This window comes from Phaethon aethereus, assembly GCF_964289735.1.
Source record: "Phaethon aethereus genome assembly, chromosome: 1".
NCBI lineage: Eukaryota > Metazoa > Chordata > Aves > Phaethontiformes > Phaethontidae > Phaethon > Phaethon aethereus.
In genome coordinates, this window is record NC_138575.1 from 52,378,251 (window position 1) to 52,447,183 (window position 68,933).

A 68,933-nucleotide genomic window follows, 5' to 3' on the forward strand; every position below is an offset into this window, starting at 1 on the left:
CCATGTGAGCAATGACATGGTTAATTGTACAGAAGGAATGGCTCTTCTTTGAGAAGCAGGCTAATAATTTCATTTATTTCTCTGCAATTAGTCCTGATAGTGATAGGTATAGGCTACCACTGAACCCTGCCATCAGAAGCACAGAAGGTGACCATCTATGAAAGTTAGAGAGCCCAGCCGGATACACACGATGTTTTGCATGGGTGGGAGGCCACACCATTCTGAAATGAACCATAAGGTGGCACTCCTTTAAAGCATTACCTCCGAAATTTCCCCTGAAACTCTACAAGCACGCAAAGAGTTCCCACTGAAACGGTGTGAATAAAGTCATCCTACAGAAATCTCAGTGATTTAGTGAGGGTTAACATCATTGGCATATACACTTTCACATATATTATTTACTTTTAAATTGTTCAGTTTTGTTCCGAAAAACAAAATGCCTCAGATACTTTTGTTCAAGCACTGTACCTCCTATTTCAAAATGTATGCTTGTGTGTGTAACACACTCCCACTTTGTACAACTGACTGTCCTCTGGCATGTAATACCATAAAGATTCTGCTCTTTTCCTGTGCCACATTAACAGCCAACAAAGACACTTCTAAGAAGTAATTTTCTGTTCACATCTAATGTGCAGGACAAGTGTCAGAGTTTGGGAAAGAAGGCTTTGCAAGCTCTCACGGGGAATGAATGGTGGTTATGGTAAAATGAGCTACAGAGATTCCCTGTGACTATTGATTTGCTGTTGCAAAACAACACAGTTAGAGCAGGCACCATTTTAAACGAATGGCAAAAGGGACTGAAAGCTAGAAATAAGAAGGAAGAAGATGATGACAATCTGGGAGAGAATAGTGCAAGGCTGGTTCTTAACAAATCTCAAACGCAAAGGCGAGGACCCTACTGAACAGCTCACATCTGCCAAATATCCTGTGCACAGACAGAGAACGAGATGCTGGTTGTGTGTCGGTGTACAGTGCCACTTATTCATAGCACAAGAAAAAGAAACGGGTCAGCGGATAAATGCTCACCAACTGAAGAACCTCCTGCAGGGTTGTCATGTAGGAGCCCAACTGCTGTGAAAACAGCAAGGCCGTGAGTTGAGGTTCCCCTTCATCTTCTGTATCCAGCTGGTCTCCTGCAAAGAACTCCACAGCTTTCAGACAGCCCTGTACTATGAACATGCAAGGTCCTGAACCACTGTTATTTTTACAGCCTCTACCACAAAGTATGGCTTTCCCACCTCCAGCTACGGCATGCTATGCAGAAGAACACATTACAGCAGAACTACCTGAGCCTAGCTTTAAACATTTTCTTTCTTACAGGTACTTCTGATCTAGCATTACATCCCAGTAGAGACCTTGCTTTGGCATCCTTTTAGCCAACAGCTTAAAGAGTTCAAAAAGCCAGTGAGATGATAGATGGGCCACAAACCCCTTTCCAAGCACACTGCACGGTGGAATAACAGAGCAGAGTCAGCTACAGGCTGACTTCAGGACATGCAATTGCCAGTGACTTGACCCAGGCTGCATCTCCACAGACAAACAACATCCATTCATTCAAGCATCTATCTGTTTGGATTCATCTACTCAGTCTGCCAGTGGAGCAGAAGACACACGTACACACAGTCTGGCAGAATGCAAAGCAGTCAAGTAAAACAGCTGGAGAGACACCAAAACGGTCCACCCATAAAAACATGAGGAGTCCTCATTTACTAAAAACTTGCTGGTATTTCAAACAGGAGAATATGCTAATTCATACCAAGAATGTAAACATAGATCTCTGCAGCGTGTAGCGACTCAGAGGATTTTGAGTTGATCCCTACCACTCTGGTAAGGTAATGTGAAGCTTACTTCTACTGGAGTTGTCTGAAAAACCCTCCATGCATTTAAAAAACAAAAGGCAGCGATAGTGGGAGGCAGGAGGATGGAGGAACTTGTGAACATCAGCATGCAGAGTTAATAAGATTCTATCAGTAAGACTCATATGATGAATTTTAGTCTTCTTTTTCCATCTTTTGAGGATCCAAAATTGTCTTTATTTAAAATATCACCATAGAAGCAGTAATTAATTCAAATGAAGTGGGATTTACTCTAAATGAGCAGGCAAAATATTCCAAAACATTCTGAGCTCCACACCTTAACAAAAAGGAAAGAATTTCTCTTTAAAATACAACTTTCAGAGATAATTAAGCCCATTAATTTTTTTTTTTGAGTCAGCAAATACACTAACTGTGTAAAAATGACACACTGGCTTTCTTTGAGAAGCAGGCTATCAAATTCTCCTTTTCTGCTCCCAATAATAGCTAACTGAAGACTACTGTAGCAGTGCGAAGCACTTAGACCTGCTTGGCTCTTAAGGATCTTTCTGAGTTGGATACTAATAACAGTTACTGAACTGGAGCCCAAACATTAAATACTATTACACTCTTCAAATCCAATGCAGAAGCACTTCAACTATCCAAGCCTTGTGTTATCCCAGATGAGGTCATGATTCTTAATGCTTATCAGATAGAATATTCCTGCCATTTTCTGAAAGCCTGATTATCAAAATTATCCTTTGTCCCTTGTGGCGTGTGGATAACTGAGGTCTACACATTTCGTACAAAACGGGTTTTGTACCTCGTTAAACAGACCCATCTGTATTTCCACAATGCAATTCCCAAACATAATCTGTGCAGTTTATATGCTCATGACTGGACAGCGTGGTTATGCTAACTATAATGTAAACTGAGCTTCAGGTCTGAAACTGCTAGAAATCCACAAATCAAGTGGCAGGGCTCCAGCTTTAGAAGCAGATTGATTTTCTGCGCTCTGAATAGGCGTGCAAAATGGCACCATTTTTTACGTTATTCAAGCTGTGTAGCTGAACAGCATTTTACTCATGTCTAACTTACACTGGCACTCATCATCAGTTGTTTTTAAGTAGGAGTGAGTCCAGAAGGCAAATCATACACAGCTCAGTTAGTTTAAACTAGTACTACAAAACTGTGACATGCAGGTGCTAATTCTTAGCCTGTTGTAGCAATGCAGGATACTTAAACAGAGCGAGCTCAGCATACAGCTTACATACCTCTTCTTCATATACTGACGTTGGACTACGCAGAACTCCTCAGAATGAATTAATTCCCATGTGTTTATCTCAAACGCAGAAGTACGCAACAGTACCGAGGCATCAGACTCAGTAATTGCCATTACTAGTATCTGCCTGGCATTCTTAAAAGGGGAAACAAAACCCACAAGACACACAATCACAGTCTAGGGAGAAGCTGAACACTTGACTAATCCATCAGCCCGTCTTCTTGGGAAGAGCCCATGGAAAGCCTAGGGAGGTTCACAGCTGCCAAAGCATCACAGGAGCCTAGTTCCCAGGTAGCAGCATGTCCCACCGGCTAACAGAAAAATTCTCAAAATATATCATTAGCGAAAATTGGGACATCAGCTTCTGCTCTGTTTTCAGGAAGACAAGTTTACAGGTGATACATGAAGCTAATCCAGCTCTTTGAGTAAACAGTTTCACTCTTTCCTACCTCATTACCTGAAAAGCATCCTAATAGTGTAAGATAGCTGAGAGAGACCCACACACAAAGTCCTAGTCTCAGGGCAACGCCGTGCAAAGGCACTGGCTCTGAGGGGGCTTTCGGGAAAGAATTGGCATTTAGAGAAAGTGGGGGGGAACATCTGGTACCCACCTCAGCCCAGTGACTGCAGAAAAGACAGAGCAGCGCCGAGAGCTGGAGAAGGGGACAACAGAGTAGCCTTGAGGGAACAGGGAATAGCTACGGAAAGGTCACACAGCAGGAGACAGGGACCAGGGCTAAGGCAAGCCAGAGCTGCAGAACCTGCAGGACAAGGCAGTCTGAAAGGAGGTGGCAGTGGTGGATGGACCCCGAGAGGACAGCACTGCGATCGAAGGTGGGAGGCAGCGTTCATGGGAGCACCTCCTTCGAAACAGGACAGAAAATAAAGATGTTATCACGGAACAACCCAAAGTACAGAAGAAAGATGGACTTTACAGCTTCTGAAACGACATTATTGCAAGCAAATGAACCCGGTCAGCCATTCTGTGAACAAGTCACGGTGTTGCAATGGGCGTTGGAATCAGCAGGAATACAGCTGGTGAGCTTTACGCCATGTAAGATACCTCAGAAGGGTTGTTTCATGGATATTTCAGTATGAAGAAACTTAATTTGAACAGAAACATAATTATCTGTGTCCTAGTTCGCCTCTATACTTAAGTATGTGTCTTACAAGATATTACTCCCAATGCATCTCTATATTTATGCTATATATATAAAAAAAAATCTTGAATGATGTTCAGTGACAACTGATCAGAAAACGTTAGTGCTACCTGTAAAAGAAATATATCACAGTGTTTTAAAATCGATAATACTGAAATAGGATTTCACTTTTACCTTAGCTTTTTATTTGTGAAAGAAGATCCTCCCCCCAAAAAAGTGATTTTATACAGCTAGAATTAGTTTACATCTTCACTTGAAAAATTTAATTCATCCTACTGATTTCTACCCTGTAGTGGTTAACATACACCCACCATAAATCCACGGTGGGAAGGCAGTCTCAGCTAAGGGTCCCTAGTTTAAGTTGAGTTTAGCTCTTTGCAGGATTAAGCCCTGTGAAGCAGAAGTAGTCTGCAATACAGAGGAGGTCAGAGCAGAGTAATTCCCTAAGTGAGGCTGCAGATTATATCTCGTGCGGCAGGTTGCCAAGGAGCTGCTAGGAGCAGAGAACAAATACAGATGGGAGGAGGTGGATGCAGCAAGGGTGGAACTACACCGAGAAGGCTTTGGCTACAAAATGATGACAACAACAGGCAGTAGGAGCAGACAAAGCTCAGGACCTACAGAGCCCAGCCAAGGATGCTCCAGCAGAACTAGCAGAAGAGCCCCTGGAGGTCCCAGCAGTGCCTCCTCCCTTAGCTGGGGTTTCACGACCACAGCCCTGTCAGGCGTCCTCAGCCCCCAGCCACCTCCTTCAGCTGCCCTCTCTCCTCCCTCCCGCTGCCCGGCGACCCAAGCACCACTCCTCACCTGTTCCGGAGGTGCTGTCCCTTTCCCTCTCCTCCCTCCTCCTTTTCAAATGGAGGGGAAGGAGAAATCGCATGAGAAAAGTCTGAAATTGCTAAAGAAGCTCTAATCCTAAAACCTATTAGGATGAAAAACCTTAGTAAGCTCAGTAACAGATATAAAAACCTGACAGCTCTTCCCTGCAGAATCATTCAGCTATTGCGAAGCTGCACTGGTTTCCCAAGCGCTAGTTTAGGAACATTTCTTTATTCAGGAGAGCACTGATGCATGTGCTTTTACAACACAGTATCTTAGAAAGACAAATTCTAGTTCTCTTGGAAAAGACAGTCATTTAAAACAGCTGGTTTTCCCCTTGGCTTCTTTGGTGAGCCTTACACAAGAAAATTTTCCCTCTTGCCCTCTTATCTAATACGGTGATAATACATATCTATATCACTTCATCGTGGTCTCAAGAGGATTTGTTAATGCTTATAAGCACTGTGAAGATGAGAAGTCCTAAACTACACAAGCATTGAGGTACATCAAAGCAATAGGTTTTTAATGCACGTTTAGCCCGATGGTAAGTATCTCTCCCCTTCCACCAACCCACATTAGCACCTCTAAAGCTGTTTGCCAAAATCTGCCCTGTGGGACAACCAAAGCTGATCACTGTAGAGGCCCAGGGGACTGAACCGAACACGCCGACAAGTTAACAAAGCCGATCTCAGGCACAGCAAAAATTTGAGAACGCACGTGTACTTTCAAAATCCCTACAGCGAAAGTGCCGAGGAAGGAAACGTGCTTATGAAATCAAAATGGGCTCCAGAAGCAAGGAACAAATGAACTGATTGTTATTTAGCTTGGGAAAAGTATTACTTTTTCCTCATTTGATTCTATGCCATGCTTCCCTCTGATTTAGTGATTTGTGTCTTTCATTTCTAAATTATATATTCTAAATTTAGTTACCACAGAGAACAGTAAACGCAGACTGAACACCTGGGCACTTGCTACAGGCAGGCTATTCTGGAGGTGGCGGTTCAGCACACCAGAACCAGCAATTGGAAGCTGCCTCCAGCACGCTTGGCTTTGCTAAGACTCGTGACAACAAGCACTTGGTTTATCAGGCAGCTCCTCTTCCTCCCCCTTTCCTGCTCTATACGTGGAGACCTGTCCACACACAGTCCCTGCCCCTGAAGCTGGAAATGGTAGCTAACTGGCTGACTGTCCGCCCTGCTCAGGTACAGACGGTGCCGTTCTCCTCTGTCCCCGCAGTGCCGCAGTCCGACAGCGACCCATGTTCTCATTCAAATTCTCCGGGGAACCACAGCTGGGAAACCAGAGCAGGCAGCGCAGGCTCCAACAGCCTCCAGCAACCAGCTCTCGAGGACATCTGAGGTGAGGCACAGCTACCCTACCCGGACGGCTGAGATTCAAACTTCACGCCTTTGTTCCCTGAGCATGGGGATCTACCCTGGCTCCACCAGCTGCTTGCAAAGGAGGCACAAAGCGCCCTTTGCAAGTGGTAATAACACGTGTTGCTCTTACAGCGACGCTGTTACGGGAGTGCTTCCTATGCCCACCTTGTCAGAGCATCAGCTTACCCTCCCTGGACAGTAGTGTTAAAACTGTACCCTTAGCCTCAGAGGCTCTAGCAAAAGAACTCCATAGGTGATCTGTAACTCAACGTCAAGCAGTGCTAAAGTACGTCGGGATGCACGCCGGTACTGCCCCGAGCCCAGCTGCAGGCCAGCGCAACCGCCGTGAGGGCTGCATCGGGAAAAGACGCAACCCCGCTGCGGCCGACCAGGCCTCCCGCAGACAGCCCTCCTCGCTCTGGGCAGGGGCAGGCAGCAAGCGGTACCTGTGCTCTTGTCCGTGAACTGCTGGATAACGGGGCCCAGAAAAAAAGGGATATTAGGCAGCAGTAAGGAATTTCAGAGCTTTAGAGAACTGGTGAAGAGAATCCGGCCACTTGTAAGTCTGAATACCAATTTGCCACGGGAGACTTTATATGATTTCTGTGATTCTAGGAACGTATCCACCTTCCTTTAATGAAAATATTCTGTCACCACCTGTCAGGAATAAATTCAGGCAAAGAAAACAAGACAATATTGAACTGGAAGGCAGGATCTTGCAACACATCAGAGGTAATTCATCTCTTCCGAGCCCTTTCTCCCCATCCCACTCCGGGCACCACGCCACAAATACATTAACTTAACCTGCCTGGGGATTTACATTAGATCACTACCCACTACCAGTGATTCGAAATTCCTTTATTCTCCACCATCGACGTATTTCTGTAAGAGACTTACTGAACAAAAGTAACTTCATCTTTTTCCTGAATTATTCCAATTTTTGTAGAGTCTGGCAGCAGAGGTGCCAAGTACAAAAGTCTCGACTACTCACTCCCACCTCTAGAACTGGTACACAAGGCTATTGGGATATAAATCTGTTATTTTTCTCTCAATGTATGTGAACTACCAGTGTATTAGGTATGTAGATACACATTCTTCCTTGCTAAAGCTGCACTCCTACTTTTTAGGATCTGAAAATAGTAGTTAAAAGAAGTCACCTATTGTAGGGGTAAGTTAGAAAACTCTCTTGGATAAAAAAACCCTGGATCACAGAAAGGAGGAACAATAAATAACTGTCAGGAAGCTGTGGCTTCTGTTATCACCCAAAGCAAGGGACATTTTGCTCGGCATACCTCGACTCATGCCACAGAGTTTCTGCAATGACGGCACTCAGGGTTACAGCCTAGAAAGCTCTCTGGTTACACTTCTCCCCAATAATAATAATAGGTCAATAATAATAAAAGGTCAAACTTTATTAATGTCATATAACACTTACCACTCTGAAGAAGGACCTTTTTCCTGCTCTCTTCCCTCATCAAGGAAGTGTCTGTGCTCAGCCTTCCCGTGCAGGTGCTCTGCAAGCCACAAAAACCCAGTTTGCCTGGACCAGTAGCCGACCTGGCAGCAGCGAGAGGTGGTGAAAGCAGCCCTCTCTGAAAAGATTTCTTTGTGTTGCAGAGCCGTTCAGGAAAAGAATTCGGTCTACGTGCGTTTTCCCACGGCCCGAACAAGCATCCTCAGCGACCGGCTGCTCTGGTGGGAAGGGAGCGGCAGGGGATGGGCACGGGTCAGTCTAGGCAGCAGAAGGAAAAAAGCCTCCGAGGCCGGACACGGCTTCTCGGCTGCAAGGCTGGGCACGGTTGTACCTTTGCTGAGAGGGGATGCAAAGAGCAAAAAGCTTAGAAATGTTGCCCTAATTCCTTCTTACTAAGGGTCAGAGTTTGCTGAGAAGGCACCTCAAGTCTGTACAACCAGCCCTGCTTTCAATAAAATAAAATAAACAGCCCTCAAATCTATCTCTCAGGAAGACCTGAACAGACTGAAACTAAATGGTAAAAAGCAGATGAAATAAAATCTCTTCAGGCTTCCTTTATACATCAAAGAGCACGAAAAAGGACAAAAATCCCCTTTTGCTTCTGAGCAAGTCAATATGTATCATACATCCATTTGCACTCATTAACTCAAGTAGGCCAGTACCAAAAGCTTGCCACTAGGGGATATGTCCTTTTTAAACAGTTAATGGAGTTTTAATTAATTGTGTTACCTGAAAGTATATCTTCACCAAAGGCAAGATAATTGAAATGAATTTAAAAGTGTGTTTATTTATCTGCCCAGAAATAAGTTGAAGACGACAAAAAGACAAAGAGAACATCTAATAGAACGGTTTTTAAAGCATCTGAAAAGGATGGAGAACTACGGGGGGATTTGCAAATTCACTTACTGGTATGAGTAATTATATGCTAGCAAATGTCCAAGATGAACAATAATTTTAAAAAAGAAAAAACAGATTAAAATACTAAGTTTTTTATAAAAAAAGTAGAATATCTGAATCAAAGTAGAAAGCATTAATACTATATTGCTGTTGGGAAAAAAACATGTATTTTCCCCTTCTGGAAAAGATTTTGACTTCCCATTGAGAATAAAGAGCTTTAAGCCATTCCTTTCAACTAGAGGTTAGTTTTTCAGGGCAAAATCAATATTTTCAGAAGAAATATATTTTTTGTGGTGGGTTTTTTTTTTTTCAAATCAAAACCTTATTTTCTATTAAAAACAGTTGTGACAAAAGAAAATATGTGCCAGTGAAGCATTTCCTTTTATAATCGTTTCTGGCATTCAAGGTCAGGCTCCACTACATAAAATACAATAGCTTAAGATCAATTTTTCAGAAGCAGAAAATCAGTGACCGAAGAGCCAGTGTCCTCATTTTATAGGTCCTGAAGCCACGTGAGATGTGTCAGGGCAAGTACAGATGTAGTAGGGCAGAAAAGGTGAGCCCTAGCCATTTTTCACCTTACAACTGGGGACTATCAAAGATTTTTGGCAGTCTTATTTACTCTTCAACAAGAGAAAAGGTTTCTTCCCCAAGAACATGCCCAAGAGAGACCGTAGCAGAAAAAGATCAAACAAATTTGCCTAAAAAATCCCATATCAGGTCCCAGTGAAAACAGCGTGCCTGTTTAACCAAGCCCAAAGCCCAAACACTGAGCCACAAGCCCTGTTTCAGGGGAGGCATCATTGTACCAAGGACTTAGACGTTGGTGCCACTTATCCTCTGAAGATGTAAATTACTCCTCAGGGAGCAAGGAGGAGGTACATCAAATGCTTGGTGCTTTTTGCAAACCATCGCTGAGGCTACAGAAGATGGTGCACAGACCAGAACAGTTGCACAGAAATGGTGCACAGTGGAACAGTTTCCAACTGAAAAACTATTAATATAGTTTCACAGGGGTTAACAGTTTACAATAATCTGCTGGACTGAAACATTTGGGATATTTGGCCTAGAAGTCCAACCGCAAAGCAGTCAAGATGCTACATCAGTTAGTTGGATATTACAACTCAGTCGTCACCAAACTCCACAGAATCTAATATCAAATGATCTGGTCAGTCCAGGAAATACCCAGATTTGCTCAGTCTCAACTGACTTATCTGGAAAAGCGGCGTTACTGTTCGGTGGGCTGGGCGGATGCACCGGCCACATCCTCACCCGAGCAGGACTCGTCGCTTCTCTCAGAGGAAACAGGCAGCTGTGGAGACCAAAACACAAGCCATGGCTGCCAATTTCTAAATGTACCTCTGCTACGTGGTAAAGCAGCAGACTGAAGAAATCCATTTTTGCACTAATTGCTAACTATTGCAGGAAGGGCTGACAGGAAAAAATAGTAACACATGGCTTGCTTACCAGGATTTTATACCAAGGTGAACCTATTAACTCCATCTATTTGGCCGCTCAATCCAGCACAGCCATACCCCAAACAACGGAAATGAAAACTCCTTTTGAAATCGCAGTTTTATCACTGGGAAGACTTGGAAAACATCTTCGTTAAAAGAGGCAAAATTTCCCCCCTCTCCTCACAACCAAAAATCTCAATCAAAACATCTGTCCCTTTTTTTCCCATGTCTGTTTGCAGATTTTTTTCATATATATTTTTGAAAGTTGAGATTTTATTGTCTTCTCACCAGGACAACATTCCAGCAGTGGGGAATATATAAAGGAAAAGATATTAACCGCCCTTTTTTGTGTCTTTTGTGCTAAAATCTGCTTTATCCCCAGCTCAGAACATGAGGACAGACAGGGGAATGCTGGTCCTGGCACAGGCAGTCTGTTGAGAAATGTACAACCACCCCTCTCTGACCTACCATTGCCTTGAACAGGAGTCATGAACACCAGAAATGACTTTTTAAAAAATCCTTCTGTTTTTAGTTCAATGAAGCCAACATGCTTAAGAGATCTTAATCTTCCTCCATTTGTTTTCCCACTGCTTCAGCCTTAAGCTATGCATGCATTCTCTGGGATGATGTAGACTCATTTCTCAGACGACCTGCTTAATCAACAGTATGACTCTAATAGGCTCAATATCTCACAAGCAACCTCAGGAGGAAACAAAACTGGGTTCTGTGATGCTGGACTGTAAGGAGCATACTAGCTTACAGTAAATCCATGTCTGTGTCTTGGCAGAAACAGTGGCCAACAGCAGATGCCTCAGGAAGACTCTCACAACCAGAATAATCATGTAATGCTGCTCCCCAGAACACTTTCCAGCTGGTGGGGATCTGCAGGTCATGGACTTTCTGAGCCAGCAGTGTTAATTTTGTACTCAGGGGTTTTGATGTATTCTTCCTGAACTTGCCTGCTTCTTTTTTGAACCCATGGAAACTTGTGCCCCCCACAACGCCCAATGGCACAGAGTTGCACAGCTCAACAAGGAGCACATCTTTCTGCTCTGAACCTGGGGCCTGATGGTTTCCTTTGAGGCCCCCAATTCTTCTCCTGACAGAGAGAGTGAACAACTGGTCACTCCTTAATTCTTCCCATGCCATTTATGCCTTGCTCTCCTCTCTGCTTACCAACAGAGGTGGCAGATAAAAATATGACCAGTAAGAAAGACGATTGAAAGTACGTCAGCTGTTTCAAACCCGTTTTCAAAAGTGATCCCAGGGACTCCAACACATAAACCTCACTAACTTTCCATTAGGTTTTGTCTCCTTATTCACCAGCTTCAGAGAATTTTACTCTAGAAACCTAAGAAAATAATTTTTAGAACAGAGATTTTGAAGAGATGTAGGTATATTTGAGACAGCCCATCAGCGTTTATTGGTACCACATTGACAGTTCCAACTTAAGACGTCCAAAACTGCAGAAATACCAGGTGACCTTTTAAGAATCCTAGTTTGCATTGTGTTGCAGAATGAATTGCCCTTCCAACACCTGCTGCCTGCCACAGCACACATCACCACCAAGCCTGAAGCCTCAGCTTAAAATCATAGAATAGTTTGGGTTGGAGGGACCTTTACAGTCCATCTAGTCCAAACTCCCTTCCAAGGAGCAGGGACGTCTTCAACTAGATCAGGTTGCTCAGAGCCATGTCCAACCTGACCTTTAAACATTTCCAGGAATGGAGCATCTACCACCTCTCTGGGAAACCTGGGCCAGTGTTTCACCACCCTCATTGTGAAGTTTCTTCCCTATATCTAGCCTAAATCCTCCCTCTTTTAGTTTAAAACCATTACCCCTTGTCCTATCGCTACAGGCCCTGCTAAAAAGTCTGTCTCCATCTTTCTTACAAGCCCCCTTTAAGTACTGGGAGGCTGCAATAAGGTCTCCCCAGAACCTTCTCTTCTCCAGGCTGAACAACCCCAACTATCTCAGCCTGTCCTCATAGGAGAGGTGTTCCATCCCGCTGATCATTTTTGTGGCCCTCCTCTGGACCTTCTCCAACAGGTCCATGTCTTTCCTGTGCCGAGTGCTCCAGAGCTGGATGGAGGACTCCAGGTGGTGTCTCACCAGAGCGGAGGAGAGGGGCAGAATCGCCTCCCTTGACCTGTTGGTCACCCTTCTTTTGATGCAGCCCAAGATACAGTTGGCCTTCTGGCTTCATTGCCTTGGTCCCCTTTATTCTCTTGCTACTGTTTCAAGCCTTTTCAAGCATTGGGAAATTTCGGCCCAATTTTGGTCCATATTTGCGTTGTAGACACTGTTGGCAGAGATGGATCCTACTGCTAATAGGTTGAGTCACTGAAAAAACCCAGCAGAAGCAGTGATGGGAAAGATGAACTCTTTAGCAAATAGTAGTGCTTGAGGTAAAGGCAAGAAATCCTCTTTAGTCCTTCAAAACCAATGCCGAAATCCTGACTTGCACATTATGTAATCTTCTCGCTTAAAAGCCTCCAGGCACCTAAGTTCATTAAAAATCCACTAAAACCCACTTAAACCAGCCCCAGTCACACCCTGCCCAAGCTCTAGCAGACATCTCTGGCTGCCTGTCTGTCCTGTTTCTCTGGAAGGCAAGAGACCCATATTCAAACGCCAACTCTGCTGTGTTTGGAGCAAGGATTCATTCAGTGCTCCCTCGTGCCAGAGTGGCTTGTGTCTTACCCAGTTAAATAGCCTGCACATTAGCTCAGCTAAATCTAATGCTTAAGTTATCTGTTGTCATGGATTTAACTGGTAACACATTTTATATTCCCTGAGGGCAGCCAAAATAGTAGAGCCTCTAAAATAGCTGAATAAGGAAAGTCTCATCATTACCTCAACCCTGAAATGTAGTCTCTAACTGACAGTGCTATGTACTATTTGAAGACAATCTCTGAGCAACTAAAAATACCAAAAGGGCACTTTTTTCCCCCCCACAGAGCTATGGTCGCACCCACTCCCATTAGCCCAAATTGTCCCAGTATGTGCAGTTTTGCCCAACAGGCTGTAAAGACCAGACAATGGCAACTTGGTTAAAAATAAATGTTTCATTCTGCTCAGACATCTGGTGAATAAAATTTATAGCAAGATGTAGCACTGATCTGTATCTGTGAAGGTATATATGTCCCTGCTAACTACCATGTGAATTAAACAGAGCATTACCAAGCAAGGCTCTTCCCTTTCCCTCCTACAAGAGTAGCTACTGGTTACTGAGTGTCAGAGCCAAAACCACCTAGGAACATTAAACAATACAATAAAAACAGAAGGAGCACACAATTTCATCTTCATTACACACTTTATTTAGCCCAGTCTGGATTTGCAGTATATTCTGCCTATACTAATTTCTTCTTTTTGTTGTCCCTAAATACTAATTTCTTGTTGATGTGTTTGATTTCCATTAATTTCCAAGTGTGAGTATATCTTTCCTGAAGAAATAACTCCAGCAGAATTTGACATGGAATTTGTTTTCCCTAGTGAAAATGAACAAGATACACAGAGCTGATATTCAAAAAGATAATAAAAGCAGATACAAATGAGAATTTATATCTAAGATGTACTTCAGTGATCTGGTGAAAGACTGTCAGGGCTGAATAAATTAGCTCCTAATATGGTCAATTAAGACAGGCTGGTCATCTGGCAAGAGAAGCTGAAAGAGAAACAATTCCAAAGAGACAAGAATGCTGAGGTTTGGAGAATTGGATTTCCATCCATTGCCTGGAAATGTAGTCTCTCCTCTCTTAACTCTGTTACCACCTTCCTGCAGTGTGTAATAGACAGCTTGTCTCTATTAACTAGAATGCCAATCTCTTCTATTTGAACGACCAGGAAGGAGGAGGGATGCAAAAACGGGAAAAAAACCTCAGGGATTTTCTTCCTGCTTATATATGAATTAGTATTTTCTTACTAATAAGAAACTGTGTGAAAAGTAGGGCCATACGGAAGAAAAAGAATCTGATCTTTCACCTGGAATGAAATCAAGTAGACCAACCTCAGCTGACGTTAGCTATGCACCCAGCTACACCACTAGGTACTACACAATGGTATTCTTAAAAATGTGTATTCATTCAAGCAAGAAAGTACTTGGGATTGCCATCTTTGATTGTTTTGAACAGCTTGAAGAGGGAGGAAAAGCAGTGGTGGCCAGGAAACTCTGTATATACAGCCGTCATGTTTCTCAAGTCTGAAAAGAGTGTAGACACAAGAGAGGGGGGCACGCTCTCTGGAAGGATGAAACTGGTCTAAAGCATCTCAAACAAGGCGGTAGGATAATCAGGAAACCTCGACCTCACTAGTACTCAGAAGATTTTAGGAAGCACTCCCTTCGTGAAGAACGTGTTGGACATATGTAGCTGGAGAGGGCAGAAGGAGGGCAGGGGCTGGCAGGCGGGAAGGTCTAAACTGCTCCCAAGCAGGAGCACTCGGTAAGAGCTGCTGAGCTAGGCTCCGGGTTCAGCAGAGAGCCCTGAAAGCAGCAGGCTAGCAGTGTCTTGCTACTCCTTCCCCGTGGTGGTCTCTCTTCCTTACGGCACAGCTCGGACCTCACTTAGCCCAAACTGCTCCGCTTTCCTCCACAGACTACAGCAGGGGCCTGAGGAACACATGGAGGGTCACCTGCCTGAGATGTACCTTTGCATTGGTGAGCAAAAGTGCAGAGGAGGTTGTGCAGGGCATCACTGTCACTCTTGAAGCCACAGGACTGCCAGCACCTGCGTACTACTGGTGGCTTCAGGTCCCCACTGCCTGAAGGACTTGACCCTGTTTCAGTGGCTGACGCGCAGGGAGCAGGCAGAGATCAGAGAGATCAGCTCACCTGAGGAGCCAAGGGCGCAGCTTAGGGAAAGCCCACCCCTCACACAACTCAATAGCAGCTCCACCAAGACACTAACATTTCACTGATGCCACCCATCCTCACAGGTCCATTTTCTCCACGTTAGAGTTGAAATTCAGTACACCCCCATAAGAAAGGGCAAGGGCATTATTTCATTTGTCTCTGGCAACAAAACCCCAGTTTTTATGATGTTCCTACTTATTGCTCCTTTATAAGCACAGATGGCACTGGGAAAATGGAAAGTGTGGATTTAATGTTGAGCTGTTGACCCATGCTAAACCCTGTGCAGGACTGACCCAGTCCTGTCCAGCTTAATCTATTTTTGAAGCAATCAATGAAACATCAACTGCATTTCGGGACAGCAAAGTCAAAGAGGTCCTGAATGTTAGGCTTCCTCTTGTTGGCCATAAAATCACATGACAGGTGGAACAATAGAAAACCTGGGGTTTCTCCCTATTTTATCTTCCCTTCCTGACAGATATAAAAGCAAGAAGGGGATGCTAAGTCACAAATGGTAGAAAATCCTCTGGAACAGCAGAGAATAAAGAGGAGAAAAAGCAATCGACACTGAGGTTTCATACTCCAGCCTAGAGAGCCATGACATGAAATTAGTTTTAACTGTTGGTTGCCCACATGACTGCTGTCTTTCCAAGACATACTAAGGACCTGATCCAAGAACTCAGTGAGGAAGGTTCTCCAATGGGATGCCTGAAGTAGGATCTGGGCACTCACGATCTGAAGTGAGGGCTGCAATTGTGATTCTTTTTATTTCTACCTCCTCTTGCCTAAAAGGAGATTCCCGTTCTCAGATGGTTCTTCATGCAGCATTCATTAGCCCTGAAGTGTTGCCTAAGAATTAGGCATTACAAATTTTATCACTTTTAAGCTAAAGTTAGCTTATTTTAACTTCTCCTGGTACCCCTCCAGTTCTCATGTAGGAGAGGAATTTAGCACAGGTGGCCCATAATTCACACAGAGTCCAGTCTACAATTTACAATCGTAAACGTGCAGCACAGAACAGGCTGCCAGCGTAGACCAACCCTCAAGCCCCGATTCGGCCCTTGAGCAGCTGTAGAATTAGGTATGAAAAAGAAACGAGGCTCGAGTAGCTTGAATCCAGAATCACCAAGGTCATTTTGACCTTTAAGAAGCCCTTAATTTCAAATCTTGACCATCTCTGCACTCCCCCTCCTTGTACGGAAAGGAGTATCACGGGTAGTGGAAGAAGGTAAAATTCAAATGAAGCATTTCTTCCGCATTATTCACAATTCAAGGATAGAATTAATCAGCTTTCTCTTACCCAGCCTGTCCAGACTGTATCATAACTACATAATAATTAACACTAACAGTATAAAACACTGCTTTGGGACTATTTGTAAAAAGAGATTAGCAATCTTGGGCTTTAGGAGTCTGGCTTAAGTGGAGGGTTCCTCTCCAGAACAAAGGGAAATCCTAAATCATCCTGTTTGCTGTGCATCGCTTGGGCTCTGCCAAACCAAGCGCAGCCACCGGAGCCCAGGTCAGTGGCTCAGAAGTGCTGGAGAGGACTCCAGGTCCCAACCACCTCACTCACCCTGCAGTGAGGCTGGAGATTTCCCACACCTTTTATCACAAATTTTGAGGGATGTCTTGCTACTCCAGTTGTCTGAGCTACTGCGCACTTAACCTAGCAGGCCTAAAGCTGTAACAATAAAATTTGGGAAGATAACACAAAATGAGAGCAATGCAGGCACAACAGCAGGACAAGAAGCCTGAGCAGTTACGCGATTCATTCTTTTGATAATGCTCCTTCTATGCTGGCACTTTCCTGATACAGCTGGTTTCAAGCAATGATGGGAAGCAGCCCAGGTCCACCTGGAAGGAAAGCTTGCCTTTTGGAAGGAGTACTGAAAATTATGATAGGAGCTGAAAGGTCTGTACACATACCCTCTTCTGTCAGGGAAAGGATTCCTACTGACTTTCATAGCTTTTGGCTGCAGCTCCAAAGCGGGGTCTGATGCTGCCGTGTAGCCGCCCGCCCCTCGGCTCTGACCTTCAGGTTATTTTCCTAAAGCTTTTCGCAGCGCCTTCACCCAGTCGTGAGAGCCTTGCATTCGCCTTCACGCAGCATACGGACGAAGAGCTGTTCCACCCGCCCGGCTCTCGCCCTGCCCGCGGCGTTACAGGGGAGGAGGGACCGCCTGCTGCCGGGGAAGGAACAATAGCGGCCGGCGGGCGAGCCACGCGCCGCCGGTCCCGCCACACGGCCGATGCACAGACCGGCCGTTCGCTCCCACAGGCAGCCCCGGGCGGCTCCAGGCACTCGGCACCCACTCTGCGCCGGCCGGCCCGGCCTCCCCCGCCGCAACCGGCTTCGCAGCCAGCGGCGGCGGCCTGTGGGGAGACCCCGCACACCGGCTCCTCCGCACCCCGCTCTACGCTGACCGAAGGCGCCTTGCTGCCGGCCGCAGGCATCCATGGTAACTCCGAGCCTGCCAACGGCCCGCTCGCACAGCCGCCCGCCGCGGACGGCAAAGTTTGCCCGCCCGCCGCCCGCGCCGCCGCCGCACCACGGACAGCGCCCGGCGGCTCCCACCGCCCCCGCCCGCCACCACCCCGCGCGGGGGCCGCTCCCCGTGCCGCGGCGCCCCCTGGCGGGGCCCCGGCGGCCCTGCCGCTAACCGTCGTCGTCCCCCCACCCCGCCCCGCCTTGAGTCCCGGTCGCGGCGCCCGGTGCTCGGCGGCGGCCCCACGCTCCCGGTCGCGGCTCCGGTGTGCGCGCCCGCGGCCGGCGGGGCAGCGCGGGGGGCCCTTACCTTCCGCAGCATGCTGGGCAGGCGGCGCCGGGGGCTCCCCGTCACGGCGCCGCACTCTCCCGCCCCTCACGGCGCGGCCATGCAGGGGGCAGAGCGGCTGCGGCGGCCGTCCCGAGGCGCACACCCCGGCCCGCCCCGGCACGGCAGGGCCCCGGTACGGTACGGTACGGCACGGCACGGTACGGTACGGCACGGCACGGCACGGCACGGCACGGCACGGCACGGCACGGCGGCGCAGTGCCCAGAGCCCGCGGGCGCGGCCGCCCCTCCGCGCGCGCCGCCCGCCAGCCCACACTGAGCGGCGGCGCGACGGCTACCGCCCGCCACGAGGCAGCGCGGCCGCGAGAGGGGCCGGGCCCACCCGCCCCCGCCGCCCGGCCCCTTTCCCGGCTGCGGGCAGGGGCGCGGCCGCAGCCCCCCGCCCGCCCCCGCCCGGAGCCCCCGCCCGCCCCCGCCCGGAGCGGGCGCCCGCTGGCCCAGCCGTGGGGCAGCCGCGGCTGAAGAGGCGGCCCGGGAGCGTCGGGGCCCAAGCCAGGCGGCTCTCGGTCACGCTGCCTGGGCGCCCATGGCACTTTGCGGGGAGCCGCGGCAGCACCCGGCGGAAAGCAGCGTGCGGGGCTCTGTCCCCGTTGCAGCCGTTTGCTCCCGGCCGTGCAGCGTTGGCCCATCTGGGCCACGGCAGGGCAGGGCTGACGGAGGTGCCAGGCTGGATGGCCTCACCGCCCCGGCCGGACCCGGGCCCTGGGAAGCCACTTGGGCCGTGCTGGGCCGGTGCTTCAACACTCCATGCGTGGTCGTAGTCCTCCAGTTTCCCATAACAGAACAAGTCTCACCCAAAGCAAAGTACACCTATTCCAGGAGCAATTTACTTTTCCTGCCAGCTGAAGTACGCTGTCAGAGCTACAAGCTGTTCTCAGGTTAAAATAGAATCCGATCTCGCAAGGTATGTAGCACTAATTATAGTGTACTTTCTGTATTAACGTTAAATGCGAGGACCCGGGGCTCCTGCTGTCCGGTGTGCGGAGGTGAGTCGTTGCCTGGCGTGTTACATCTGCACATACGCACCCTGGCTGAGCCTGCGTGCCCAGCAGCCGAACACGGACGATGGAGCAGCAGGTTGTGCCACGTCTCAGGAGGATAGGACCAGGTGTTTCAGATTCTGAAGGATGCGGCTTATCTCAGGGCAACCCATTATTTCAAGTCTTCCCTGTGTCCTAGTTTGTTCTCAAGTAACATCTCATGAAGCTTCAGTCCTGTAAGAGTACAGTGACTCATGGTAAATTTGTTTCCAGCAAGCTAGCTAGCAGGTAAAAAGCAGACAAAGAAGTTAGAGCGAACTGTCATCGCATTTACACTCAGAATTAGTTTGTCAGGAGCAGTTTAGCTGAAGTGACTGAATACTAGCTGGCAGGTTAATAGAGAGTCCATAACCTTATGTCATGGAGAGCAGGGAGCCACACCACAGTACTCGGCCATCGTGTTTGCAATGCTGTGCAGAGTCGGATGTTGCTGCGTTTGATCTCGTGGTGTAAGATGTTACTCAGCGCAGTGTTGCATTAAGGTCCTAAAATGGAGAGGGGGTCACTTGAGTGGAACCTGACTGAGTAGTGGTTTTTTATGTTGGTTATGGTTAACCAATGGTTGTTACATTGTCATTGACAGATGTTGGGCTGAGATTTGCTGGGCTCCTGTTAGCATGCTAATTTGTGTCTCATGATGCTGGTTGTTAGTTACTTCTCTCTCAGGTCTGATTATACAGGCTCCGGTCGTGCTTCTGTTCACTTGCTTAGGTTGCCTATTCCCTTTCTCTTGTCTCCTGAAAACGAAGAACTCCTCATTTTGTCAAAATTTATGTATTACAGGTATGATAGGATGTTTTCATAGTCACCGTAGATGACTATTCACAGAAATTGGTGGTGTTTCCAAGAATACAACCTGCTGCAGCCCTTGACTCTTCTTGTCCACTGCCCAGTGTAAAATGCTACAGGACACATCCCTCTTAATGTCTCTGCTGTAACTCCTGGTCGTGACAGACTCTCAAACTGCTTTCCTTGCTTCCAGATATTTCTTACTGAAGTGCATGTGTCCTTGTGTGAGGGTTGATTGTGTAAGCTTGATAAAATTACTAGTTTACCTACAATAATCCTGGACCATAGGCATTTGGGAATCTGCTCTGGGTATTTGGTTTGTTCTCTCAGTGGTTACACTCATGAAAAGACATGTGCTCTGGAATCGCTTCTTTTCTGAAGAAGATCTCTGAGTATGACTAAAAGAGAGTTGGAACCCTAAGATTCATGTGTAGCAATGCTTAACTTATAGGTGTGTGTTTCTTAGAGTACCCCACACCTCAGTGCTTGGTACCTTGGCTTTTTATGCATTAGGAGACTTCAAGACCTTGGAACAGGTTTCATAGCAATTTTCCCTTCCTGATGAGCCAGAAACTGTCTAAAGTCAGCAACCGAACACAGTTTTTCATACAGCAGCCTCTTCAGGATCTCCCGGTCGTTGGAAATCCGGCTCCCCACCTCAGCGCCAGAGCTTTTGTCTTCTCAGAATACAAGGCCAAGACATTTGCCCTGGAGACAGACCTTGATGTCTTTCAAAATCTGTATCAGATAACTCACCTCAGAACATGTTTTTTATTTGTTTTCTCATAACAGCAGGAATACTGCTGTCTCCTTCTTGCACTGTTGACCTTTGCATCTTTTTCTGGCCTATAAAAGTCTGAGTCCATCCCTTTATTTTGAAACATAAGCATTTTAAGGTAGATTAAAAGTCTGGAATCCAAAACTATAGAGAAATGTGGTGGGCAGGGATTTTTGATACAACTCCAGCACCATCTGGACAACCAGCAGCAAATAATTCACTTTGCTGACTTGTCTTGTCTTGTGTGAGATAATATCATTTCAGGGCATCAGGATTGCTTATGTTTCCATTCTTTCATCCCATCACCATCTTCTTTTGGTGATCTTTATCAGTTGTTGTGACTCTGCACAGCTTTTGGCACCCACCCTTTCCCCTACCCTTCTGGTGCTGTCAGCTCTATGTTCCTCCTTGGTACACTCACTCTTATGTCACCCTGTGTGCCCCTTTTCTCCTACAGTTTTAGCTCACTTATCATGCTTGTGCAATATCAGGCATCTTCAGAGGAAGTCTGGGCATGAATCTATGCATCCCCATGGACAGTAGGATCGAGTGCACCCTCATCAAGTTTGCAGATGACGCCAAGCTGAGTGGTGCAGTTGACACGCCTGAGGGACAGGATGCCATCCAGAGGGACCTGGATAAGCTTGAGGAATGGTTCTGTGTGAACCTCATGAGGTTCAACAAGGCCAAGGGCAGGGTCCTGCACCTGGGTCAGGGCAACCCCAGTATCAGTACAGGCTGGGGGATGAAGGGATCAAGAGCAGCCCTGCCGAGAAGGACTTGGTGGTACTGGTGGGTGAAAGGATGGACATAAGCTGGCAATGTGTGCTTGCAGCCCAGAAGGCCAACCGCATCCTGGGCTGCATCCAAAGCAGTGTGGCCAGCAGGTCGGGGGAGGTGATTCTGCCCCTCTACTCCACTCTGGTGAGACCTCACCTGGAGTCCTGTGTTCATCTCTGGAGCCCTCAGCGCAGGAAAGACCTGGACCTGTTGGAGAGGGTCCAGAGGAGGGCCACAAAAGTGATCGGAGGGAAGGAACACTTCTCCTGTGAGGACAGGCTGAGAGAGTTGGGGTTGTTCAGCCTGGAGAAGAGAAGGCTCCGGGGAGACCTTATTGCAGCCTCCCAGTACTTAAAGGGGGCTTGTAAGAAAGATGGGGACAGGGGACAGACTTTTTAGCAGGGCCTGTAGCGATAGGACAAGGGGTAATGGTTTTAAACCAAAAGAGGGAGGATTTAGGCTAGATCTAAGGAAGAAACCTTTTGCAATGAGGGTGGTGAAACACTGGCCCAGGTTGTCCAGAGAGGTGGTAGATGCCTCATCCCTGGAAACATTCATGGTCAGGCTGGAGTGGGATCTGAGCAACCTGATCTAGTTGAAGACATCCCTGCTCCTTGCAAGGGGGTTTGGACTAGATGACCTTTAAAGGTCCCTTCCAACCCAAACTGTTCTATGATTCTATGATTTGGTGGGGTTGATCCATCGACTCCAGGAACAGACCCTTGATCAGTTTCCCTGTACACAAACCTACTTCCTTCTCCAAAAACCCTCCAATAAAAATTGACTGACAAGTATTGTACAATTCTTTTCAAGCTTGTTTTGACACCACCATGTTAGTTTGCTGGTCTTCAAAGAGCTTTACTCACATGCAGTAATGCCACTTAATCAGAATATGATAGATGGGAACTCCAGCCAGTCTAGGTCAGCTCAGATGAAGCTTGGATAATTGGAGAGCAACCAGCATTCAGAATGACCATGCCTGCTTCATACTTCCTCTGACTTCTACTCGTATTTTCTGGTGTGTGGTGCCTTCCTACCACAAGACTTCTGAAATCAACCTGTCTCTATTTCCTTCCCTCAAAAAACCTTTAGGTAACAATTTATTGCCTTCTCATATTGGGGCCATTTTACAGTTTTATGTTACTAACTAACTGAATGGTGCTATGCTGCAACAATGCTCTCTCAACTTGTTTCCACTAAGGTAATTGCTGATAACACCAGCTCTTTTGTTATTCTTAATGTCATTACTTTGCTTATCAGTGCCCAAAGGTAAACACAGAGAAAAGGTGACTCAATTTCCCATTAAGTATCACTGTATATTAACAATATAATTCTTAAAATACCATAACATTGACTCTATATGCACATTTTGTTTGCAGTTCTGTGCTCCTGAGTGACTTGCTATAATTTTTTCCCTGGACCAAAGGGGGTGTATACTGTGCTTCTGGCAGGTGTGTACTGTGTGTACTGTGCCACTAAGCTGTGTACCTCCCAAAGTGAAATTTTGGATAAATATACAGAATCTTCCAATTCTGCCTGAACAAGATTTGTGCTGAGTGAGAGGGTATGTCTGGTGAAACACAGATAGATGGTAGAGGAAGGACCAGTTTATATCATCTCCCTTAAAGACTACTACAAATTTCTTCTACACTGTGCTTCTTTCCCACTATTTCATAAATTAACCAAGAGTCCTGAAGTGAAATATTTTTCTTGTCTTGTCCCTCTGTCATCATTGAAGTCTAATTACTTCTTCTTTAGCCACAAAAATTACTCCTGCTACCTTTAGAATGTGAAGTACAAAAAAACCAGAACCTAAATTGTTTTTGTCATCCATTCTTTCTCCAATGGTGTCTTCCTCCAGCACCTCCTTGTATTGGGAAAGACTTTTTTTTCCTTCGCTCTACCTGCACTTCTGCAAAAATTCAACTGCCCCTCCTTTACTGGCGCCTCGTGTCTCTGAGATATAACCTCCTGCAGGGGTTTTACTCTTCCTTAGGCTACTAGCCAGTTCCTTCCAAACACCATGCTCAGTGCTGTTTGTCTCCGTTGAAGGTAGAGGAGAAGAACTCTTACAAAAGTGACATCTGAGTTTTGGACCGATTTTTACTTAAAGTTGTGGTGTCTGTTCAGACAACTGACAGTAATGCTGTCGGGTTGCTTCACTGCGCACATTTTACAAGAGCAGTTCAAGCGATGCTCTGTAGCATACCTAGTATTAGCAAGCTCCAGTATGGGGATTCAAAGATTTTTCTTTTTGTTTCTCTGGTGTTTACCAAATAATTCTGTCAGATGCAAAAATGAAAACACATTGTGGAGCACAATCCGCTCTTTAAATGCAGCATGTTTGAAATGCCTCTAGCCAGCCTCATTTTTGCAGGCTTGGATGCAAAATGTTGCTATGGGAACAAAACCTTCTCTCCACCTAATCAGCTGAAGCGAGAGGTGGTTTTATTTTAAAATAACAAGATTGTCTATATCTGCACTTCATCTAATCAGTCAACACAAGACAGAGAACAATCATTTTCACTGCCAAACAGTGGAAAAATATGACTCGTTCACTGGCAAAAAAAATCCTATAGACTTTTTAGGTATGGGAAATTGCCCTCATTGTAGAACATGAACAGACAATAAGACAAACTGATAAATCAATCCCATTTGGCAATGAAATCAAAGAAAGAAATGGGTGTGAGGCTGCTCAAATCTAACTAAATCTTGTTTTGGGAGAGAAAACTTGAAGACATCCTCAAAGAATTTGGAAGAGGAATAGTTGTAGCAGAGGACAAGGCTTAACATGGTTGTGCGATTGCCTCCTTTACCCTGCATGCATCTTGAGACGGGGTTTATGTGGTGACATTCTTTTCCATGAACTGGTACCGTGTATCCCGAGACAGCAGTTCTGCTGCCCATCCCACCACAGGGCTGTCCAGGCTGCTCTCAGACAAGCCTGGTAGCCCGTGGAAGCCGAGGTCGACATGGCTTCCCTCAGCCACTGGCGTGTACTGCTGCTCCAGAGGCGCACGGACCAGCCTGTCATCGAGCACCAGCTCCGCCAGGAGAAGGGGCTATGGACAGAGCTGGTCTGTAAGACAAGGCTCGTACCCTGCTCTGCCAAGTCCTTCACAGCGGACTCTGTCATTAAGTCTCTGTCATTAATGTTTTAATTCAGCCAATGTGAGTTGGAGACCTCTGCCTGCAGCAAATTAAAAGTAATATAACCTAGCTTGATCCTCTCTTGTCTGGAATGGTGTGTTAGTCCTTTGGCTCCACTGACATTTAGCAACTTGTTAAAAACTATAGTAAGCATATAGTTAAGTCCTGCTTCTTGTCAGTCTGTAAGCAGAAAAGATATTTCCCAAAATTAAAAAAAAGGGAAAAGATCGGTAATTTTGGGGTAGTTTTTAGATTAACTAAAAATACGTTTATTGATAGAGATTTTTCTACACTGTCATATGAGGCCAAAGTACTAAATCAAACAATAATAATAATAATAATATCCTTTTTAAAATGTTTTAGAATTTGACTAACACTTTCATGAATGGGAATAGAGTAAGTCTTTATTAATGAGTGATTGAACTGTCAATCTTCACTCCTTCTTAGTCATTATAATGAATGAAAGCATAACCTTATCAATCTTGGATTCTGTACACATGTCACATGCTGTGTCTCTCCTCCAGGAGCTGTCAATTTAAAGCTCTAAGGCAGTCCATAGAAGAAAGGAAGTAGCTGTCTAATCATAAGGCCCATAATAAAAATAAAATAGCACTATATGCACAAATACAAAATAAAATTTTAGTATCATCCTAGTCATTTTCTTCATACCAAATAGAGAAGAATGATCTGTGCTTTGTGGTTCTTACAGGTACATAGGAAATTACAGTGACATAAATTATACATTTCAGATCAGCCTACATTCATGTCTAATATAAACATTAACTCACTAAACTTTTTAAAATCAGCTGAACCTTATTCAATAGTAAGATTTAAAGCAGGAAAATTGCGATGGTCTATGCTATGGTAAGACCTCAGTGTTTCTCATGCGAGTTAGGGTGTTGTCAGATGTGGTGCTAACTCCAAATGAGAGGGCAGGTTCTAGGCTCAGTCCATTCTGCTGAGGTACTAAGATCTTCTATCACTGTGGGAAGTGCAAGTCCTAGGGTGGGCAACACAGTAGAGATGCACATCTTTGTTCATGTGTGCAACATAAACAGCCAAAGAAGCAGAAGGAGTTTCCTGAGCAGACTTCAGCCCAAAGCATTTGGATATCACCAAGTTTGAGTGAGTGGATATTAAGAGACTGGGCTTGAGGGGAGCTTTGAACACTGGAGTGCCCAGCATGCAGAGGACCAAACAGGGCTGCTGCCTCACCTGTATTCCACGTTGGTCTGAGAAGATGCCCAGTACTGCAGCATGTGAATCATAACACATTAGAAGGGAGAAAGGTGACATTTCAAAGTAAGTATGGAAGAAGGTCCTGAGGCCTTTTCTACACATCACAGTTTTATTAGCTCAGTTATTCAATTAGGAGCATGAGCACTTGCTGTTGCAGCTATCCTAGTTTAAAAAAAAAGAATACAGTAAGGAAGCTATTTTGGTATATGGCAATTATACTAGGACAGTGAATATTGGTTTCAAGGACAAGTATTTCCAATGTAGACACTTCCATTACCAGCATAACTGGTTTTTACCATTGTCTCAAACCTTGGAGTGTTTTGACAGTTCAGTTCCTAGGCTGAACTTGTTAAACTGCTGTAATACCTGCAGCCTAGCTGAAGGAAAAAGCATGAGGGGTGCAGGAGAGCTGGGATGGAAGTGGGAGCACATCTTTAGAGCAGTTTTACTACCAAGATGCTCGCGTGATGGACACGCAGCCTCAGTTTCTGCTGATGCATACTGGTTGTCTGGTCTTACCTGCAGAGGTGCCTTGATGACAACAGCAAATGGTGCATCAGTAATTTGAATTCATGAAGGAGTTTTGTTGTATTTTTACAATAATTTGCAATATTGCATCTTACTGTAAGATTTTCAGCTCTCTTGCTTTTCACACTTTTCAAGCTGCACAAAGTGACCTGAGTTAATCCTCTGTTCAGAATCACCCTTGTCACTATTTCCCGTAAGCTGTCGTTCAGAAAAAAGAGCTACAATTGCAAAATACATATTTATTTACAGCGTCCTTTGTTCCTAAAAATCCGGAAGGTACAAGACATTGATCAAGTAACTGTTCCTGTTCCTGCCTGTATAAATGCTTCCATATGTATTTATACCAGGAATTTGATTATAACTATAAAAATTTAGTGTTATTGCTCATTCACAAAGCAAAAGAATTGGCTCATCCTTGCTAAACAGTATGCTACCGCATTTGCGATATAACTTTTAACTCACTGTGAATTTAGCGGTCATGTTCAGGATCATTAGAGAGCACTTCATGTTCTCACTTTTCAGACAGCTACTCAGTTGCTTTTGCTCCTCCTACTGATTTGCCTAATAATTGCCTAATAACACACAAAGCAAAATCCTGCTATTTTTTATGTACACGTGTTCCCACTGAAGGCAATCCAAAGATTCATAATACCAAGACATTATGTTGATAGCATTGGTTGAAGCAGATGCAAAACTTCTCAGGTTGGGAGTCAGTTTAGGACCTCACTAGATCCTAGAGCCTCTCAGGTTAAAATAAAATTGCCATATTTTAAACAGACAGTTAATAGATTGTGTCTTTCCTCTGCCTGCAGAAGAGGGAAATGCTACAATACATTCCTCCCATCTTCTGTACTGAAGGACATGGCAACTTCTAAGAGCTCCATAACAGATGCCTCATGCATTCCTTAATCATCATAAAGCAAGTCATCTATCCAAAAGCATATGTTTGTGTTCACTCACCTATGAACTCAGAGCAAATGGCCCTCAGCAAGCAGCAGGGAAAGCAGAGAAGTCCCAGGAGCGCTAGCCAGACTGACTTAGCTAATGAAGTGCGCATAAACAGCAAACATCCATCATCATAAATTACCCTCAAACTCCCCTTTCACGTGCAGTCATCTCCTTGCATCTGATGCTTTTCAGACAACCTGTGATCCATGGCCCAAATCCTGCAAATGACTAACTAGACTGAGTAGGAAATGTGCTCTGTAAACATGCTGTTCATTATAGCTATTTTACCTACTGCCAGATGGATTGATTTGAGATGGTTTGTTGCTTACTCATCCTTTTGCGTATTTGAATAACATGAGTTAGCAAACTGGCTAGTAGTCAGGAATCAAGTGCTTCAGGCCAGCAAAGATTTTGTAACTGCCTTTTCTTTTCTGCCTTCATAGGCAGTTGCAGGGGAGTCTAAAATTTTACATGGGAGTATTTTCATTTGAACTAATGCAAGATGAAAGAGATTGGCTTTGTTAAATAAGCATCCCATTTAAAATAGAACTCGTACTTCAAGCCTATTCATCAGATAAGCGAGTATGAAAAGATTGTAGCTCAATAACTGGTTATGGTATTGCTATTTTGATACGTTTTGAACAACAGACAGTCAGAGAGATCTAGGTAGATAGATCTTAGTAGAAGAACTTAACTGGGTTGTAAGAATTGATACTAAAAAGATAACTTCCCCCAGAAAAGAAAAGACAAGAGAGTAGTAGCAAATATATATATTCATTCAGTATCATTATTTTGACCTCATTATGCAGGCACGAAATCAAAATTATTACAGTGATGGCACTAGTACCAGTATCCAGCAGTTATTATTAAAGCAAATATAGACCAAGCAATCCACATAAGCATGTATTTTGAAGCACATGAATAAACTCAAGGACTAAAAAACTATTGAAAGGAACAAAATCTTCCAGTCAGGTAAAACAGACCAGAAATAATGGAAATACATTATCCTGTGGCTAAAGAAACAAGCTCAGCCAGAATTTATGCTCTCCTCCAATGCTTTCATGGTGTCATGGCAGGTAGCTACCCTGCTACTTATGAGATTATCTAAAAGTAACTTTGCTGAACTGAGAACACTGCATTTGTAGCAATTTCAGTAACTGCCATTCTAGTTTGAGCCTGTAGATTTTCTAAAAGATACGACAATATGTTTGCATTTGGCTTTACCTGCTCTATAGATAAAGCAATTCTTCCCGCCCCCTCCAGCTGCTGCAGGAATGAGCCCAGCCTTTCCCGGGGTTGGCTAACTCAGGCACGGCGCTGGTGCACCCAGGAGACATTCTACATCTCTTAACTGCACTGACATTCGAGAGTGCCTGCCCTCTGGAAGGCTGCCTGGGCTGTAGGTCTTCTGTCAAACTGGGTTTTGACTTCAGTTTTGCGTTCTACCTAAGCTTACAGAATTCTTAATTTTATTTACGTGATCAGATATTAGTCCTGACTCAGGAAAGCATTTAATAACATCCTCGAGTCCCTTAAGCACTTGCTTTAAGTGCTTAAAAGTTTACTACGTGTTGAAATGATTTCCTGCACGTACACCATAGAGTGCTAGACTGTCCTGAAATGACTTGCTGTCTCAGCGTTGCTTTCCACTGCCTCTGTAGAAGAAATGCAGTTTAGAAATGTTCCTTTGCTGTCTTCCTTTACAATCCACTACTGATATCTTCTCCACGTGAAGGGTATTCTGAGAAGCAGATCCTCTCTTGGTACAAATTACCATACAGGGCGTAGCACCGAACAGTCCCAGCAGGTGTGTACATCCACACAAAACTGTAAATATGGCATAACTTGGGGTATGTAAAGCACCACGGTCCACCTCAAAATTGCAGTGGTGACCTACTTTTGATTGCAGCCAGGAGTCGGGAAAATGGCAAGTCACAACGAATGGAAAAGAAGAATTGTTCTGCTTTTCCCCGTTTGTGTACCTTTTGGTGGGTACACACGTCAGATGCCGAGTGCCTAGCTCAGCTGCTGACAAGTTGTTTACCTCTACCTTGCTGATAGGAAGGATCCTGATATGACAAATGAGGTAAATTTACTTAAAATAGGTAGCACTCATACCCCTTCCACTCAACACATCCCCCAAGCCAATAACTGGAGCCAGTTCCCTTCCTGCAGAACAGAGAAAAGACTATTTTAAACAATAGCAGTAATGAGAGTATAAAGTGCAAATTTGGCAAAGAAAATGTAATGTTTTCCAGAGCCATTTGGACATCAAATTGGGCCCCTTAATTACAAAGTACAAATAAAGCTGTCAGACATCTACTGACAGTTTTTTAAAGTGATCTTTATCACACAGCATGGAAAAAAATAGAACTTCAGCGTGTGGTGTCAGATCAAACAGTTTGTCTGCTGTAGATTAGAATGAAAGAATATATGAACTCTCGGGATGACATCTGGTATTTCAATACAAAATTGGAATCTCTCAGACTTAAAAAGGCTTTTGTCAAAATAATCTCCATTTAAAGTTCAGCGATGTAAACTGTGACCAGATCGAAGACTGCAAGCACTAGCAGACTCTAAAGTGAGACACTGAAAAGATGACTTTTATTTAGTTGGCATTTTCCTATCTTTTAACTCAATGTAGTATCCTGTGAGTGGTCTATGGGCTGCGCAGACCAAAATGGAAAGCCATGGATGGCTGCTTTGAATTAGCCAAGCACTGTAATGTTTACTACTTCATAAAACCCACCATATGAAAATCAATTCCCATCACAGAGGATGTTGTTATCTATTTTGGCTGTTGGATGGTAAATCAAATGCTAGAACCATACGTTTGATATATAATGTGTCTTGACGTAGGATTTTTTCCTTTTTGTTTTTAGCAGTTACTTTACACAACAGACTATGACTTCTTGTTTTGAACAAATGTAAATAAATCTTCTGTGGCAGCATGTACTAAACTGATTTGTCTCATGTAGGCTGGCAGGAGAAGGGAAGGGAAAAGCCACATACCTACTGTAGTGGAGTTCAGTCAAGCCACAGAAGGCCATTACTTTCTGATCAGGAAAAAACAGGTGAAATCTTAGACAGCATGGAGAACCGGTAATGATGAGGCAACCTGGCAACCTTTTGCTTCATGGCTTGGTTTATCATTTTCAATATGTCAGATGTTAAATGTAAATAAATACAAACACTGTTGTACAAATGCTGAAACTAGGGAAGCCCCCATGGCCTCATGCACCCACCAAAATAGCCGTGGCTTTTTCCTCCTTACATGACCCCGTCACACACCCTGTTTCTTCCACACACCCTAAATTCCCCCCTGCTTTCAGTGCTCCCTGCCTGCTGTCATGCTGGTTCACAGCCCACGCTCACCGGCTGGCTGGGGCATGCAGGCTGGTGTGTAGGGGCAGGCCAGGCAGCACGAGTGACTCTGTAGCTCGTGCAAGCAGCCCATCCCCGGGTGAGGCATTGATTCATTCCTTCTCCTTCACCCGGGTGTCAGGATTTACAAAACTTGTAGGAACTTGATATCCCTGGTACCTGTACATCTCACTTTCTGCTTGGTATCATACCCTCGTTCTCTGTTAAATGGTTAGCACCAGACATCCTATCTTGAAAGCAAAAACCAGCTTTATGTTGGTGCCAAATTCTTCATGGGGCTCACAGGTTAGGAAGCCAATGATTCAGGAAGCACCGGTGTTGATAAAAAAAAAATAACGTAGAGCAGTCGTCACAGTCAGAAATAGGGCCAGTGTAATTTGGTTTCCTTTAGAAATTTCTGAGCGATTCTGGGCGAATCAAAAGTAACAGAATCAAAATAAAGCTTGTGCCACTGAAGGAGTAAGGTCTAACACATCAGGTAAGATGTACAGAATGTGATATTTTAATGCAGTTGGGAATTTTGACAAGCAACTATAAAGTACTACGTTTTTAGAGCCACCAAGTGCTAAACGAAGAGTGCAGCTACAGCTGGTGTGAAGCCACCCTGTCAGTTTTATGACGACACTGCGTAATGGCTCATTCAGCAGTTGCCTGGAGCAGCTTTACTGGGGGTTTCAGCCTTGGTCCTGTCTGAGAAATGAGCGCATACACTGCCCTAGCAGTCAGCAGAGCCTTCTGCAGGGTGATTTTCACTCAATATATAAACAAGGTGTAATTTTAGCATTAGCTGCTTCCCACATTCTGGCTTTGCTACAGCTTTGCAACGCAGTAAAAATAGACCCGTAATCCCCTGAAGTTTCTCTGATGCCAGTCAGAAGTAAATCCATTAAAAAAGTTAGCACAAAACATATGCAAGAGGAAAATCAAGCGCTTTTAAAATGAAACCAAATATCACAGGAATTATCATAGGAAGCAGAATCTAATGAGAAACCCAGCTTTGATTTTTTTTTGTTTCATTTTAACTCTAATTTCCCACTTGTCTGTATGATCCTAAACTCATGATAATCAGGGTGATGGCAAGCATCCCTGATAATCAGGGAATGCAGTCCCAGCATAGCTCTTGAGTCTGTAGAAATGAAGAAAATTGGGAACAGTAAGGGACTAAAAGCAGAGCATGGCATTCTACCTTTCCTTAACAAGCCCCTGCTCTGGCTATACCTACCCCAATAAAAAGCACTTATCAGATAGAGCAGTGTGAGTCATCAATAATTTAAAAACCTGTATTAGCTTGTGAGCAGGTTATCATCAGCTGAAATTATTAACAGTCATCAGAGAGGGGTGGTGAACAAACACCTCTCCATGGCCTGTGCTTCTCTGCAGCTGTCATCAGTCTTGTTGCACCTCTGAGAGAGCAGATTCCCCAGTATTCAGGTTCCCCTGAGCGGAAAAACAAGGTATGGAAGCACTTACCTTCTCACCATCGCTTCTAAAGGTCAGACAGTTCCTACTGAGGACCTTTGCACGTCACCTGTGAGGCTAAGGTCAATACAGAAGTATGTGAAGAGCAAAACATCTCAGAAGAGGAAATGGTTCAGAATTGGAGATGAAAGTGCTAATAATATTGAAGAGTTGAATATTTTTATTTTGTATCTATCTGGAAAGAAATAGGATTACGTATTCATATCAATTAGAGAGAATTTGTTCTTGATCATGAGTAACTGAGAAGGATGTGTGGGATGAATTTTACTAACCTGGTATGTTTAAGTGTCAGTGAACCCTAAGAGTGGTGGAAGACTGCACTGAGAATCCTTCTTTTTCACTGACCTTCATTTTGAATGTACTGCAGAAGTTCCAGGAGATGGGAAGAATACTTACGTTGTGCTAGTATATGAAAAGTTGAAGTGTCTTGGCCAAGATAAATATACCCTAACAGTGACCGGGAGCGTGGAAGAAACATACTGGTAGAGACCACAGAGGTGACAGCACTCCAAGAATTAATAGTAGGCATAGAGTGTCAATTATTGTGATTTTTCTGAGGCTTGCCAAAGATATCTTATTTCATCTTTTCAGATTACAGGTTTGTACAGGTAAATGTGGAGATGTAACACACCTAGATGATTGCAAGGGGTTTAATTTTGTACTGTGTAAAACCTGATGAAAAGTTAGCAATACACCATGTCAGAAAAGCACTTGCTAAGTGGTTTAAGAACTGGCTAATTCAGCAATTCCCATGGATGTATTTTTTTATTTGGCTCTTCTTCTTATGTCTCAAGGATATGTCCCATCATGTCTTCACTCTCAGTGTTTGCTAACATATAATTCAGCAGCTCTTAAACCAGAGGGAGGTGTCTGAGAGCAGAGCTGGACACGGGTGAGGTGGGAACAGTAGGGTAAAAGGTAGGTCTGGAGCACCGGGTGAGCAGTACTGGGCACTGGAGCTGGAGGAGCCCAGGGTTGCCGCAAAGTGCCAAACCACAGCCAAGCTTCTCAGATGGGACCCGCTCACCCACTGTCTTTGGGGCAACCTAAAGCAAGCTCCCTGCGCAATCCTGCAGCAAACAACAACAAAAAAAACCTCTAGTATGCCCTTGACTTCTTGCTGCAGGCATGGGGGAAATAAAGAAAGCAAGAGGAGAAAGATGGTTTTTACACTTTGTATACAACAGGATTGGTATGGTAGATAATCCTCATTCTGAAAAGGCTGATGAAAAATCAGGGAGAACCACAAAAATGACAAAACAAAGTGCTTTTCATGGAGATGGAGGGTTTCACCTGTTCAGCTTGTCAACAAAAGTGAGAGGTGACTTGATTACAGTGTACAAGTGCTTTCCCAAGCAGAAAATACTGGGTAGTCATCACTTCTTTCAGGTTGCAAAGACAACAACAGGGTCCAAAGGCTGAAACCTGGAACCAGACAAATTCAATTAGAAATTAGGCCCAGCTTTGTAATGGTGGAGGCAACTGCTCATTACGACACCTGACTAAGGAGAGATGATTCCACAGAGCAAGATGGGATGCTTTACAAGAAGATTACGCTTTAGCCAAAACTGAGACGTTTCACTCAACCCTGAGAAATATAAATGCAAGTTAGTAATTTCTAGGAGGAGAGATTAAATGGTCAAGCAGCTACTTTAAAAAAAAAAAAGAGAGCTCTCTAGCCTATTTTGCTCAATTCATGGATGTCTGTCAGATTAGGAGAACCAGGGGAGATCTTTCCAGTCTCTGTGGGCTAATAAAAGAGCCACACATCATTGAAAGGAAAACGGCCAAGAATGATATACTAGCAGGACAAAATGGAAATCTCACATCCCTTGCTCAGTTCCTTCGTACTGGTAAGTAATCATGCAACTTTCCTCTTACTTAGGATGTCTGGGAGAAGAAAATGAGAAACCAACTTTAATTAGAGATTGGATTGCATTAAGCACTCAGCTCCATTGGTGATGAACATAGTAGTAACACCCAGAAGGGCAACCTTGCAGGATTAGACAGGGAAGGGGGGAGGCAGACAGCTACTGGCATGAGAAGGGAGGGCAGAGTCTGATGCAGGAAGTCAGGGGTGGCACAAAACCCCTTGGCTGTGGATGAGGGGAGATGGAGAGGAGGCAGCAGGCAGACCTGCAGTGCCAGTCCCCAGAATGAGGCAGTACAGCAGGAGAGTTGCCTCGAACAGGAGGGAAGGCAGCCGATACAGCATGCAGGAAACTGCAGGGAAGCTGGAAAGATGCAGGGACACGCCTAGGAGCAATAACACATGAGCCCATCGACTGGTTCAAGAGAAGCAAAACTATTATCTGCAGAGAGTTTCCCCTGGCTTTCCTCACAGAAGTGATTACAACTACACAATCTGTTTGCACTACCAGTCTCCCACTGCCTGCTACGGTCATAGCTGTAAAAGCAGTATGTCCTGCTGCGGAGAAGCCAAGCTGTAGGGAAGAGGTTGCTCCTGGATCTCACTGGCTATGGCTGCAGTGTTCTCAACAGTGCGGGGCTTCCCGGCAAAAATTGAATAATCCAGCACAGCGAGCAAAAAGCTTTTCAGTGATCTTAACGGCTTCACTTAAAATGTAAAGACAAAACACTTATGTACCCCACAAGCTTGGGCTTTCTTGACCCACTGTGGCATGGCTTTTGGGGAGTAAATGAAGTGGGAGTTCCAGACAATGCTGGAGGTGAGAATAAGTCACCTACAGACTAAATGTATACCAAAGCTAAATAGCTACCAAAAGACAATAAAAGGCTCAAGCAACTCAAGTGATAAGCACAAATATTCCCTGTATAACATATGTATGTATAAAGGTACCTGTGTTTATTAACCCTGTTTAGAAGGTTGGCATCTCTCTTAGGTGAGTTTTTTATTTCAGTTGATAATTCTTGTTTTAATGTTATTTTAATTGAGGCTCAGGGGAAGGACAAGAAAGGGAACAACAGAAAAGAGGACAAGAGAGTCCTACAAATTCACTCACAGCTCCTTATGAACACTGGCAAGCTGCTCAGGAAAGATATTGTCCAGATGCCTGCAAAATGTCTTCTTGTCTGAAAGACCTGTATGAGTTACAGCGCATAACAGATATTCTACAGCAACTTTTAATTGCTTGATTCTAGGCAGCATATGGTGGGTGGTAAAAGTTGTTTGTTTCCTTGATATCTTTCGTATCAAGATGCTATTTGGTTAATTGCAGAGCATGAAGTTAATTATACTATAGAATTATGCGTTGTGACGTGAGGGCACCCAGTGTGGTGTTGGGTAAATAGGCAAAAAGATGTGCTGCCGTGATTGGGCCTGGACGGTCAGTTATGGCTTGTGTTTACCTATTGCTGCGTAAGAACAGCAAGTACAATCCTGACTAATAGGAGCTACAAGTACAGATAAGAGCCCCCTTGGGCTTTAGAGGAAACAAAAGTTGACTCAGCGTAATTCAACAAGTGTTATAGCACAGAAAACTTGCTGCTCACCGCTTTTCTTTTGCAGGTATGTAATTGCATTCACAGGCTGCCTTTGGAGCATCCAGTCTGCGCTTGGCCGCAATGGAGATGTCCGCTGTTTTGGTGTTGGCTTTTTGGAAACCAGTTTTGGGTGGGGTTTTTTTTCTTCAGCTGGCAGAAGCGGGCCTGCAGCCGCAGCACGGGCAGGCGATGGGGCCACCGCCAGCCCCCTGTAGCTGTGGTGAGGTCGTGGCTGCAAGGCGGCTGCCACGGTGTGGGTTACATGGCGATTACTTACTGCCCTTTCTTTTGTAAGCTGCGGCGGTAGGTAGCAAGCAGCAGAGATGATCGTGCTTCAGCGAAGTTTTTAACCTCTGGGAATGAAGGATGTTATTAGCACAGAGTCGATAGATGCTCTAACGATCGTTCGGATCCAAGCGAGAGGCTGGCACCTTGCCAGGAGGACAGATTTTGGGGGGTGAAGGGTAAACAGAGCCAGCTAGCAGCGACGCGTGCGCTGCAGGGGAGCTGCCGCTGAGGATTCGTGCGAGCACAGCAAGGACGGGGTGCGCAGATCCAAGCCCGGTGGGTAATACGGTGCCCCGGTCACCGAGCGAAGCTGGATGTCCCGTTTGGGATTAGTCTCTGCGCCTCAGTTGTGTTTGTTAGAGATGCAAATAACCGTAGATTACTGCAGGATGGCCGAGCACCCAGCCACGGTGCTGGGCAGAGGCCAGTGCCGACATCTCCTGAGCAGCCCCTTCCCGGTGCATCCCTGCAGCCCAGGGCTTTTATCTCAACCCTGTGTCTGAGTCTGTGTCAGCTCTGTATGATTTTCCCATAGGCTTTAGTTGATACTGAGTTAGTGAAGAAAGCATTTTTGAAGGCAGAATAAAGACAGACAGATATTCCTCTTACTCTTCCTTTTTCAAATGAGTAAAAAGTTTGCATTTTTACACTTTAATATAAGAAATATAAATCTTGCCTTACTCCTTGTGATTTGATTTCTTGCTCGTTAAATATGTGAATGTGAATTGATCACTCAAAGTATATGCTCCCTTTCTGTGATCTGTAACAGGTTCATTTTAGTGGCAGGTTTTTTTTTCCTTCCGTTTTAATAGTTATTCACAGAAAACTGCAGATTCTTGAATGGAGAGATGTGTTTTCCAACCGCCTGGCCAGACTCCAGCTGGAGAGACCTCTAAAGCCACCATGATTTCCAGGTGCCAGGCAGAGCTCTTGGTGTCATCTCCCACCCAACAAACAGAAGAAAGATAGTGCAACTCCCTCGTCAGCTTCTGTTTCTATTTTCAGACTCATTCTTTTTCATAGACTCACATTATTAATGGCCTCTCTGGGGCACAGACATCCAGAAGTTAAGCACTGATATACCCAGAAGGCTGAAAGGGCTGCCAGGAGCCAGCACCTGATTTAGAACCACAGTGAGTGATGAGGCTCAGATAGAGATTTGGAGGTGACGTCCCCCACCAGGGGTGGAGAGGTCTCTGTCCCAGGGTGGCTTTGAGCTGAGTGGCCTGAGCCACCCGCAGGGTGGGTCCCAGAGAGATGGTAAGGTCAGACTGGAGATCTTCAAGGTCAGGTTGAGATGTGGCAGTAACAGAAACATCTCACTTGTGCCAACAACAATGGCCTTGCTCCTGCGTTGTGGGCAAGTGAGGTGTACCTGAGGCTCATGCTCTAAAAACCTTGCACATAGCTTTTTTTTCTTTGGAAAGCCAAGCAGCTCCATGAACTCCCAAAGAGCCAGGGTAAATAAAGCCTCTTTCTTTTTAACACAGCTGCCTCAGATTAAAACATGCTTCGGTTTCCTTGCTTCCTCTGGCCTTTGTTTTGCTGCAAGGCACAAGGGAAGCGCCACACGGGCAGATATTGCTGAATTTGGTTTTGACTCATTGAATTTTTATGGATGGTTACCCTCAAAAACCCAAACTATTAATAGGCCTGTGTCTGAATGCGTGACCACATGAGACTTCATCTGTTATGTTCAGGCTGTGTTTTGATGGATTGCTGTTCCATCAACTAAAAATCCTTTGGGCTATGAAGGATATAAAACAGTCCTACAACCACTTGCCCTAAAACTAATTTTTGAAATATATATCACAGGGAAAAATTGAGCAGTCCATTAGAGGAGTGGGAAAGAAATTACACTGTAGACAAAGAGGAAGAAATAGATACCATATTATAGCAACATAAATGCAATGTAAAACAGAGGTCTCTCGAGCTGCAATTTGCTTAAATGATGCTAACAGTAGTACAGATTTTTTTAAATAGATTCTGTAACTGCAGTTGTTATTACAGAGATTAAATTACACTAAGCAGTTAATGTAGTTTTTGGTGGGTAATTTGCATAAAGAAAAAGATAAGCTCCTAAAATTTTAGTTTGCTGCCTATCCTTCTTAATTGGACCAAACTCCAAAACACTCTGGATTTTAGAAACAACCTGTGAAGCTGTCCTGTAGTCATTGCTCCTGCTCTAAATACCCACTTAAAAATTAGCCAGTAGCTCTTATTTTCACTCTTACGCACACAAACAAAAATTGTTGCTTGCAACATCAAAATCAATCTCTTCTGCCTTATCAGGTTTGTAGTGCAGGATAAACTGATCTAAATGAAGTGATTCATTATTTTAATTAACAAGGAAGAAACTTTGATTTGAATATCTTCAAACAGTTCTTAACCTGTTCTATATATCTTTGTAATTTGAAGAAGGTTTAGCATTGTTTGTTGGAAACTTTGTAATGCAAATTTCCAACTAAATATAGTCTGTATGCTAAATTTGGTATTTCTTTTTCCTAATAAAAGTGTATCTGTGCACATATGTGTATACACATATTGCTTAGCACGCATGTATTCATGTTCTAGTTTTTTTTTAGTCTGTTGATGTTTAATAGGAGAAAAATCATGAACCAAAACCTCTAAGTAAAATGCATAGAGGAAATTCTAAATGTAAGCCTTGAATTGCTTTTTCAAAAAAACAGCTGTCTTATAGGTGATTATTTCACATATAAATTTTGAAAACACTGCTTTTTTCCTCAAAATCCTGCTTTGGTTCTGTCCTTTGTGTTTGTTGCATGTGAACAAATCTAACAGCGCCTGCAAAATTCATCGGTCTGGGAAATGATGTTATGTGGGTTCAGGTGACTCAAAACCGTAAGTAGAGGAAATGGCCAGACCTGGTTTTGGCTCTTCAGCAAAGGGAAGTCTCTGGGGGCCTCCAAACCCTCTGCGGGATGCACGTGGTCTTGCTCCTGCTGGTAGCTGGGAACAGCACGTGCAGCAAAGCGCTCCCCTTCCTGGACTCCGTGCTGAAATTCAGCTGGAAGCGAGAACCGCCATCGGCTCCGGTGCGTGGGCCCTGCTCTGCTTGGGAATCGGAGGGTGGTGTTGGAAGCTCAGCAGGTCTCCAGGAGGAAATCCCTGCTGGGCACTTCCCCGCTGACATGCGTCGCTCTGATCCCTTCCACCGAGATAGGCTTCCCCCCGGCGTAATGCAGCAGTGCCTGGGGGGTTTGTGTGGGCACCCTGAAGTGCCATTTAAAGGCTGCCACTTTCCCCCCCACCTTGAAGCACCTGCTTTTGCACCCCCTTTGCGAACACCACGTGAAGGCAGAGCCTTTAGACTTGCAGTTGTTTTAACCTGTGAGCAAAGCAAGGATCTGCTCCCACTCTCCCCCCTGGTTGCCAGCAGAATAATAAGCCCCACAGAATTAGTAACTCCAGGATTTCACTCTGAATGCATCACAGCTGTGGAAAACACGTACCCCAGCTTTCTGGGCTGATGGCTTTCAACTGTATCCGAAACAATCATCCCTGTAATTCCCACTCAGGACTGCTTCCCAGCACCAACCTTAGCAGGCAACATCCCAAAAACTGAGGCCTGAGCTTATATGACATACAAATGCGAGGCGGTGAGTATCTGAATGTTCTCGGTGTGCCCTCAAGAGTGGGCACAGCATGCAGGAGTCAGTAGTACAGCATCGCTTGGGCAGGAAAGCACAAGGTCTCTTCCCCTCTCCTTTCCATCTTTCTTAAATGGTTTATGATGTCCTTGCCTGTCGAAGATTTCTCCTCCTGCTGTAGCTAGAAATGGTTAGCTCTTTGCTGCAAGTTCTTCAGTGAGAAGCTGGTGCTGCCTCTCCCCTCCATCTATCTCATCTGGTGAAGTAACGTTTTGCCAAGGAGAGCTACAGCAGACTCCTTGGCTGCTTTCAAAGTCACAGACAATATCAAGCCTCAAGAGCGCTGAATAGTGTTTTTGTACTCACCTACAGCACAGGTCCTCTGTCTGAAAGGCAACCTCCACCCTGAACTCCAGACCTGCACAACCAGGGAAATTTTTGGGTCTTAAGGTCAAAATCTGGAGGCTTAGCGAGTGGCGTGCTGCCAATGGATCCTGGTGATGGAGCCCACCCTTGTAAATTTAACACTGTGTTGTGCTGACCTGAGCTGTTGGACTACCAGGGTCTTCACTGAACTCTCTGCTGGCGAAGAGTCACCACCGGTGATGGGGACTGGGCATGTCTAGTGTGTCCTGCCATGCAACGCTAGTTGGCTTAGCAGGGGGGTTGAACATGGCGCATGGTAGGCGTGCGTGGCCAGCAGCACAGCTGCCGTAGGGCCAGTACTGCAGAGCCGTGTTGCATGCCCAAGTATTGACCTATGGTTGCTGGTATCTCCACACGGGGAGATGGTCTCCTGAAGCTCCTTTCTCTGCCATTCTCCACCCTAATGTCTCACACCAAGTTTCGGCTGTATCGGGCAGAGAGGGGTGGCTCCGGGCAGCAGTGGGGGAAGATGCAGCGCTTCGTTGAGGGAAGGGCTCCATGCCAATGTATGGGGCTGAGCCGAGTGTGCTGTTGGCAGAGCAATAGCTGGGAGGCAGCTACAGCAAAGGGCTGCCCAGGGCCACGAGGATGTGCAAAGCTACAGATGAAGACACAATTTTAAAAGAAAACCAAGTTTCAGCACTTTGCTAGTCCAGGAAGAGATACTGGTCTTCTTAATGGGATGGTTCCCCTGTCAGAAAGTTGCCTCTTTTAAAGTTGCATTTAGTGTAAAAGGAGAATATTCCTGTCAGTGCTTCAGTTGCACTTGAAGACACCATCTGCTGCGACACTTGGCCAGCTTGGCATTTAAAATGTCATTTAGACCAGAAAGCAACTGAGCCTGGATACTGAGGCAGATGTCATCAGCAAAGGTGAACTTCCATAAGTGAACGGGGTTGCGGGGTTGCTGATAAAAAGACTGAATCGCAGAAGCATTTACAGAGAACCCTGTGGAAGACCGCTGATTTTTCTGCATATGCTTTATTTCCTGGACATGCCTTATGCAATCTACCTTGGAGAAGCAATGTTACAAGAGATGTCAGTGAAATTCTGCATTTAAAATCCAGCGTTTGTTGTTCCTGATGCTTAAAGCAGGACGAGTGCTTTTCTCTCCTCTCCAGAAATGGGATTGACAGTATTTTCCAAACTGAGCTACCGAGTCCTAGGCTTGCTTCAGCCCAGCGCAGCAGGAGGATGAGTCCGTTTTCCTGCCTTTCCATGGAGTGCTGCTGTACACAAAGCTGCTCGAAACTGTTCGTTCCCTTCACATTTCTGTTCCAGCTGACAACAAAAGCACAAACCGGCTCTGAGCCCTGTTTCTTCAGCGCAAGGGGTGTAGGAAGAGTTACCGCATCCCTGTCTGTCCCCTGAATACAGAGGCTCGTTCCCACCTGTACCTCCTGACACGCGTTTAGGCTGCAGTCCACGGCACAGAGAAGGAAGAGGAATGAAATAGATAGAGAACACATTAAAAAGAAGTAGGGGCTAAAACTAATATATTTAATTGCTTTACACAGGTTTGCACCCACGGGGCAAGTACAGATGAGTGTTGGTAACGAAGCTTCTCAACAGTGCTGGGGGAAACATGTTTCTTAAGGTCAAATCATCTATTAAGATGAAAATGTTGAAAGAGTGCTTTCCACGTATGCTGCACAGTATGGATCAAATTGCTTTTCAGCTGTGCTCAGTGCTTTTGTTGACTTAAATTAAACATTATCCTTTTTTAATTAGATAGGCTAGGAGATCTCACTAAGTGCTCCTTCCTACTAATTTAAAGACTAGAGCTAGTTTAAAGCAATTAAAGGTAAACCCCCCACCTTTAAATAATGAATTAATATGGAAATTGATTTAATAAGGAAGCAACTGGGGTTGAAGTAACCCCGTCAGGTGGGGACGGGAAGGGAAAGAAGCCAGCACCAGGCCAGCGGCGCAGCTGCCGGGGTGGCTCTTAGGGAGCAAAGTAGTTTTTTTCTTGACGGGCATTTTGCTTGCAATTGCAAGCACGTAATACCTTCAAAACCCTTTAGTTGTCTTTAACAATGATTTTTGTAAGTCAGTGTACTGGGTGTAACCGTTAAGGTGCTGGCAGTGGCAGGGCTAGAAGGGCGGCCTGCGTGAGGAGAGGCTGGGGCTGCCCCATGCTGGACACAGCCGGTTCCAGCCGGCTGCAACCAACACCCCCCGCCCCCCTCCCTCCACCCCGGGGCACAGCTGAGCCCCTCAGACAAGATGGTGGTGCCTCTGGGAAAGTGTATTGAAGAAAGGACAAAAACATTGCACAGGCAGGGAGGAGGAGGGGACAAGAAGCGTGCAGCAGCAGTGCAAACACCAGGGCGAGAGCTCCAGGCATCAGAGCAGAGATTCCCGGCAGGAGCCCACACCAGAGCAGGCGGGTGTCTCCTGACAGGAACCGCAGCCCCTGGGGAGCCCACGCTGGAGCAGGTTTGTCCCAAAGGACTGCAAGCCCATGGAGGGGACCCACGCTGGAGCAGGGGAATATGTGAGGAAGGAGCAGCAGAGAGGAGCTGTTATGGACCGAACCATAACCCCCGAGCTCCAGTGCTCAGCCGGGGGGAGTTGGAGGAGCCAGGAATGAAGGTGTGAAGTTGAGCCTGGGAGGAAGGCTCATATAATCCTTGATTTGCCTTATATTGGCTTGAAGAGGTGGCTTCCTAATGTACATGAATAGTACATTATTTGACATTATTTGCCATGCAGAGACTATAATAGGATAATGTTAAAGATGAGAATCCTGTATTTCAAATTTGTATTTGTATTCTGTTGAATGGTACAAACGTGAAAAGTGACTGTCACAGGAATGGTCATCATGCTAAAAAGAGTATGAGAGCTGCTCAAGAGCCACTAATTATATGACAGAAAGCCCAATATCTTGATGAGATTAAGACTTGTCATGTATTCTGTCGTCTACCTCTTCCCATTGTTTTCTCACTTGTTTTCCCTGCAATTCAATAAACTAAACGACAGCTGTTATAGGAGGCTTTTATTTTGAACTAACCCAGTGAAAATACAATTTACACTGAAAGCCAAAGCTGAGGCAAGTCACATTTTTTGTTGTCGTTATTTGCTAGCTGTTGTAGGTGGGATCCACTCTTGTATCTTCTTGCGAGTAGTAGAGTAAGGTACGTACTGTCCGGGAGTGCCACTCAGATTGAATTTGTGGTTCTCCCAGATAAATTTACGAGCGACTGGTGGATGAGTAGTTGGAGGGTCATCCGTCATTGAGTGAAGCCAGCGATGCCTTAAGGGGAAAAAGACACATTGTTATTAAGGAACATTACACGGTCTGTAACAAGCCTTCCTCCTGACTCCCAAGGGTTCTCCTCTGAAGAGACACTAAGGATTGGGGGGTGTGTGTGTGTAATTTTAATCTAGTAAGAATTTTAATGAGACTACAGCATACCGATTTAAAGTAATTACAGAAACGTAACTGATAAATATCAGTTCTGCTTCCAAGCAACTGAAAGCACACCTGAGTTTGAATTTCCTGTTCCTTTGTATGCTTAGTATTTGGGCAGCGAGTATTTAATTGTTAGGAGTTTGTATGGCCTTAACCAGCCAGCCAGGTCAAGGCAAGCACTACAAATAACAAAACCACAAGGTTTGGTTTTGTTTTATTGCCTGGGGGCTTTTTGGCATTTTTTTGATTGTTTTTTTAATTACCAGAAGACTATGCTGTACAGCAATTCCAATACAATCTCCAAAACATTCATGAGGCTACCACTTGGGATATGTATTAATGATGCAGGTTCACCTAAAACAATAATGTAAATGTTTACTGACTGCACAATCAAATGATTAATACCAGTCCGTAATGGGGTAATTACCAAGTGATTACAGTGATTATCCTTTACCTCTGAACTAAATGTCAATCCTCCCCTGTGCAAACAACATTAATGATCAAGCAAAGTATTTTCCATAACAATTTACTGAAACAGTGCAGCAGGGATCAACTGAATCGATTTTATCCCATTTCTATTTCAGTGCCCAAAGCAACTTTCAAACCTGAATAACATTTTAATTATCTGCCAGTTTACATGTATGTCATACTGTATGCACAGTTATGAGAGAAGTGAGGTTATGACTTTTTTTGCAAGCTTATGCATTTTTTACTGAGGTAGAATTAAAGAGGCTTCTGCTAACCAGCTTTTGCCAAAGACTTGACCTAAAAATAGTAAGTCTTCTATTCCAGTTATTAGAAAGCCTAAAAATTCCATCTTCAGCCTTTAGCAACAAATCTGGCACACATCACTGATACAGCAAAACAAAACAACAATAAAAGTAGTGGGAAACAGACTGACAAGTATATTCTAAATCTGAAGAGCTCTACAGAAGGTTGATTATCTTTTCAATCCAATAGCTTCAAGACATTTATTTCAGAAAAAGAAGAACTCACAACTTTGGATATAACTTTAGTACAAAATCTCACTTAAAAAAAAAAAGTCAGCCACATGTTCATTTTCTGTAAGTAAAAAAACAAACAAAAACCCCAAACGAAAGCCACACATTGCAGGAATAAGGACTGCCAGGAAACTGGCTTGAATATCAAACGGGATGGAACCATAAGATCCTTTAAAAGTACGAAGAAAAAGCTTGTTTAGAGGTAAAGAATGGTCTCCTGTGGGAAAAGTCATCCACTTAATGAGTTTGATAGTTATACACACGTTCAGATGAAGTGACCCAATGCAACATGGATGGGAGGGGGATCCCTCTCCTCCTCCCCCCACTCTCCTTTGTAAATCTGGTATCATTTGAAGTACACATTCCTCACTACTTCTATTAAAAAAGATGATGTTGGGCAATGATTTCTGCCTGGAAGAAGGCGGCCCCAACAGCACTACTAATCATGATGTGGTCTGACAATACAGGATCAGGCCTTGCTCTATCTTAAACCTGGTATTACCAGCCTCTGAGATGCCCCGGCCACATTACACAAAGCTCTGGCCTTGGGTGAATTTCCTCTCCCAGTTCACACCTGTTAGAAGAACTCTGCATACTAGCATGCTTCACACCACCCAAGATCTCACGTGTCCATCCATCTCATGGCTAGCATCAAAGGTGGCAGAACTTGACAGAGGTGGGATCATTTGCTCATACCCAACAAGCCAGGTGTCCATTGCTAATGCCAAGCAGCACAGTTTGTGGCATGGGAGGAAGGGGGAAAGAACAGTCTATGTTCTGCCAACATTCTGCCAATACTGACTTAAATACTGTGTTTAAAAATGCTTCATAGTATCACTCCAGAGGAGCCTCAGCTTTTGAAAACTGCTTACCATAACATATAGAGGCAAGAAATTCACACACCTTCACCTAGTGATGCTTCTGGTAACAGTGGATAGGGATCCTGCAATCAAAACCCTGTCTATGCACCTGTCACCGTGCCTCACCGTCCTCACGCTCCCCTAAGAGTGGTGCACACCAACAGGACAAACAAAGAATTGTCTTCTTAGACAGAAATGTGGTTACAAAGGCCCTGAAAGACAGGCTGGAGCAGGTGGAGCATAAGAACTGTATTAAAGCTCAGTTAAAATCAACTAGATTTCAAGCTTGCGTGATGTCTGGCACCTCTGTCATTACAAGTGTAGTTATGTCACACACTGGCTCCTTGAAATGTCAGGAAAATTATCACAATATTGACTTGACAGAATAATTTTATTCTGTCATTTAAACTATTGTTTTCCAGCTTCTCTAAGACTAAATCCATGAAGTCCTTTAAAATACAGTATTTTGGAGTAATTAATATATTTGCTTTCAGGATTTTCTGAAGTTCTAACATCAACATGAAATTGGGCTCAAATTTAAATAGATCAGCTAAACCAATCCTTAAATCCCATTTTCTCACTGGAAAGTGGAAATAAAATTGCTCACCAATGAGACATGTCAGTACAGTCACAGGTACTGAAATAGCGGAATAGATTTCAAAAGTTTGTTTAGAACTCCATCCAACATTAGCTATGCTTATATTTAAGAGTTTCAGGGGTTAAGCCTGGTCACAACAGATTCCCCCTTAGAAACCCAACATGCAGCTTACAAAAGCATTTCAGTTTCCAGAGAGTCTGTTCTCTCAAACAAAAGCTCCCACTCTCCACTTAAGCAAAAGTATGTAAAATCTAAAAACTTTATTTTGGGAAGACTTTCTCCTTGCCAGCCTCCCTCAAAGAGTCCTTTGAAGCCCTGATGTCTTATAGACTCTACTCCCAGATGCCCAAGAAAAGCTTTTCATGCACTAGATTTAACAGCATGAATAGAGATTTGACACCTTGCAGATGGCCAGATTTCTATACAAACTTTGCTTATAAATCCATGCATAGAAAAACAGGATTCAAAAGCAATTAATGACTTAAAACCTACAAAGAAGGAGACAACTCACACAGAGCAAAGAAAATCAGGAGGATAGCAGAAGCTCTGAAGAGGCTGAAGCAGCTTCCTGAATCACAGCACAGAGTCACTACCAAGCAGACTAAGGCTAGCAAAGTCTCTGGACTTTCCTTTGGGTAAACAGATGAAAGACACCTCAAAGTATCTTCAGATGCTCTCAAGACTATGTAGAATTTTCTCCTAAGTCTTAGACAAATATTTAAAAGCAAGGAAATTTCAAACTGAAGCTACAAGGGACCAGAGCCAAGTATATGATGTACAAGCTGTCAAACAAGAACCAATGATACACAAACTCCGTAGCTACTACCATATGTGCATCTGCAAGGTTCAGGCACCATCTACGTAAGTTCAGGATATTTGCCAACTTGTTAGCATGCACTTTTTTCAACAAGGTAACCATGCTGCAATAAGACAAAAGAGAAGTGAAGATCTGTGTTACAGTCAAAGGGCAGAGAAGAATGGGAAGGAAAAAGGGACAAGAAACATGTTTTTACTTGTTTACACACAGGAGATAACTTTGATTTCTCATGCAAGCCACTATAAGATAGCATTGTATAGTAATGAGACAGCATCCCATTTACCTGAAAACACCACACTAGCATTTAATCTGGTTATAAACCCCACAAATTTATTGCAAAGCTACTGAATGGACAGAAATTTTACTCCCCCTTCCTTTTCTGTTCAATCTTTTTGTTTTGTTTTCCTTGGAGGGAGACTTGAAATGCAGCAGTTTTACAAAATATCACATTTCTTCACATTTCTTAGTATGTTTGCACTTTACGTCAGAGATGCTACATTCCTCCCTCCTTCAGCTGTCAGATCAACTCACAAAGAGGATGTAGACTATTAAACTGAAGTTAAACTCGAAATGTTTCATTGTATGAAGTTAGCACTGCTGAAGCTCCTTCCAAAGATGTCAAATTTGCATCACACAGGAAAAAAACATCAAAGTACAGGACAGACATTATACATACATAGGACAGTGCTGGCAAAAATGAAGTGTCCCTGCAAAAGTAGAAAACTATTCTCAGATTAGTTCTTCTTTCCCCACAGGACATGAAAGAGCAAATTATTTTTAAGTAGTTTGTATAGATAAACTAGTTGTCAATTTGTTTTTGCAAAGTATTTGTCTAAAACACAAACCAAATTACATTAAACCAGATAAATGGTAAACGAACAATGTGTGGACAGCCATGAAAGGCTTTGAATGCCGTGCATGAGAAGCACACCTAGCATCAATGATATCACGCCTTGACTTGCATGGACTTTATATACTCTCCAAAGGAAGCCTTACTCCACAGTGTAACTCTTTTCAACCCTGTTGAAAGTGGAAAACTGGGTTCCAAGCTGCCCACCCTCAGCGGGCTTGAGCTGAACCTCCCAGAATCCTCCAAAAGCAAACTTGTGCTCTTCCAAATTTCAGCTACAGAAGTATCCTGATCACTGACTAGCGAATAGGAGCCCATGACTAGAATAAGCAGACACATAGAGAAGTTTTGCATGAGACGTGAACATAACCTGAAAATCTCTCTCCTCTCATCCCAAACAGATTAAGGACTGTAAAATACTCAGTCCTCTCCCCTCACCTTGTTTCAGTTGAAATAACCAACAAACCCTTAGATGTGAGGCTCAGAGAACCAAGAAATACAAGTCTGAAAGAGATTTAGATACTCTGCGTATGCTTCAGACCCAAGGAAGTATCAGCTACATCCACATCACTCCCAGCAGGCAACGGCTTGTTAGGGAATTGCTGTAATACTGGCTTGCTCATCTTCCCAAACCAAGTTATACCAGTGAAGATGAGTAGAATTTTTTAGTGGTAAGGAAGGTAATGTCCAATCTGTATCACTACTTCTGTAATTTAAACCTACTGCTTCCTACTCTACCCATCTATCTGTGAAAGACGGACTATGCTTTTTTCTTCTGCAAGAGATTAAATGCTTCAAGATCATACACACGGTCATTTCCTCTCCTTTTTAAGCAACCCCAAATATTTCCAACTGTCCTCAGAGATCTGACTGTTTGTGCTGCTCTTCGCTCTTCCCCAGGTTACTTCCACTGGTCAAGCGCTATACCCTATGTAAGTCTTCCTGGTCGTAAGCAGAAAGGAAGAGTCACTTTGCATGAGTACAGGCAGTAATTCTTCCTACTTCTCGGGAAGGCACACTTCTTTCTCAGCAGTGTGATAAAGCGGACTTAGTCAACCTGCCATCCCCATAAAACCCAGATCATCCTGCAGCACTGCTAGTTGCTCTCCTCCTGCGCACTACAAAGTAAGAGGCTGCTGGTGCCAGCAGAGCAGGGTCCTGCTCTCCATCTCTACACCCAGCCATATGACTTCACTCCTCCTTTTCCTCTTGGGATTGCAAAGTGAGACAACGCAGCTTACCATGTTGCCAAACTTATGAGTCCAGATAATCTGCAGCTGGTAATTATATTAATGAAAAAAGCAGTACTGAGCTCTTCGATTCATCATCTGTGTATTACACCCCTAATACTTCACTCTGTGCAGCCTTTGATTATGGGGGAAAAAAAAAGCTAACACTTGCTATAAGCATACCTCCTTTACTAACAAACCTGCCCAGAACATTCCATGTAAGCCTCAGCTTGCCTGTGATACAAATCTGCTTCTACCGGGGCGGGTGGGAGAGTGGATGGAGAGAACTATAACCCCTATAGCCCTTACCCTAGGAAGAGAGAAAACTGCATTATTATCAAGTAGTACACATTCCAGATAGCCAGTTTTTACTATGAAAACTCTTTGTCTGTGAAAATACTTTTGGTACCCTGACTAATACTTACAAGCTGCTCAGGGATTCCTCCTTCAAGGAGGCACATGCTCCTCTTAAGATTAACACTAACGTTTTCTTTCTTGAAACCTTTCAAAAGCTTTTCTAGAGAGCCAAAACTATAAAATATTAAACCTGAAAGTCAATTTATCCGTACTATCTTCCTGCTTGGTTTCTGATTATTTTTTGAGCAAACACAAATAAATTTTGCTTTTAATGTAACTCTGTAACTACAGAGCGCATCTGTGCCTAAGTTGTGACTACACGTGAATGTGAACATGTGCATGAAGCAGCATATGCCAGTTGTACAAAATAGTATCACATGCTGCTCCTGGAGATGATTTTCTAACTGTAGTACTTTTAGGTTGGGAGATAAATGAATGAGGAACAAAAGGTGATACTGGGCCTTCTAATGGAACAGTAAAATGGAAATGAGCTCAATACACAGCCCAATGATTAGAGCAATTCTGTAATGGAGACATCTATAAAAGCACTAAATAGAGTGCATACAGGCACTGCTATAAACAGTTTTAACTTTTATCGTTTATATGTTCACAGAGCAGATCTGATCACTGTGTTCAAAAAAGGAAGTACTAAGTCCCTGCAAACAACATGCTCTGAACAGTAGCAGATGAAACCAGTATTTTGTCTAACAAGTCTAAAAGATGTCTTTGTGTAGGAAAAAAATGTGCCCAGTATCTTGTATAGTGTTACAAGAAGATTAATACTAATCATTCCCAATGTAAGTACTGAGGAATTAAAAAAAAAAAAAATCTAACTAACTTGTCTCCAACATCTTGATTCTGTAGATAAGAAAAGAAAATCCAGAGCAATAAAGAGGTTAAATAACACAACCAAATCAGAATACACCACAAGCCTACATATTCTGGTATGGCAACATTTCAAAAAAGCAACAAATCTCAATTCCCTCTATAGTAGACATATGTCAAAACAACTCTTTTCATTTCCTTCAGACTGTGATTTCAGTTCATCCGTTGTCAAAAGCCATTACACCACTTATTTCAGAATACTGAAAATATTCAGTACTTCCTAAAAATGGTACTACAATATGTTATGACATATGAAGTGTTTTTTCTTGCTGCTTTTTCCTTTTCTCCAGTATCTGACAGAAGGTAAAGGGTAGCTAAATGAATTCCCATTTCATTTTTTCCAGACAGTTGTTTTTAGAACTTTTCAATATACCAAAATGCTTTTTCCAGTTCACCACACATGAAATGCAAGTTCCACCTCATTGTATTTCATCATTCATATTCCACAATCCTGAAGGCACATGACTGACCACAAAATTATACTTTAAGATGCACAGTGTATTCAACAACCAGAAACATGGGAAAAGTGACCTGTAGTATGACTTATACTGGGAAAAAAAAAATAAAAAGGAAGAAAGTGTTTTTCCTGCACATCTGCTAGTGTTCTCTGTACTTTCCAAGAAAATAATGTAACTACACATACAGTAGGATTTTTATAAGAGTACTTCAAAATAATTTAAAACTCATATTACTATTAAAAAACTCCCAGAAAATCTGAAATCTCCAGGTTAGCCCTGGTCTTTAACCTCAATTTTGTTGTAAGTGCCATTTTTAGGCACAAGAATTGCAAAATATTTTCTGAAAGTAACACCAGCATAAACCGTGTAGTAACACCTGCTTCCACCTGCAGAGGGTACAACAACATAACCACACAATGCTCTACTGACATGAGTTATCTAAAAACCAGAGTCAAAAATCCGTGTTCAGAAGTATTCACATCACAACCCAGCTGTTACAATGGTAATTTATATACTTCCCAGTTGACCCAAGGATGACAAACTTGTCTCAAGTTTCCATCTATTGAAGGGAGGGGAAGTGCTTTCAGAAATAAACATTTTTTACAACTGACAGGCCAGATACTATTATAGTACGGACCAAATTAATCTCTCTGTTAGTAGAAGTAATTTCACAAAATCTAATTTATTTCCAACAAATTTCTGGGACCAAGAAAACCCACTCACTGTTTCCTGTGTCATTGCACAACCCCAGTGTTACATTCACAGCAACTTGTACAATATATTAAAAGTCTCAATTCAGAAGTCTATGCCATGTTAAAAATTTAAGACACTATACCACCAGATGAAAAAAACCACAGTCTTAAAAGACAGCATTCATTCCCAGTCGTAATACTTCTATTTTTAAAGATACATCTAAACGATATAGAATTACAAGTCAGTGATTTAGATGTGTCACAAAGCTAGGATTCCTACATAAGAATAAACATCTAAGGTTGCCATGGGACATACAAATTTATCAGCAACAAAAAAAAACCCAAACAAAAAAACTGAACAGTACTGCACAACTAAGTTTCCTGACAAAAATACCTTAGAATACAGGACTGTTTACCCTTTCATACCCCACTGCACTGTCCAGTCTTGAAAATAATGAAACATTTACTGTTTTTTCTAGGGCAATTTTTTCCACATTGATAGGAAAACTATCTCACTAATTTATGTGATCTAAACAAGCTACTTAATCCTAGAAACATCATTTTGATACTCAGGAAGAAACCCTTTATCTAGGTTTGTAAGGACACAATAAAAAACATATAAGCACGAACAAAAAGAAAAAAAAAAAAAAATACCCCAACAAACCCATGTCTCAAAAATCAGGAAAATCTTGAAAACCAGGACATTCTAATAGTGAAAGGATAAAAATTAGAACCAAACAACAGCTATTATGCAAATAACAAGGAACAGCCCTACACTGGCATGAACGTCCTAGTTTTGGAGATTCTAATGTCACTTCTAAAAAACAATGCCATTTACCTCTTACAGGAGAAGACAGAAAAAAATCATGAACTGCATTAAACACAATTTTAAGGCTGGGAGAATTTGAAACAAAACTGACGACCTAGACAGTCAACCCATGCATTTCTCAAATGTTCTAACAAGAGTCATAATTTAGCAGTTTACGTAATCAGTCTCAGCCTTGGCACAGAACATCTCTCACAGGAATAATAAAACCCAATGCTCAGTCTACCCAAGCACCTTTTACTTCCTATCACCTTTCATTGCTTTGTGGCTGTCCTGGTTTCAGCCAGGATAGAGCTGGTTTTCTTCACAGAAGCTAGTGTGAGACTGTGTTTTGGATTTGGGATGAGGAACTGTTGATAATGTGCTGATGTTTTGCGTTGTTGCTGAGCAGTCAAGGACAGTCCAGCTTCTCGTGCTGGCCTGCCAGCAAGCAGGCTGGGGGTGCACGGGAAGCTGGGAGGGGACACAGGCGGGACAGCTGACCCAGACTGGCCAAAGAGATATTCCCTACCATCCGACGTCATGCCCAGTACATAAACTGGAGTTGGCCGGGGGGCGGAAATCGCTGCTCGGGGACGGGCTGTCGATCACTGGGTGGTGAGCAATTTCTGTATTGGGCATCACTTGTTCTTGTACATTCCTTTGTTGCTATTATCATTGTTGTTCCCTTCTTTCTTTCTGTCCTATTAAACCGTGTTTATCTCAACCCACGAGGTTTTTCCTAATTCTCTCCCCCGTCCCACTGTGGAAGGGGGAGTGAGGGAGCGCTGCGTGGTGCTTAGTTGCCAGCTGGGGCTAAACCACGACAGTGGCTGAAGTGCTATTTGTATTCCTCAAGAATTGGGTAGAAACTGGTTTTGCTAGCATACACTGTTACTTTTTTAGGTGTGTGTTTTTCCCGAGTTGTTTAGGAAGACAAAAAAAGTATTAACAGCTGTGCGGACAGAGATCTTGTGGAACTCAAGGTTGTACAGAATTATTACTGAAATGCATGAACAGAAAACAAAACCTTACAAAAAGTTATAGTCAAGTAGCAGTCAACATACAGAGCATCCTGGCCCTTTGCTGTTCATCATCTTGTAGATTATCAATGTATATGAACTGAAATAATTATGCTGTTAATGGCTGTGGATTAAGGAATTTTGTTCCATCATTGCCTTATGTTCTTGTCTAGAATGCATAATAAAAATATTTTTTCTACCTTTGCCGGCTCAATGCTACTGTAGGCTTTGCCAAACCATTAAGATGGAATCACAACTAATAAGGAAAATTGGAAGACCGGCTTGACATGCTCAATATGGCTGGCAAAATGCTTTTCTCGTTTCAAGAAGCAGTGAGTGTGACTGCCAGGACAGTGAGCAATATAACATTATGAATGCAGTTCAAAATTAAAAGTAAACAGTCTGAAATCTTCTGGTCATATAGAAGATATCACCATACAAGAAAATTTTATTACCATAAAATTGTGGGTTTGTGGGTTGTTGTGGTTTTTTTTTTAATTTTCTGCTTTGTAATACAAGAAAATATACAGGCAATTACACAATTGGTATCTGTCCACATTATTAAGCTAAATGGTTTACCATTCGGGGGGCACCATACTTCCATCAACTTCCCAAAACGTATTTTTGCCATTCATTTCGTTAGTATAGATTACCCATCTGTGTCGACCTTAAAACAAACAGAAATACTGTTTTAGCTCAAAAAAAAAAAAAAAATCATATAAAGAACAGAATTAATGAGAACACAAGGAAAAGTATTTTGACAAAAAGTATCTACCATTATGGGCACTTATTTCAAAGTCAGTACAGCTTTTATTTTTCTAAGTCTTCTGTATTTCCACTGTTACTGTATTTTTATATAGCTGAATCTAACATGCTCACAAGGAAGTGAGTATTAGTTATTGTATAAGTAATGGGGAAATAGGAACTTAAAAAATTTTCAGACAGAGAAATAGGTTTGGGGACTTAGTAACCTAAGATTAAACTAAGTTTCAGCCATATAAAACTACCAAGCAACGTTTACCAGCAACCGCTATCCCCCAGGTACCCTACGAGTCAACCTACAGTAGGCAGAGCTTGGTCTAACCAGGGTGTCAACTGCTTACATGTCACTTTTGTTGTTTTAGGTGCTACCTTTCTACTCTACAAATCTCTACTCTACAAAACTCTACAAATGTTTTTTTTAAATCCCATTACTTAAAGTAATAGGAAGTTTAAGCCAACCTGTGTTTCTTTGCCCTGAAGTGACCATATAAGTAGCGTTGTGAAGCAGATTTGAAGGCAGTTCTTTTTCTTACCCCACCCAATAAGCTATCAGCTTTTGGGTCAAGGACCAAATTCAGCTCTCAGTCACATTCTCATACAGGCATATCTACATGGAGAGCATCTGACTGCCTTATATTTATCCCGTATTTATTATTTCAGATTGGCTATGTTTGCAAATGAATTGAGGGAAGCAGTAGAGAAACAGAAGATGTCAAAGCATTTCTATGAGACCCCACTCTAAGACTCACACAAGCCAAGTGCGAGAAAGTCAGACAGGCAACAAGTTCTATTTCACTAGCAGAAACTATACAAGCTATACAACGTTGGACAGTCAGTCAGGAGGTGTTCACATTAGCACACATACCAAAGAAGTTTCTTTTGTCTTCATAGTATTTGTTTCCATATTTGTCAATTCCTATCAGCGTACCAGTCTTCAAATCATTGACTCTGTGAATTCCCAAAACAACAGTTTCAACTGACATCATCTTAGAATGAAGTTATGATAGAGGTTTCTTAGGGGCTGGTAAAAATCTGTAATGAAAACTCCTAAACACATATATGTAAAGCTATTTAAAAAAAATATTCAAGCTTAAGGATTGCAAAACATAATCACCAATTCCTGCAACTACTGTCAGCGTGCCTTTAGCACACACCCCACATGCAGGCTAATAAAAGTCATACAAAAAGGTTTGGGGGGGCTATTATTTATGTAAAAGCTCTTTATAGTGAAAGACAAAGCAACTCTGCAATATAGCACCATTTAACACCCACAAAACCTTAAGTGGGTGGAAGTCCCAGAGACACATGTTAGTTCACTTAGTTGAAGATGTTACCATCCTTCTCAACTATTTGTTCCTACCATTTCAACTTGAGTTGCCATGGAAAGTGGTCAGCACTGAAGCAGCTTAAGATGTGGCTTAAGATGCCCATATATGGGGGCACTAATTTCCAGGAAAGGAATAATAATACTTTAAGCCATTGTAGCTGCTTGCCAAGGAAATGCATGCTAAACCCTAAATTACTATTATTACTTTCTAGTTTTTGTATAACTGTGAAAGATGCAAGCATTTACCCTACCACTCTTATAGTAACCCAGGTAAGGTATATACCAGTTTCAATTCTTTATACAGAACACATTTTAACATTACTGTACGTATAAATAGTTAAACGGAACCTATGATCTACATTCTATTGACAAAACCTTAAAATTACTGAAGTGCTCTTTCCCCCTTAGATCTTCATCTTTGCTTTCCTTTTTACTGACATTTATCCCAGGCAGAATTACATGAGGAAAAGTTTACTCTCAAAGGTTTTAGTTGTTTGTAGTATTATACGCATACTCAACTCAGTCCCAGGTGACAGAAGGGATGTGCATATGCAGGCTTCCTTAGTTGGGAGTTTAACTATAAAGAATAAAGTTTTTTTTGTTGTCTTTTCTCCCAGGGTGCATGAAAGCGATAATCACACCACCAAGTACTCATTTTTAAACCTCTGTGGTCCCAGGCAGAAAGATTCTCTGACACAGGCCTCATCTGTCAACGAAACACCCAAAGATCTCTGGCTCAGTCATCCAAGCCTGAGCTCCCAGCTTCAGAAAAAGAAGAGCCATTTCACTGCTGCTCTCCCTTCCTTCTTTCCCTCCCTTTCTTGTAAGGGTTCTTATGCCCTTGTCCCGATTCCATGCCCCGAATACCAATTTGAAATACTTAAGAGATATTTATGGCTTCCAGAAGACATTTTCCAGCCAATTCACCAAGTCTTGAGCAAGAATAATGTTTCCAGGTGCATAGGCTCTTAATAATTTGAATTCTACTGCACAAAACCTGTTCCAGCCACCTTAGTGGGGAAAAAAGAGAGAAAAGCAGGGAAATTCAGAATAAAACCCTTCCAGAGAAAGAGTTGCCTGACCTGGGTAAATCGTTTTTCCAAGTTACTGAACTGATGTTCTTAAACACATCAGTTGTTGCAAGAAAGATACATCTTGATTACTCTTCCTGTAAGCGCCAAGTCTATTCCTTGAGCTGGGATGGAAGATTCAGTGGCTTGAAAGGTGAAGGAGAGGCAGCAGCTATGTTTGTGGTTGGTATGGTTATGAGGATCACGTGTGATTCTCCACCTAGCACACTTCTAACTTCAGTCTTCTGAAAGAAAAAAAAAGAGAGTACCGCCTCCGGTCTTGCCAGCTCCCTTTTTCTACGTGGTAGAAAGATGTCAACACAGTCTGTGATCTTTGACTCACAAAAGCTACCTGAGAAGACATTCATTAAGATGTGCTTTGGAAGAGGCACTCTGGTGAAACCTAATACTTAAACTCTTCTACACTTTCATTTCCCCAGCCCCACTTCTTCTTGAGAACTGCCACTGTAATAGCTACAGCCTGAGGAAGTGAAACAAAGTGGAGAAAACAACTTGGGGGGATGACAGAAAATAGTAACAGTAAAATACTAGCCAGAGAAATCATATATTGTCTTAACTTATACTGCTTAACAGCTTGAAATTTCCTTCTAAAAAGTTGTGCAAGAGGAAGATCTGAGCTGCTTTCTACAGTGGAGACAGAAAAGCCAGAAGCTGCCAGTCACCAGAGCTAGTAGGTATACAGAAGCTGAGACCTCCCAAAAGTCAAGCTGACTTCAGAAAAGTATACAATATAGTGTCACAAAACAAATGAAAAAAACATTTTAAATGTATAATAATTGTAAAGGGAGCCATACATTGACTGACAGGAAGAAGACAACATGCTACATGTTTGTAGCCGTATTTAACACTTCACAAGGTTCCTGAGCAAAACAAAACCAAAACAGGAATACACCCCCACCCCCCTCAAAAGCACAGGGGTCTGACAGATGATGGTATTATCACAGAGAGGAAGGTCACATTATTGTACAGGAAATTCTGTACTGTCTTCAGGGCTGGAGTGGTACCACACCAGAAAGAAATTCAATGGTATGAAGGTCATAGCACAAGGTGATGCACCTGGAGAGTAGCAAGAGCTGAAGCACTGTGCGTGTAATCACAAAGAAAACATCTGGATGTCACAAGGCAATAATGAGCTGCCAATTAAATGGCATATGGGGAAAAAAAAGGACAAGCGGATCCTGGGATATACCAGGTGAACTGAGCTGTCTTCAGTGAGCAAAGCAAGTACTAAAGTCACTGTATGAAAATACTGACAAGGCCTGATCAGCAACTGGGTAAAATGTTATGTTTAACTGTTCAAAACAAATCCATTTAGGCTACAAGAAATAACACAAAAAGGGCTATTATGATGATTGGAGGAAAAAAAAAGTCTTCAAGAAGGCTCAGAAAGGTTGGCTTGTTTATTCTGGCATGAGAGAGTCCTTGATATATAACAGGGAAATTTATTTTTGTGAATCCTCCCTATCCCATACTCCTCTGACTTCCCACTGTTGATTAAAAAAAGGCTTTTGGCCTATGTGGTCATGGCCTACAACATTTGCTGTACCCTGAAGAAATGTTCTATTACTTTTCCAAGACCATCTACAAAGAACACAGGTTACTGACACTGCCAAATTTGGATCATATAACATTCAGACCTCCACCCTACATTTCATCAAGGACCTGAATGAAATAAAGTACCTTTGTAAATGTGCAGCTCCTCCTATTTGGGAAGAGCTTCAAGCACACTGTATCACAATTCAAAATACTCTTCACATGGTAGAGATGAGATGTGAGTGGGGGAAAAAAAAGAGAAAAAGTTTAACACGGATGAGTGCAAGGTTCTGTGCTTGGGGAACAAACTACGCAGACATGACTGGAAACAAAGGCTGCAACTAGTTCTGCAGAAAATGCCACTGGGGCTGGTGGTCATCCAAAGGTGAGCACAGGTCAACGGTGACAACCTGTTGCCAAAGAGGCAGATGTAGAGCTTGAAGCATTGAAGAATTACAGCCGGTATGACAGATAAATTGATTCTCTGCTTTACACCGCAGAATTTCGGCAGAAGCACGGCTTTCAGATTCAGTTCAAGAACGCCGCCGCCAACCTGCGGTGATCGGAGCAAAGGGCCGCTGGGCCAGCGCGATGGCGGCCGGCAGCAGCACAGGAGGTGGCTGCAGCAAGGGCACAGCGTCACCACGGCGGGCACGGCTGTGGCAAGAGGACTAAGGACTGAGCCTGGACACCGGCAAAACCTGTCTGGGCGATACTGACAGCTCAGCATCCAGGAACCTACTAAGATGCCTAAAAAAGAGAAAACAAAGACCGGAGCCTGCCTGGGAACCGCTCTGACCACAGTATCCACCGCCGACCGGGACGCGGGGCAGCGAGCCGTACCGGCCCAGCACACCGCCCCTCGGCGGAGCGCACGGAGGGCTGTACGGAGCGGCTTCCTGCTGAGGCCAGGCCCGGCGCCGCCCGCCGTGAGGCAGAGCCCGCCGACCACCCCGTCGCTGCGGTGAGCGGCGGCCGCCCCGTGTCGTTCCCTCACTCCGCCAACCCCGCTCCGTGCGGGGCCGAGCGCCCGCGACCGACCCGCCCAGCCGCCAAGGTGACCCCGCGGTGCGGCGATGCGGGAGCGGGGAGCCCCCTCGCCGCCTGCTCCGGGCGCCCTGTTACCTCAACAGTTGCCACACGGCGCCACGGACGCCGCCGTGGCCGCCGAGGTGCTTCAGCGCCCGCTTCAGCACCTGCACGTACTCCGCCATCTTGAGGCGGTGCCGCCCGCCCCCGGCGCCGCCGCCGTTCCGGACTGGGGCCGTCCAGCCCCTCGGCCCTCACCGCGGCCCGGCCCCTTCACCGGGGCGGCACCACCTCGTCCGCCCGGCGCCCGAGGGAGGGCGGCGAGGAAGGGGCGGTGTTTCGCCGTGCGCCATTTGCTTGGTGGTTACTGACGCTGTCCGGGCCGCGGAGGCTGGGCCGATTGGACGCGGCCTCTGGGGCCGTGCAGGCCCGCGCCCGGCATGGAGCAGGCGCGCCGTGGCTCTCCGTGGCCTGCCCCTGATCACGGGCAAGGAGGGAGATTTACTGCCCTCCAGGCAGTCCGGTGCTGCCCTGCCTAGCTGCCGGGAACGTTAGTCCTCATCCTGCTTCTGCCTCGCAAGCAGCTCTTCAGTCGTCCCCTCCTGCTCTGTGATCCGCACCAGTGAAGAACATGGCTCCGTCGTTCTTGTTGACTCCAGCAAACAATTGTAGGCTGCAGTTAGATGCCCCTAATCACCTCTTCACCAGTCTGTAGGTGCAGAACTCCCTCAAAACCCATCTTCATAAAGGCACGTCCCTGGCTGTTAGCTGTTGCAACAGTCTTTTGCTGGAGCAGGACCTCAACATCCTGGTTGAACAGGACCCTGGTATCCCAGGTACTGCCTTGCCAGCCAAGGGGGTGATAATTTCCCAGGACTGGCTGCCCTCACCCCATGCAGACTGTGGGTGGTGGTCAGAGAAAAGCTTAACAGTCTTGCCTCTCCCCATCTTTATCCAACTCTGTGAGGCCATTAAGGAATGTGCATCTCTTCTCTTGTCCACCTCTGCACCCTGCCATCTCCATCTTGTCCCACTGCCTTCTCCTGGTTCTCTACCAGCAGGAAGAAGTATTTTTGATCACCCTGTGGTGGATGTTGGAAGTGCTTTACTGCTGTTGCTGCAAGGCTGGTCTGGCAAGGTGGAGAAACTATTTCACTGACCTTCACAAGGCTAGGACTACACAGGCCAGCCAAAAATAGATCCATGGTACCTTGGCAGAGCAGGCAGGACTTGGAAAAGCACCTGGTAAACACATCATCAGTGCTGCAACTGGCACTGGCCGATCAGCGGAGCCCAGCTGTCAGCACAGAGAGGCCAAGCTGCTGGGCACTGACACCATCAGAACTGGGGATTTGGGAAGGGACAAAGCAAGAGTCAAACTGAAAATGAAGTAGGTGGTGTTAAACATGAAAGGAAAATGAGACTGGGAAAAAGGGCTGTCAGCCAAGTTCACAGTGTGGATATAACACCCATTTCAACATAAAGTCTAATGGTCTAAGTTTCCCATTCAAAATTTTTTACATTATTTACATTTTACCTTAGAAAAACTATTTTTATTCTGTTTGTCTATTCCACTGCCATTCCCTCTTAGTATGGAACATCACATAAATTTATTCTGCAGTGGTTCAGAACTGTGGAACATACGTTTGCAACATTAATTGGAATTCCTTTTCTTAATTAAACTAAGAAACAACAGAGAGACTAAAAAATAAGACAAAACTATGTAAATTTTGAAAATGTTACCACTTCTTGCCTCGTCCTCCTAAAATTGCAAAGTTCCAGAAGCAAAGTCCAATCTACAACACAGCGGGACACTCCACAATTCAGTGTCCCATAATACTCAAGTCCAGTCTCTTAACTGCATTTTCTCTCCCTCTAGTCTAAAAAATTCAATCTCTAATGCTTTCACTAATGAATATTTTAGCCCGTCCAATAACACATATTATTGCCAAAAAGCACAATGAAAAAGTTTTTGTCAATTCGTTTCAATTACTTTAAAAGGTTAAAAGGTAAATTCATAGCCTGGAACTAAAGTGTAATGTTACTAAATAATGTACATATTTTATAATTTTCAAAAAACATTCAAATATGTCTATACCTCTGTGACAACACTCAAAAACCCCATAATAAATTTACTGGCACTTTCAGAAAATACCTGCCACTTCGTGGGAGCTGTTTGGGTTATGTCTCCAGCAGTAACTCTACTTTCATCTTCCACTTCCCAGTGGCAGAATTCCACTGGTTACAGGGTGAAAGAAGGCCCCATTTTACAGTTGTTCCTCAGCTAGCCTTCATTAGCCAAAGTATGTGGCTATTCAGTTTGCTCCCTAGTAAAACTCGTAAGATGAAGCAGGACTGAAGTCATCGTCAAGGAGCTTACACACCTCATGAACAGCTTCTTGGAAGGGATTAGAATGCAGCCCTGCAGAGCACCAGAAAGCTGCAGGACCAAAGCCATGGGGTCGGCTGCTCCTATGTATTTTGCCAACCAACTTTCTTGTTTAGGAATTTGGTATTACCAGGAGGTTCACAGCATGGCAGTTTGGTCCTCTGGATGGACAGTTCTGCTGAGTGAAACTCGCTGTATTAATTCAGAAGAACCCATGGCGGAGTGGCTCCAGCTAGGTTCTCTGCTCTTGCAGGCAGCTCCATCACAGTTTAGTTAAAAGTATCTCTAGAACATCGGTTCTGTGCTATCCTTCTTTTTCATCCTACCACTCCACAGAAGCCACAAATACCCTTCTCTCCTTACTAGCACCCCACCCACCTTCCCCCAATCCAAGTACAGTTAACTTAAAACTACAAGATCCAATTACTAAAAAATAATCAGGAAATGCATTAGTTCAACCAGTATTGTCAGCCACAAAAACCTTAAGTGTCCAGATGTTGATACTTGGAGACAGTGATACTTTAGTGGTCCGAATGACTTGCTTTCATCTCCAGTGCAGTGACTTAAAGGACACACTTGGTTCCTACATTCAAGCCAAAATGCACAACCCTGACTACTTCTGATAAAAGATTCATGTAGGAGAAAATTGCGTTCTGTATTAGCTGCTGTGTATCGGAGCGAGGGCAGGGCTTTACAATAGAGAGCTCAGAGGGTAAAGGAAAACAGGTGGCTGAGCAGGGATGTTCACAGGTGTGTATTAACGCAAGGCTTTGTACACATGAAGAAAAATGGAAATGCTCACAAGAGGTGGATTCACATGATGAAGTACAAATATTCTTTGGGGTTATTTGATAGAGGTATGAGGAAGAAAGGCAAGATGGGGTCCTAGGGATGTTTGTTGAGTAGATGAAAAAGGGGGATACCACAGGGAAACAGTTCCCAGACAAGTTTTTGCTATTTACCAGAAGAGCGCTTTTTTCTAGAGAGCATTTCCTCTTCCCTTCAGAGGTGACCAAAAGGCTGTGGAAAGTTACTGATTGGTATGAGAGAGTAATTGATTAGCAGTCTGACTGGGGAACAGGGCTCTGTAGAAGTTAGAGCTAGTCCGGAGGGCCACAAAAAGGATCAGGGGGCTGGAACACCTCTCCTATGAGGAAAGGCTGAGAGAGTTGGGGTTGTTCAGCCTGGAGAAGAGAAGGCTCCGGGGAGACCTTATTGCAGCTTTCTAGTACTTAAAGGGGGCCTACAAGAAAGATGGAGAAAGACTTCTTACTAGGGCCTGTATTGACAGGATGAGGGACAATGGTTTTAAACTGCTAAAGCGTAGATTTAGATTGGCCATAAGGGAAGAATTCTACACAATGAGGGTGGCGAAACACTGGCACAGGTTGCCCAGAGAGGTGGTAGATGCCCCATCCGTGGAAACACTCAATGTCAGGTTGGACGGGGCTCTGAGCAACCTGGTCTAGTTGATGATGTCACCCCCCTCACTGCAGGGGGGTTGGACTAGATGATCTTTGAATATCCCTTCCAACCCAAACCATTCTGTGATTCTATGATTCTAAGTACTGAGAAAGATAAAACAGAGGCAAGAGCCTGGAGGAAGGTTTGATGGGGAAGAGACTCTAAATGCTTATTTCCAGCTCTCATAATTAGTAAACTCATTGCACCATCCAAACTTTATCTTTTACCAGTGTACCTTACAAACATTTTCTCTGCAGCATCTCAGTGGGTGATTAATTTACTTCATAATAAAAACATTTCAGAATTTAAACATGGAAAGAATGGTAGCTCATTCCTCATTTGGGTTGCTGTTCTGAGTTATCTGCACATTCATGCAAATGCCACATTATAACACAAGACTAAAAAAAAAATAGTTTTTCAGTTATCATTGAGAAATCAATACTGGAATAGACAAAAATCTGTGATAATTTCACAATTTTAAACATTAATAAATTCATTATTTATCCAGTAATATTTTAAACTGATGCAATAATTAAACTTGAACATCTGACATCCGTATTTCTTGCAAAATAAAAAAAAAAACGGTGTTTGACCGTACTCTAACTTCCAACCTAAAACTGATCAAATAATCATTTCCAAATATACATTATTGCATTAGATGACATAAAGGTCTGTGATCAGGGTTCATTACAATACATATTTCTGTGTAGTGTTTTAAAAACAAAAAAAATTGGTAGATTAAATTTTACAATAAATTATTATATTTTCAAATTCATAGGCCAGAAGGTAGTAAGCATGGAAACAAAGGGTTAATAGCAACAAAGATTAGCAAACAGCAAGATATTGCAGCTATCACAAATCCCAGAGCCTGAATATAATTGACAGTTCTACATTGTGCAATAAAAGTATGAAAGATCCACAAACTCTTTGTAATCATATACACCATTTTAGGTCTGTAAGTCAATCCATATAAAACACTAACAAAGTAATAGGTTATTGCAATTGTTTTCTATAATAGAAAGTTACAATTTATTTTTAAAAATACAGCCAAAATAGAGTTTGCCAATTAGCCAGGTTTCAAGACATTTACAGTGACTTTTTTTTTTTAATACAACAGCAAGACAACTACAGTGACATGGTAATGCTTACACTGAAACTGATCTATTAGCAAACTGCAAAGGCTGAACAAAATGAACAGACCAGTTTCAAAATGAACAGACTGATTTTCACTGACACTGAAGATCGCACAAAGAGAATAAAGGTATGGACAGGTAAGTTTGTAACTGCAGAAGGTTTTGCAATGAATGTACTTCTGAAAAAAGTTTAAAATATAACAATTATTTGCACCAGGAACTTTACCAGTATGAAAAAAGCAACCTAAACCTATGTATGTATGTACAACATGTACTTTCATGAAAAATGTTTGAACCAGTAAGCTTATTATGTGTAACATTGCTCCCACCTTTAAATTACAAGATTTTAAGATATATAAAATTGCTTTTCCTTTCATGTGATTTATATTAAAATAATTTTTCTTGCTCTTAACATTGAACATTTTAAAGCTGTTGAAACAGAACTTGTACTTTAATTGGCAGAGACTTCTTACTTTTTTGCTTTTAAATGCCACAGTTTGGTTAAATCCTGATTTGGTATGAAAATTGTCAGACTGCTGAAGATCAAAAAGTTGAAAGATAAATTAAAGGTGAAAGAAAGAGGTCACAAAAATAATTAGATACTTTAACATCCATAGTGGAGTAGTCTTCAATATTCATGTTTTTATCAGCCAATTAACAGTGTTACTAAACAGGATGAAAGAAACCAGTAGTATTAGCCAGCCTTTCACTCAGTAGCAACGATTTATTCACAAGACTACAAATAACAATAAATCACACAGGTGGTAATGTGAGATCATGTCATCATAAAAAATAGCAGTTAGAAACACTAAGGGCCTGAGTTGAAGGTAACTTAATATGCTCTGTTTAACCGAGCAGCAGCAATCTTAAAAAAACAAAACAACAAAACCAGAACTTCACTGTTTAGCCTTTCCATGAGCTGTTGCATTATTCTCAGATGACGTCAATAGTTAACATCCAGAAATAAGGAAAAACTTTCATCCCTGTATTAATTTTACCTGTTTTAAAGCTCCCATTCCTGACAAAACCCAGTTACGCCTCATTCCTTATCAAAAGCATGAATGTTTTTATAGGGCAAGAATGATTAATGAAGTGATTTTTAAATGATTAATGAAAAATCTTGATGAGCAAAGTGACTTGCGCTGAAGCAACAACCTGCAGTATGGGATCCAGCTTCTAGATCGTCATGAGGACAAGAGATTACTGCCAGGCAGCATAGACTAGCTGCACCCTACCTCTAAATCAATACTGAACTTATGATGAAAATTTATTATTATGAAAAAATGTAAGAAAACTTTGGAGGAAAAAAAAGAGTACTTACCAGCAGCCAGAGCTCTTTAAAATGCATTGTGTGTATGCACATTTGCTCTATAGAGGTCCAAACATCAGAGGTATCCAAGATCATAAGAAGTTTTTTTTTGGCCCCCACAATACTGTGGATGTGTACTCATACCTCTCCCTTTTCCTTGATTTGACATCCAAGCACAGAGTTATAATATCCTGTCAGCCACCCATAGCAAGGGAGAAGGGTATATGGTTATCACATATATGGACAACACGCAAGTAGCTAGAATCTTTGAGATAGGCAACTTTTCTTTACAAGCATATCCATATAGATGGCCACACCACAGATAATGAAGTGTGCCAGTATTCTCAGAAAAAGGTGGCTGGTGGAGACTTCTTGGTTCTTTGGCTGAAGATTTCTTGAATTAGTTGTCCAGTTTGCAAAGGTACGAAACAGATATTATTGAGCAAAGCCTCAAATGTAGTCTGAGAACTGTTAAGAGTATATACTGATCACTGTGGTGACTCAACCATACTGTTCAAGAGAGGTAATACAGTCTGTTACCTCATTTGGAGATGGTTATCCTATTTGTTTCTCAGCTGGTCAAGAGAACTAGATTAAAGATAACCTGAAAGTCTCTGTCCCATGCAAATAAGACAATATTCTCTTGCTACCCAACATGTGAAGGGAAATCTCAGACCTGAAAATACAGGACTTAAAAAGAAAAACATGGATTGGTGAATTCCTTGATTCAGTGATCTGGCAGAAATCCCAGATGAAGTCCAAGGGATTTGCCAGGAAAAGAACAGTAAAAGGTGTGGGAGGGGAAAAAGTCAGACATTGGGATTTGGATCTTCTGCGGCCCAGTAGAGCTGATGGGCATCAAAAAGAACAGCAAGGATGTTTCAAACACCTGAATTTAAACAACCTGATGCAAAACATGACCGAGGTTCTTGTGCTTTTGAGTTAACACATCCTAAGAAAGTAGGCTTGACCAGCAGTCAGTGGTAATGGCAGTCCACATGTTACTGATGTAAGCTAACTTGTATTCAGACTAGTGCACGAAGAGGAAACAAGAAAAGAAATGCAGAGAAAATAAGGTTCTGAGGCCATCTCCTCCAAAACAGTATTCTGACAAAAAAAGAGAAAAAAAAGGGGGGGGCAAAAAAGGAAGCATACAGGCTATGGAAAGGTGGCTAAATACCCATCAAGGACTACAGGAACCTTGCTAGGGCATACGGAGATGCAGTCAGGAAGGCTAAGGCTCAGACAGAACTGAAACTGGACAAAGATGTCAAGAACAATGAGAAAGGGTTCTTCAGATATGCGAGCAGTAAGCAGAAGCACAGGGAAGATACAGACCCATTGCCTAACAGGGCAGGGAAACTACTCACTAATAATGCTGTTTCAGTACCTTCTTTACCTCTGTCATTACCAGCATCACTGGACAGCAGAGCACAGGATCAAGGTGCAATGACAACACATGTGTCGACCCACCAGTAGTGGAGGAAAGGCCTCTTACAAGAGCTCAACCCACGTAAATCCATGGAGGAAATCCACCCTAGGGTATTAAGACAAGTGGCTGACATTGATGTAAGACCAGTATCTATTATCTTTGAAGTCTTGATATAGAAAAGAAATTTTTCATGCTGAGAACAATCAATCAGTGCAAGAACCTCCCCATGGATGTGGTGGAGTCCCCACCACTAAAGGTTTTGAAGATGCAACTGGACGGGGTGTTAGATAATCTCATAGGCTCTCCTTCCCGTGAAAGGTTGGACTGGATGATCTTTCAGGGTCCCTTCAAACCCGGGCTTTTCTATGATAAAGATGGGTAAGCTGAAGGATCCAATTGCTAAAGATTTAAATTTGTAGAAAAAATGGTATTTCTCAGCTGTTTCTGAAGCTGGACAGTACCATGCAGGAGGCTACATCAGCTGAATCTTTTGTCCAACTGTAAAAAAAGAACTGCATATCACACCTGAGGCTCAAGCTATGGAGCAAAAGATTTCTGCAAGTATGTGAGACAGTTGCACAATGTACTGCATTAAGAGGGAAAACAAGCTTTTATTTCCATCTTACTCTTATCTGGGTTACATGAATCTGGAGAATACTGGAGTAAAACTCTTCCAAGAGTATTGGAATGCCTGGGAAACCACCTCCAAAACACGCAAGAGTAACATGCTGTCAGCTTCCTTAAAAGGTTTAAACACAGAGGACTCTAAATCTCCCGTGCCTATTGGGGCCAGAAGTAGGTTAGGGATACCACAGGGCTAGAAAGCGGGGTCAGAGTTTCTAAGGAGAGCTGAACTGAAAAATTATATACCTCCCACCTGCAACTTGGTCCTACAGATAAGACAGATGGGCCTATAACCCTTCGGGAGAGAACAAGCACAACGTATTGGCAGCAACTGTCTTTCATATTTCCATAAACCCTGCTGATGAGATGCATACCTCCCTGAGATGCAGAGAAGTAGTCCTCATACCGCTCTCCAGGGAACACAGATTAAGAGCTTGAATCCTGCGCCCTTCAAAAGGTGGAATGTGGGAAGAACTCAGCTGCCATGGCCAGCTCCGGCACTGAGCGCTGTCCTCCAGCAAGTCAGTAAGTGCCAAGGCAGAGCCAGGGGAACAGTTCCATCCCATCAGGGGTCCTCAGCACTGAGTGCTTTGGTCTGTGGTATCGAATATGACTGATCCTGTAGTACAGCCTCAGAGTACAGAGCTCAGTTAGTGGAATTGAAAAGAACACAGAAATTCAGTGTCAGAGGCAGTTCTCCAATTCTTCTTGGCTGGTTGAGACCCTCAGGTAGCAACAAAAACCACAGAACTCACCTAAGTCTCATCTAGTAGCCTCCTGGTGTTAGGGTGGCCTTGGAGCTGCCAGTGCAGCATGGGCAAAGGCCCCCATTTAAGCTGATGTTTTGGCTAAGCAATTTGTGGTGCAACCATGTGTTTCTTGATTGGGTGAGGTTCTTCTCTGGCATTGCCAGAGAAAGAGAAGGTTCATGATAAATAGAACTCATCATTGATCCAAGATTTACACAATCCTAAATGCTAGTGTCAGAGGTAGACCACCACTTTTACTAGGATACTTTTCTCATTTTAAGCAACAGGTACTAAATGTGCTAGAGATGTGTAACTTCCTGTTGCAAAAGGAAGCAAGAGGCAACCGTATGACAGTGTCTCTTGTCAGTGAGGCATATGCTTCAAGAGAGAAAAACATTTAAACCCATCCTTAGATGGAGCTATGGAGTATGATTCAGGCAACATATATGAAGTATCTAAACCCATTTCTAATAAGGAAAGGAAAAGCAGCAGAGACCATGCTCCCACAGGGAGGGGCACTGGATTTGAAAAACTCAAGTTTAAGAAATAATCATACGAGACTGGTTGGAAAAGAGAACTACATAGCCAGAGGCTAACAATAATAAAAAAATAAAGACATGAACACAAGTTAAGAGGCATCTAGAATGCCTCCATCATTGTGTGCTGAGTAAGAAAGAGGAAGGGGTAGTGTGAAGAAGCTTTAACTTCCAAGACCAGAAAAAACAGGAGAATGCTGTCTTTGAATACCTCTGTATACACTTCTCTGTTAGTTTTTCATAGTATAAAACAGCTGATGTCTACCAAGACGTCATACTACAACACAGTATTCCTTTGCATCCACAAAAGTCAGTATTGACCCTTTGTTGCATCACTTTTCATCAACTGCATCAACATATCATCAGAATATTTTAAAACGTGAACTTCCTCTACTTTCCCTGCACTTGTAATGGTGTCCAGTGTTTCATTCAACAAGAAACAAATCTCTCTTCAAAACAACAGGAAAAACTAAGTTTGGTTATAACGGTCTTGTTTCCATGGAAACACTGACCTTCTCAGGATGTTTGATCATGTATTTTCCATTTGATCAGTGAGAAAGAACTAGTAGCAAAACACTGAAAACACAACTCAGAGAGGAAAGTTAATTTATTTGTCTAAAACATCAAACTAAGTTGAGATACCTTAGTTCAAAGCTTCTTCAGTTTCTTCACAAGCCTGGACTTCATAAACAAATATTCCAAGTTCATCTATC

General features: G+C 43.6%; 1 protein-coding gene across 1 annotated transcript; it reads right to left on the bottom strand.

Annotated features, from left to right (window-relative positions):
• Positions 1-42,836: 42,836 nt before the first annotated feature.
• On the bottom strand, positions 42,837-58,769 carry NDUFA12 (NADH:ubiquinone oxidoreductase subunit A12; the record flags this gene model as incomplete). Its single annotated transcript, XM_081997539.1, has 4 exons — positions 42,837-43,109; positions 53,422-53,509; positions 54,470-54,552; positions 58,681-58,769. 4 exons carry the CDS (start codon positions 58,767-58,769, stop codon positions 42,929-42,931), a joined length of 441 nt encoding a protein of 146 aa, XP_081853665.1. The 3' UTR covers positions 42,837-42,928.
• Between the last annotated feature and the right edge of the window lie 10,164 nt (positions 58,770-68,933).